Here is a 62,547-nt window from a genome sequence, read left to right as displayed (position 1 = left end):
CATTAAAAAATCAATTAAAAAAAAAACCTTCTTAGGTTCCTTCTCTCAATTGGTAAGGCAATGAAGCTATCTTATCATATGAGAAGTTCAAACATAAAAAAAAAAAAAATGCCCACGTTTATGAGCATAATAATAACAGAACGGACTTGAATCAAATCACGCCACTAAACCATACCAAAAACAAACATAAGAAGCTTTCTTTGCTCAACCAATAACATCAAATTTAAACAAAAATATCATCATTAACTAAACTTTGAAGCTAAAGAATCCAAAACAAAAGAAAACAAAAAGGACCTCAGGAAAATTCCCCAAGGAATGTCTTGCGAACATAATGCTCAAACGACAATTCACTCATGCTGCTTCTCCTACATAACTCTCACAAACAGCAAAAATGGACTTAATAAAGGCGTACAGCGCTCCCCATGGTACTCTTCAGATTCAAGCACCTCACCTATTCAAGTACACACCAAATGCACAAAATTGATTACCACTGAACAATGGGAAGATAAACACTAAGAATGTTTTTAATGAACTTACATTTTGCCAATTTTTCTTCAACAATGAAACAAGGAAGTTGACACTCATTTGCACATTCTGGAAGATTTGCTTTTCCTCCATACTGCAATTTCCAACAGCAACCCCCATACAAAGAACCTTCTTGAGTTGAAACTTCACCATTGCTTTTGTTTCATTAACCTTTGACTCCAAGGATTCTTGATGAGTCACCAGTGTTGGAAACTTACCTGCATTCATATCCACAGTGATATAAGAAAGATACAGAATAGTAGCCAACCTATGTACAATGATAATCAAAACAAAAGGTTGGGGACCACAAAGAAAAGCCTGCTAATCAGTCGAATAAAATTCTGTCAGTATTTTGCATTCCAAATTTTCAGAAGACCAAATTTATTTAAAAAAAATAAAAAATCAGAAGATCAAGTTATTAACCAGTGCACCAGTAAAGGAAAGGCAGATCTGTGTCAAACTAAGACTTAAGAGCATGTACAAAAGTTTTCTGGAATAACCGCAGAAAAGAGTGTAAATGGTAAGGTTGACAACTAAACAAACTATTTTACAGTCCCTTGCCTTAATGCCTGCAAATAAACAAATCATGTGCCACAATCTGGACAATTAAAATATTTTCAATCACAAACAACTAATTGAAAGACATAAAAAGCCACCAAGCTTCCTAATTTCCAATTAAAGTTCTATGTATCACCTAGCAACTTGGCACAATGAACTAAGCAACCCACCCACATTTGCAAAACCCATACAGATTACACAGAAGCACCAACAAATGACCTTTTGAGATATAGCAATGTCAAATAAGGACCACCTATTGCAGAGTCAAGACGACATTAGAAAAACTCAGAACCACAAAAGAGCTTCTTATGCATCACCAAGCAGCCCACCCTTATTTACAAAATTCATACAGATCAAACAGAACCAACGAATGACATTTTGAGATATAGCAATGTGAAATAACGACCAACTACTTCAGAGACAAGACCACATTGGAAAACCTCAGAACCACAAAAGAGCTTCTTAAACCACAACCAAAAAGAGAAGTTGACCCCATTGTTTAACAACAAAAAGAGAACCAAAAGCCAAAAAACATAAAAACTACTTGCCTGCCTTGTTAAGACCAGGACCCAAAAGACGAGGAATTAGCTTAATCACAGACTCAGATGCTAAAAAGGCATGGTACTTCTTGGCGAGCTTCTTCACCAGTTTCTTGTTCTTGTTGAGCTTCTTCAGCCCTTCCACATCCATATACTCCAATCCCACCTTCTCTGCCTGTATTAACAATAACAGAAACAACATATGAACCATTCAGCATTGCGGTACAAGCAACAACTCCAATGACCATTTCATATATACATCCTAAAATAAATAAATAAATGCACTTAAAATTTTTAGGTGCAATGTCATATATACATCCAAAACTAACTTATTCTTAGGTGTTGAACACAAAGCTCTCCAATTAATTTCAACCATGTTGTTCATTAGCCAATGTGGCACACCCATTCATAAACAACACCTACGGTTTGTTTGGACAGAAGCATTTAAAGCATAGGATTTGGATTTCAATTTTTAGTTTAAATCTAGGAAGCACAAACCCTTCTTTTAGGGTGTCATACCCATGTCGTATCCTTGTCATACCAGCCATTTCGTGTTATAATTTTTCAGAAATTGCTCGTGTTGCTGTGTTGTACCCATGCCCGTGTCCGTGCTTCCTAAGTTTAAATAACTCAAATGGGATGTGATATGTCAACAACAAAAAAAACAAAGATTTGATTTTTACTAATATGTGAGTTGAAATAACGATAACAAAGATTCCATTTCAAATCCATTGCATCACAATTGTTTTTACATTGAGCAAAATCTCAAAAATTCACATAATAACAAGCAATTGTTCTTCAAATCCAAATGCAAACATAAGGAGTTGTGACTAAGTTTGACCCACAATTACAATATATACACAAAAAGTAGAAATGAATGGAAATAGGGTTAGAAAAAAAGAGTGGACCTCTTCAACGTGCTGAGCATCACCAAGCATACAAATCTTCATCTTAGGGCGAGGAATGTGAGGGAGCTTGACGGAGCCACTGAAACGCTTGTCTTTCTGAGGGTCGTAGTTCTTCAACCCGATTTGGAGCTCAATGGTCTCCGTGAAGTTGCGCTTCTTCTCCTTCGCATTGTTCACCACCTGCGATATCACCTCCCTCAATGTATCGCTCTGGAGCTTACTCATCGCTTTACACCTTTTTCAACTGCCTCTGCAAACAAAGATTTTTTTGTTAAACAATTTTGGAGATCAAAGATGTTATATAGAGCTTTGCAATGAATGTGAGATTGAGAAAGTGAGAGAGAGGGACCTGAAGAGAAGGGTTTTGGGAGGCGGTACAGAGAGTGAGCGATGGCAGAAGAGAAGTATAAATTTGCGCATTTGGATCTTATAAATCAAAACCCTAGCCACGTCCCGAGGGTTCAAGAATACCATATTGTAAATTTGATCCTTTATATTTTGGATTATTTTTATTTTGACCCCTTATATTTAAAATTTAGATTTTCTTCCACAATATACTCAATAGCATATAGTGGTTGGAGCCAAATAATAAAGACAAGGCGAAAATGCACTTTTGATTCTTACATTTTGAGTCATTTTTTAATTTGGTTCCTAAACTGATTTTACTCTTAGGTCAGTCCTTGATTTTTTAAAATCATTTTTAAAATGGTCCCTATCGTCAACCCGGTAACAGAAAAATCTGAGGTGGCAAACGAAGTACATAGGTGGTATGTTAGATAGTGATGTGGCTAATAAAATAACATCAATAAATATCACGTTAGCATCCATGTCAGCATTTTAATGACAAGTCAGCATTTTAATTAATAAAAAAATATAAATAATTTTAAAAAATTAAATTGAAAAAATTCAAAATCAAAAACAAAAAAAGAAAAAACTTTTTCAGAAGAACATTGTTCTTCTTCTTCCCCACGACATGAACTTCATGTTTCATGTTCTTCCCCAAATCAAACCCATAAACATGACATCACTACTCAAAACCGTGGAAGAGGAGATAGTCAGGGTAGAAAGAGAAGAAGATGAAGAGTCGTCGTCGAAGATAACGTAGTCGACCTGAACGACGACGTTGTCGACTTGAGGGACGGGAGAGTGGAAGCGGCGCGAAACGACGCAGCATCAACCCAAGGCTTTAACATCGCCGATCCTGTTGAAGATTAGAAGGAGGATAGAGTTAGGAAGACGGTCAAAGTGGTCAATGTGGGATTGCGGCTCCGAAAACATCAGATCTGACATTGTGAAAAAACATAGGATGGTTTGTGATCTAAATTCGTTAGTAGAGGAAGTGGGTTTGGTGTAGATTTGGGAAAATATAAGCCATGTGTTTCTGTTTCTGTTTCTACTTTACTTTCAAATTAAGATAAAAGGTTTTTCAAAGCTTTTTTGTTTTATATATATACATATTTGTTAGAAACAGAAATATAACAAAACTCTTTTTTTGATTCGCAGAGATTTGGAGTTTGAAAGATGTGAGCTAGGAATTGGAAATGGCAGTGGAGAATAGGGATTTATTATTAATAAATCTAAGAAATTAGTTGGGTTTGATTTACTAGAGGTTTATGGGTTTGATTTCTTGGATTTATTGGGTTTGATTTACTGGATGTTTGTGGTTTTGATTTCTTAGATTTATTGGGTGGTTTATGAGTTTGATTTCTTGGATTTATTAGGTTTGATTTATTGGATGTTTATGGGTTTGATTTCTTGGCTTTATTGGGTTTGATTTGGGGAAGAACATGAAGCATGAAGTTCATGTCTTGGGGAAGAAGAAGAACAATGTTATTTTGAAAAAGTTTTTTTTTTTTTTAATTTTTTCAGCTTAATTTAAAATTTTATTTTTTTATTAATTAAAATGCTGACTTGTCATTAAAATGCTGACATGGATGCTAACGTGGTATTTATTGATGTTATTTTATTAGCCACATCAGCATCTAACATGCCACCTATGCACTCCGTTTGCCACCTCAGATTTTTCTGTTACCGGGTTGACGGCATGGACCATTTTAAAAATGATTTTAAAAAATCAAGGACTGACCTAGGAGTAAAATCAGTTTAGGAACCAAATTGAGAAATGACCCAAAATGTAGGAACTAAAAGTGTATTTTTGCCTAAAGACAAATATCATTTTTCAAATAATAAGAAACCAGTATATAACCCTTAACCTGTGCATATGCAGTTATGCACTATACAATTAAAAACAATTACAATTACACTCATATATGGGTTCAAAACTTCAAATTATATATACATGAGTTTTACTCCCTTTTTTGTGTTTTTTTAATTTATTGGGTTTTTGATGATTTATTTATATTAAACTCTTCGTTTTTTGCACAACATTAATTCACTTAGAACTAAAATTAAAAAAAAAAAATTAAATAAGACACATGGCGCAAAATTAGACAACAATTGAAATCCAATTTAGAATCTAATTGAACTTTCTCTTAATTTTGACTTTAATTCTGTATATAGATTACACATAACAAGGACAAATATCATTTTCTTATTAGAGGTTGGAACCCTAAACTTCAAACATGTTCTAAGCTAAACTTTGTCCTTATTTTAATAAGAAATGTTATATTCACAATATTTCACAACAAATCCTAAAGTGACAGGTTGTTATTGGCTGTTATTGATAGGGATAGAAATAATTTCAATTGTGGGTTTAAATTAAAATCAGTAACAATTTACCACCTAGAATTTATTGTGAAAATATTATAGATGTAACATTTCTCTATTTCAATAATTAGTAAGTCATTTCTTAAAAAAAAATAGTAAGTTATTTAATATTTTAACTTGAAATAAAAAATAAATTAACAATCTTGATAATTAATAAAGCATAAAGTAAAATCACATTTGTAGGGTTACGTCCCGCGACAAACCACAGTAGTGTTGGGTTCGCGCATGAATGGGCCCATACAATATCATTTGTAGAGAGTGGGTTCGAAAGGCTAGGCCTTGGCTACCCAGCGGTGGGTTTTTGTGGTGCTCACATGTGATTGAGGTGTCTACACCCTTGGAGTCTTTCTCCTGGAGGTGGACTGGAAGCCCTTCCTTTTTCGCCAGCCTCCTCTCCAGATTACTTAGTTTTTCTTTTATACTAGCCTGCGTTCACTTTCCTTCGTCCACGTGTAGGGTCGACCTTTCCAAGACTGCTACTTGTCCCGTCAGTCCATGACCAAAGTTGTTGGGAGTGGTTGATAAAGTTGAAGAATACGGCTCTATTAGGTACAGAGCTATGCATGGGGAAGGTAGTAAAGGCAGCATTTCCCAGATATTTTAGATTTTCTTTCAAGTTTGTCCCTATACCGTTTTTGCCCCTTTTATTGGTGGAGCTTTGGGTCAGCCGAGGACTGCACTGTCCTCGGCTGCTTCTTCGGGCCAATTTATGCTTTACGTTATTGAGCTTTGGACTATAACCTTCTTCGGCTTGGGCCTTAGGGCTCCCCATGAATAAGTGGGCCCAGCCCATAAATTGTTGGACCCCACAATAGCCCCTCAAAACCCTACTGTCCGACCTCCTGGTTGGAGAAGGGGGATTTGGTAACACCGAGCCTTTATTATGGCTCATTTAATTCAGCCCTTGACTGACGCTGGCGACTCTTCACCTGTCCAGGGAATGTACCGGTCTACAAGATGTTCCCCTTGATTTGCGCACGATGCGTTTATGCCGTTTGGTTATCTGAAGCGCGTCTTTAATATCTTCCCTTTACGAGACCTCCCAGATTCAACGGTTTTTGATGGCGTGGGGGAATGAAACGGGCGCATTCATGTTTGCAGACTTCCTTGGAGATCTAAACACATTAAGTACTCTCCTCTTCGTCCCCTATATAAAGAGAAGAAACAAGAATTGTTTCTCCCACAGATGAATTCCTTTAATCCCACCAAAATTTGAAACCCTCAGATTCCTTCCGGAGTTTACTTTTACTCTCTGGTTATTCCCTAACTTGAAATGTACTCACCATAGTAATAAGCAATGAAAAAATCATTCCCCTCCCAGAAACACCATGTTCTAACGAAGCTCGAAATGGCCCGGTCAGGGTAAGGATGGCGGAGACTCAAGACTTGTCTCGCCTTTCTTTTAGCCAAAATCCGAAGCAGGGGCTCGTCACGTCACACTTTCGACGTGACTGAGTCGAGGACACACATCATCAGTACTACCCGCTCTCTCATGAGCATATCTAATATGACACCAGTGTGTTAGGAGTCAGGACTGGGGCAGGGACTAAGTGCCCCTGCTTCTTCCTCTCTTCGTTCACTGGTGCCTCCTTTTGCCTCTCTTTCTTCCTTCTCATCTTTTCCCTAAAGAAGGTTCTTCTCTCAATAGGAGCAATACTAAGGCAGAGATTGGAGAGACTTTGAAGACGAGTTTAAAAGACACCTGACTGTTTGCTTATCTGTATTGCGGATGTTATTGTTGCTTCGGCAGTTTACCTTTTGTATAGGCTTGTTTAAGCCCCTCTTTGTACGTTGTAATAATTTTTCACATTAATAAAAATTGTTGTTATTTTACTTCGCATGTTCTGTTTCTATGTTTTTACAAGTTTACAAGCGCTGCTCGGCACAATAATATAGCATTTGAACCGATGACAACTAAGGCCAAAATACTTGCTAATAAAAAGATGTCACCATAACTTTAATAGAATTATTTGGCACAGCAATGCCTATCTGTGAATAACGATACTTACCCAAAACAATGCCGAGATTAGAACTGGTTGCTCTATGCGGTGTAGGAGGTAATCATCCGAAGACATATCTCTAGCAAGAATGAACAGCCCCCATAGGCTACCGAATAGTGGGGCGTCTCGCCATCATCCTAACACTTTTATCGGCCTTAACATTTTACAGTATTAGAGCCGAGGGCTTTCCCCATCCGAGTAGTGGGCGTCCCAATAGGCTTGAGTCTGAGGACTTCGCAACGCCTGGGTTCTGCCCAGAGCCTAGTTTTGTCATCCAGGTAGTTGGTTTCCCCATAGGCTTGAGTCCGAAGGCTGTAGTTCAGTTTTTCCCTTTCCTTAGGTATTTCGCGAGGTGCCGAGCAGGAGGTTGTCCTCGGCAACGGCTACTCCTCGGCGTGGGCCATTGTCCTTGGGCCCCCATGCAGGACGGGCCTGGGCCGCGAATTCGCTAGGCCCATAAGTCAAGAGGTATTTCTGTAGTCTTTGGTCACGCGGTACTTTTTGGCGTCCCAGTGTTCGAGGTGCACCTTCCCGAGACTCCTTTAATCCCATGGTTGCAGGTGGCGTTGGAGATTGAGCCGGAGCCATTTTGTCTGTAGCGATCCTTGGGACGCTGCGTGAATCAAATGCCACCACTTTACCTTTTTAAATAAATAGGAGAGAAAGTCGCTTCACCTACGCACCCATTCTTCAGTTTCCTCCCAAATCACAACTCCCATATCCAGTGCTATCCCCCCTTTAGGATAACATGTTTGAGGCGAGAATTGGAGAGAAGGAACTATCTCCGCCACAAAGGCGCCGTGTCTTCCTGAGACTCAGAATAGTGAGGTATGGGCAAAGGAAGCATAAATTCAAGAAAATATTCCGCTTCGACAGAGGGGAAAGGGTGTTTTTCCCTCTTTTAGTCAAAATCCGAAGCAGGTTCTGTTCATGCCAGAATTTTGGTGTGTCAGAAGAAAGATTCTCCGCCATCATCGCCTCTGCCCTGTCGCAGGCAAATTTTTGGTGAAGGCTCCTCAACTTCCAGCTCCCTGCACCTTTCCGTCATCGATGTGAGGCTCAAGTTGGGTTTCTTTTGCTGTCTGAGTTATGGGCATGTAAAAGCACTGAGGAAGAATAAGGTCTTGGAACAGTAGCCAACCTCTCCTCTGATCCACTTTCTCGGCTTTATCTTATTCTCTTGTATCTTTCTTTCTTTTTGGTTATGTGGTTAGCTTTAGAAGCCAACCTCTCGTCTGTACTGCCTCTACTGCTTTGTCTTATTCTCTTGTATCTTTCTTTTCAATTATGTAGTGAGCTTTAACATAAGCTGATTCCAGCTTTTCATTGTACGCTGTACTATTTTTTTATTTTAGTAAAAATGGAAATTTATTTACTTGTTTTGAATACTGTTCTTTTGGCAACACCACTTTGTGAATGGGTGTGCTCCATGTGTGTGTTTCTCCTCGGCGATATTTAAAGCAAGAACCCTTGAAACACAATCCAACTAATTCTAATTTACCGACACTACCAAGCATAATAATAACAATTCATAGTAAGTTGAACTTAGGAAACTAACCGAGATAACGGTTGAACGTTCTGTAATAAGTGCAAGAATACTGTCTGAGAACGACATATTCTAAATAATTCATCCGAGGGGGTGACTGAGCATTGAATGACTTCGATTATGCTTTTGGAAACACGTTACTCCATTCCGTACTGGTCCCTTTGGTGTTGAGGATCCGAGGGCAAACTAGAGAATCCATGTAGTTCAGGAATTAACCCAACTGTTAATGGAGAGTTTTCCTCGGGGAGATTCTAAGGTCCACGTAACGTAGTTTTTCCTTTTAAGTAGTTGGTTTCCCCAGAGGCTTGGGTCCGAGGACCATACAAGGCCTTGGTTCTGTCCAAAACTTGTATTCTCTTTGTAAGTAGTTGGTTTCCCCAGAGGCTTGAGTCCGAGGACCATACAAGGTCTTGGTTCTGTCCAAAACTTGTATTCTCTTTGTAAGTAGTTGGTTTCCCCAGAGGCTTGGGTCCGAGGACCATACAAGGCCTTGGTTCTGTCCAAAACTTGTATTCTCTTTGTAAGTAGTTGGTTTCCCCAGAGGCTTGGGTCCGAGGACCATACAAGGCCTTGGTTCTGTCCAAAACTTGTATTCTCTTTGTAAGTAGTTGGTTTCCCCAGAGGCTTGGGTCCGAGAACCATACAAGGCCTTGGTTCTGTCAAAAACTTGTATTCTCTTTGTAAGTAGTTGGTTTTCCCAGAGGCTTGGGTCCGAGGACCATATAAGGCCTTGGTTCTGTCCAAAACTTGTATTCTGTTTCTTAATTTACCTACTTCCTAAAGGTTAGCTCCTCGAATAAGGTGGGGGAAACTAACTTGATGTTTAAAACCTCTAGACTTGCTATGCCACTGGCACTACGAGGCGTAGCCCCTAGTGGGAACTTGTGTCGGAACAACAACAACGTGTAGCCGGTCGTAAAGGCATCCTCGTAGACCCTCGTTCGACAGAAGCTCAACTCCACCGTCGCTTGAGCTAACACGCAAGCCTTTCCCACAGACGGCGCCAATTGTAGGGTCACGTCCCGCGACGAACCGCAGTAGTGTTGGGTTCGCGCATGAATGGGCCCATACAATATCATTTGTAGAGAGTGGGTTCGAAAGGCTAGGCCTTGGCTACACAGCGGTGGGTTTTTGTGGTGCTCACGTGTGATTGAGGTGTTTACACCCTTGGAGTCTTTCTCCTAGAGGTGGACTGGAAGCCCTTCCTTTTTCGCCAGCCTCCTCTCCAGATTACTTAGTTTTTCTTTTATACTAGCCTGCGTTCACTTTCCTTCGTCCAAGACCAAAGTTGTTGGGAGTGGTTGATAAAACTGAAGAATATGGCTCTATTAGGTACAGAGCTATGCATGGGGAAGGTAGTAAGGGCAGCCTTTCCCAGATATTTTAGATTTTCTTTGAAGTTTGTCCCTATACCGTTTTTGCCCCTTTTATTGGTGGAGCTTTGGGTCAGCCGAGGACTGCACTGTCCTCGGCTGCTTCTTCGGGCCAATTTATGCTTTACATTATTGAGCTTTGGACTATAACCTTCTTCGGCTTGGGCCTTAGGGCTCCCCATGAATAAGTGGGCCCGACCCATAAATTGTTGGGCCCCACAACATTAATTAATATTGTGTCCTATGAAACATAAAAATAAAAATTTACATTGTGTGATACAAATATCTACTTGGCACAAGCATTTTATGTACGATGTTAGTTTAATTAAATTAAGACACAAAATTATGATAATGACCAAAATAATTTTTTTGTTGAAAATTTTGAAAATAGAATTTTATTGAAATTAGGATATAATTTTTTTTATACAATATAGAAATTATACTCTATTCTAATTTAAGTGTAGTATATGTGTGTGAAACTTCCTTTTTGAGACTTGAATTCTAGCCCTTGTTGCTCACCCCACAATAACTTTATATTTATAAAATGACTATCACGCCAAGAGTATGAAGCTCCCTCTTGAATTTAAAATTTTTTTAACTTATATTATAGAGTTCCACTTAAAGTTTTTATTTTTATTTTTTATCATAAAATAAACTATTTTTTTTAGGGAATAAAATCAACTATCTTAATAATTCATAAGTCATGAGGAGTACATCAATATATATGATGTTTCTCAAAAAAAAAAAAAAAAATCAACATCAATATATGATATGATATGATATGTCTTTTTTTTTTTAATAGGTATAACCTAAAAAGTAATAAAAACTAATAAACAAATGATCTTTAAACTAAAAGCAATAAACAATACTATAAATTTAATATAATGAATGTCTTTTTATTTATTTATTTTATACAAGATATAAATTTTACTTTAGCTTAATCTAAGTGTATATGTGTGTGAGTCTCCCTCTTGGAGATTTGGAGTCCATTTGGTTGGAGGAGTGGAAAAGTGAGAGGATAGAAAATATTTTAATTTACCTCCTTTTTGTTTGGTTAGGAATGGAAAAGTTGATGGATGAAAAAAATGAGTTTGTATAAATTTACTTACATACCATTCTTAAAAAAAAAAAAAAAAAAAAAAAAAAAAAAAAAAGTGACAAACATGCCCAAAAAAAAAATCACCCAAATTTGTTAAAAAATAAAAATCATATCAAGAAAAAAAAAGAAAGAAAAAGAACAGAAACAAAACAAATCACTATCTCAGGAATTCAAAAGGAAAAAAAATAAAGGAAGAGGCAACGTTTATTTATTCAAAAATATGATTATTCAAGAAAGTCTTAACATTGCCTTGTGACAGTGGACCCTAAAAAGAACATATATGATTTGATTAAACAGATTTAGTTTATTTATTATTTTGAGATCAGATTAAACAGAATTATTAAATTATATAATAAGAATAAACTCTTTAAAAAATATATAATAATACTAAACCCTTAAATAAATAAATAGATAAAAAGAAAAAGAAAAAAAAGGAAACCTGCTAACTTTTTCCGTTTTCTAAGAATAAACCCTTTAAAAAATATATAATAAGACAAAACCCTTAAATAAATAAATAAAAAGAAAAAGAAAAAGGAAACCGACTAACCTTTTCCGTTTACTACTTTACTTGAACCCCAAGCACAATTTCCTATATAAATACGGCCTCTCTCCTCATCTTCACTCACCGACCCAAATAAACTCACTAGCTCCTATTCTATAAAACCTAGGGTTTCACTCTGAAATCCCGGAGTTTTTTCAAAAGAGAGAGAGAGAGAGAGAGAGACATATAGAAGAGATGTCACGCCGTCGTCACAGAGAAGAGTACGAGGAGGAGCAGGAAGAGAGAGCCAAATCGAGCAGGAAGCGCCCCAGATCAGTTTTCATAGACGATGTTGCCGAGGAGGATGATGATGATGATGAAGAAGATGACGAAGACGACGACGATGAAGATTTTGATGGGGGCAGTGGCAAGAAGCAACAGAAGAGGAAGAAGAGCAGCGGCTTTCGATACATAGATGATGAGGCACAGGTCGACACTGACGAGGAAGAAGAAGAAGGTGAGGATGGCGAGGATGACTTCATTGATGGCGGTGCAGATCTTCAAGATGATGGCGATGATGATGACCGTCGAAGAAGAATGTATCGTCGCCCATTACTGCCACGAGAAGATGAAGAACAAGAAGAAGATGTTGAAGCTCTTGAGAAGAGAATCCAAGAGAGATATGCCTTGCGCGAAGAGTATGAAGAAGATGAAGAAGGTGAAGTAGAGCATCAATATTATTTGCCTTCTGTTAAAGACCCGAAGCTGTGGATGGTGAAGTGTGCGATTGGCCATGAACAAGAAGTGGTTGTTTGCTTGATGCAAAAGTGTATTGATAAAGGGTCTGAAGTGAATATTAGGTCTGCTATTGCTCTTGATCATCTCAAAGGTTATGTCTATTTTGAAGCAGACAAAGAAGCCCATGTTAAGGAGGCTTGCAGAGGTTTGCGCAATATATTTGCTTCCCAGAAAGGAATGCCTAAGCTTGTTCCTATCAAAGAGATGACCGATGTTCTTGCGGTTGAAAACAAAGCAAAAGCAATGGATCTTTGTTGGGTCAGAATCAAGAATGGGACATATAAAGGAGATCTTGCAAAGGTGGTGAATGTTGATAATGTGAGGCAAAGAGTTACTGTGAAATTGATTCCAAGGATAGACTTGCAGGCTCTTGCTGTTGGAAACAAATCGGGTTCGAAGGGAAGAGGTGTTGTTGTTCCTCCTCCACGTTTTATGAACATTGATGAGGCTAGAGAACTGAATATTACTGTAAAGCGCGGTCGAGATCCAATGACTGGAGATTATTTTGACAAAATTGATGCCATGATGTTTAAAGATGGTTTCTTGTACAAAAAGGTATCGATGAAATCAATCAGCTCTCAAAATATAAAGCCTACTTTGGACGAAGTTGAAAAGTTTGGTGATATAACAGCCAATTTATCAACTTTGTTTGCAAATAGAAAGAAAGGGCATTTTGTGAAGGGTGATGCGGTTATTGTTGTCAAGGGAGATCTCAAGAACTTGAAAGGATGGGTTGAGAAAGTTGAGGAAGACAATGTTCACATCAGACCAGATATGAAGGGCCTTCCTAAAACTATTTCTGTGAATGAAAAAGAGCTTTGTAAGTGTTTCGAACCTGGGAATCATGTCAAGGTTGTCTCTGGTACAGTGGAAGGTACAACTGGTATGGTTGTTAAGGTAGAGCAACATGTCCTCGTAATTTTGTCTGATACAAATAAGGAACACATTCGTGTATTTGCTGATAATGTTGTGGAAAGCTCTGAGGTAATTACTTCTGGTACTCTCACAAGAATTGGGGACTACGAGATTCATGATCTAGTGCTTCTAAATAATAAGAGCTTTGGTGTAATAATTGGCATAGAAAGTACGGAAGCTTGTCGAGTTCTCATGGGAGTTCCTGACATACATGGTCAGGTTGCTCTTGTGAAATTGAGAGAGATCAAATTCAAGATTGATAAGAAAATCAGTGTGCAAGATCAGAATCAGAATACAGTAGCTACAAAAGATGTTGTGAAGATCGTTTCGGGTCCTTGCAAAGGGAAACAAGGCCCTGTGCAACATATATATGGAGGAGTCTTGTTCATCTATGATCGCCATCACCTTGAGCATGCTGGCTTTATCTGTGCTAAAGCCAATTGTTGTGTTATTGCTGGAGGATCACGTGCCAATGGTGCTAGAAATTATGGTGCTCCACCTCGCAGTAATCCTCAATTGTCAAATAGATTTTCTCGAGGGCATGATGATTTGGTTGGTAAAAGAGTGATGATCCGGCAGCCTCTTTACAAAGGCTGCCATGGGATTGTCAAAGAAGTTACGGGCTCATTAGTTCGGGTTGAATTGGAGTCCCAGACTAAAGTTGTCACAGTTGATCGCAAATTTATCTCTGAAAAAAGGAATGTGGTTGATTATAATTCTACCCCATATCGCGGGAGTGAGACTCCAATGCATCCTTCTCGAACTCCTATGAGGGATAATATTCCTGGAACAACACCAATTCATGATGGCATGAGAACACCTATGCGTGATCGAGCATGGAATCCTTATACACCTATGCGTGATCGAGCATGGAATCCTTATACACCGAGTACTCCACAGTATCAACCAGGAAGCACTCCACAGTATCAACCAGGAAGTCCTTCACATACATATGATAGTAGTTCTTCTCCTTATGTCAATGCTCCTAGCCCTTACTTGCCTTCAACTCCAAATTCAGCTTCCTATCTTCCAAGCACTCCTGGAACTGGTGGTCTGGATACAATGTCTCCTGTTATAGGTGGTGACAATGAAGGACCATATTTCATGCCAGACATACTGGTAAATGTTCGCAGGTTGGGAGAGGAAGAATCTGCTGTTGGAATTGTTCGAGAGGTGCTTATGGATGGGTCTTGTAGGATTGTTCTTGGCGAAAATGGTGAAACCATGACAGCTCTTCCTGATGAAATGGAGGTGGTGGCACCAAAGAAAAACGACAAGGTCAAAATTATGGCTGGTGTGCAACGTGGTACCACTGGGAAGTTGATTGGTGTGGATGGCAGTGACGGAATTGTGAAGGTGGATGACTCTCGTGACGTTAAGATTATAGAATTGGTTCTTTTGGCAAAACTAACATAGCCATGATTTAACTTTTGTACACTGTAAGAATTGATTATTAATTTTGTATAAAGGATTTATGTATGATTCAACTTTTAGCTTAAGTTTTTAATTTTGTTCTTTTATTTGTATTGAAAGAAGTATTTTAATTTTGTTCTTTTTTATTTGTATAGAAAAAAGTATGAAAAAAAAAGTTTAGTTCAAATTTTTTGTTAGGTGAAAAAAAAAAGGGTTGATAAATGGTTAATTTGACCTGTAAGAGACCAAATAATTAGGTCAATGTCAGAGTGAATTTCAGTTAACTCAACAGATAAAATCTTTAGAATAAGAGATAATGGATGCCATAAGATAATATTCTCTTAAAAAAACTAGGCCAATGTCATAAAAATAACAACTTATTTTAGACATAAGTTTTTCATCCTAACACAGTTGACCCGACCAATTTCTTAGGTTTAACTATTGGTCATATTTGAACATTTTGAGATAATTTAGCTAATTTCTTGTTTTGGGATTTCTTTAGTCACTTTAGAATAATCATATTGATAATTTACTGTAAAATTGTGCATAAATAAATAAACCAAACGTCGTTATTTCACATAACTAAACATTCTCCTAGCAATGTGAGTGTTACATACAATTATCCAAATGCCCCCTAGCAACTTTCCCTCATTTAATTGATAAAAAATAATAATAATAATAATAATAATAAAAACTTGTCCCCCCTTCTATTATCATTAAATCAAACACCTGATTTTGTCTTCATTTCGCAATCGGTTTCTGGGATTTTTTTTTTTTTTTTTTTTTTTTTAAATAGTTCAGAGAATACAAAACATTCATATAAATATGGGTTCCACAAATTTTCCTTCATTTTATAGTAAAATCAGCATCATTATCATATCAATCATAAGCAGATCACCTGATAAGAAACTGAGACGGTAAACGGAAAAATACAATGTTCTCATAGAAATCATTGTAGCCATCCAGAATTTATACCAATTCAATATTTCCAAAAAAGCCCAAAACTATGCTTGGAAAAGATGTCTAATGCACACAGGCATATTACACTTATTGCAAACATGCAAATGCTACCTAAGCACATAAATGCTTCAAATTGCCAAAGGTATGGGACTTGAAAAACGCCAAGTAGAGGTATTTAAAAAATCATTCTTCTGCAGGCCTTTGACCCAAAACTGGAATGTCTTCGTAACGTTTCTGCAGCATAACAAGAAATCAAATCAAATATGGAGGTAAAACTAGTAAATACATTCAACAGCAATTAGATGTTGCGTTATAACAGGTTATATTAACTGTCAAGCAGATTTTCTACTAGCACATGCTATTGAATACAAATCAATTGTCAACTGGATATACTACAAATATATTTCCTTCAGTTTCAAATTTATCAATTTGGTAAGGTATTCTAATTCCTAGGTACAGCTGGTTAGATTCTCCACTTAAGAGTTGGCCATGTAGGTTTAAGTGCCTGCTCAAGCTTAATGCATCTGATCTTATTGCTTCACCACATGAAGCCTCCATATTTAAGTTTCAATTATCCACTGATGCACATAAATTCAAGCCAATAGATAACTAATAGCAGGCAGCATTACAATCTAAGACTAGTGAAGTAAACAGAGCATTATACAATACTATAGCTGAGAAATTATAACTACTGCACAAGTGTTTCTGGCCTGCACAGTAGTATAGAACTTCAACTTTGCCAATTAGAGGTATATAATACCATACCCAAACATTAATTTGGCACATGTCAGATGACACCAAAGGTATTTAGGAGCTTGAAAAGGCATTTGAAAGTAGATTATGAGTTTATGACTTGTATTTTATTATGCTTTTGGGAATTAAATAGCTCTAGTCAGACTTCTTATAAATTTTACTTAATTTTAATAGGGGTAATCTTGCAATTTTCTGGTTTATGTACATTGGTTATACTAATGGTCCACTGAATCTTTTTTTTTTTTTTTTTTTTAGTTTAGTTATCTAGTTTGAGCTTCATAGTAGAACCCCTCTTATTAGGGTTTCAAGAAGTCCATATTTTGGGGTAATTACACTTTACCACCATAAACTATATCTCAATTTACAATTTGCAATTAGTACCCTAGTCCCTAGACTTTCAGAATGCACGGTTAGCACCCTAAACTATAATCTGTGTTACACTTTGAAAAAAACCTGATGTGGCAATAATTTATTGGAGGGTACAAATAGTAGGTTTTACACCATATCCTACAAACAATCTAATTTGTTCTTGGGTTACTGTTCACATCCCTAGAGCGGCAACTCAATTTCCCCTTTGTTTCATCCTCAAATCCTATCATTCCTTTTTACCATCAAAATTTTATTTCCTTCTATTTTCCAACCCCTTTCCATCAATAAACCCCTAATCCTAGCCATCCCAAATCCAATAAACCCACTGCCATGTAAATTCCAGCAATCTAAATCTGTCAATTCAACCTTTGTGTTGCTGTCTCACGTCATATCTACTTTATCAAATTTACATCTAAGGAAAATTTTATTTCCTTCTTCCAAGCTTACACTGCACACAAATCTAACAAGTCTAAAACTTAAATCATTTCAATCCATTGCAAATAGAATAAGGGAAACAAAACAATTTGCAAAAACAAGGCCGAAACTGATAGGATATTAAAATTTAAAACCCAATTCAGATTGGCTTGTCAACAAAGATCTAATCATGACCATCCTGATGTACAACCAAGGGCTTGAGTGTCCAAACATTTGCAAGAACCCAACCTAATCAAGACATGCAAAACCTCTGGCCATACAGCAAAAATCAATCATATAATGAGACAAAAAACAGAATGTGAGTGAAATCAATGCAATCAATAAATAAAAGGTTTATGATTCTAGCTTGTACAATGTTCTGTACCTAACAGAAATTTATACAAACTTGTCAGCAGATGGCATTAGCAAGTCCAACTCATTTCAAACACTACAGCTCAACCATAGCAGGTCCAGAAGAAAGGAAAAAAAGCATCATTTCTTAAGCCCACATATCTTCATCTATCGCACAAATAGAATTTTGATATAAAATAGCCAAATAAATATAAAGCTTTTAATGCAGTGTAAAACTCAACAGTGTGTAAGAGCAAGCAAACAAACCAGAAACGTAAATTCTATTATAGTAATAGATAACATACCCCAACATTGTTCATTTCCCAGAGTTTATGAACTCCATAATCCACAGCCTGCACCCAGTTATGAAAATATTAGAAGACTTCTCATATAATTCTTCTTTTAATAACCGACAATACAGAAGCAAATAAAATTTTAGCAATAACATTGAACCGGACACTCTAATTACCCAGTACCCAAAAACTTCAGTATGAGAATCAATGTAACCCAACTCTCTTAAAGCTTCTATTTCAATCCCCACAAATGACCAAAAAATAAAAAATGACCTACATTTCCCAGCACAAAAACCCACATTTTTTATTGGGAAGTTACACGAAAATAATTATCTTATGGATTTGGTATGTACAACTTCTCTCTCATGACGTGTGGATTCTAGAGGGGTGATTGCATATATATTATACATGAGATACTTTCTCGTTATTCACACACGGGTTTCGAACCCATAACCTCACTCCACCTTGCTTTTTACAAGGGGAGAGCTCATTGGCACAAAGTGATACTAAAAATTTTGAATCCGAAAATTACCATAACCTGTCACTACAGCAATCAAAAAATAAATCTCAACTTGACTGTTGGGAAAGATATTAGCTTTCAAAGGTGATATTCAGTAATTTCTTATAGTCCAATCTAATGGGTTTCAAAAAAAAAAAAAATACACAACCATGTTATGGATCTGAACTCAAAGTTAGACCTATCAAAGTCAAAGAATATCATTTTCCTAGTCTTTCCAATCAGATTTTTCAGCAGAAAAAAAATGAAATTGAAATACGAAAATTGAAAAAGCAGACCCTTTCTCCGAAGTAAGCGCCGACGACGACGAAGGTGACGTAAATGGAGTTGCGGCGCATGAGCACCTTGTAAAGCCCTTCGAAGATGCCTCCTCCGGCGGTGCTTCTTCTAGCAGCTGAATCCATGGCGATTTTGGCTTTGCTGGGTCTCTCTTTTGCTCTCGCTTCTGAATCTTTGATCTTGTTCGCTAGGGTTCAGTGAGAGCTCTAGCTCGCTCGGCCTTGATTCGATGAATGAAATGGAGAATTGGGAATTTGGGAGGTTGATTTTGTAATTGTCACAGTCAGCGTTTCTGGTTTGGAGAGAGATGGACCGGTTTATGATGAGAATATTCTTCTGGGCTGGGCTTATTGGGCTTTCTGGTTGTACATTTTGGACTATCATTAACTTTTTATCTCGTTGCGGGTGGGTTTTTTCTCTTTCTTTTTTGATAATCGGAAAATCTTCTATAAAGATAGTTTCTCCCTATTTCTTCTCCCCTCTATAACACCATTCTTTAATAAGGTTTTTTTTTTTTTTTTTCCTCCTCATAGATCGGTCAACGGTTTTATAACAATTTTTGATATATTTATCAAACTATTTGTACTGGATTAGTTTGTTAGTAAAACTATTTGGCCTATGTGGCATTTTGAACTATTTAAAATGGAACTTAATGTTATAATGGTTATTTTGAATTATGAAAAGTATGGTTTATATATATATATATATATATATATATTATGTACATTATTGTTCATATACACGAGCAAGATGAGTATTTGAGATTATGAAAATTGGATAGCTAATTTTGATTGTATCCTTTGTCAAAATTTTAGTTTGAAAACCAAATTAATTCTTGGGTTTATTTATTTACTTATTTATATTGATTACATTAGGTGGGTTTACACAATACACATATTATACATATTTTAAATTATACAAGAAATATTATTAAAACTGTGGATGCCAAACACCAGAAAACATTTTCAAGCCAATTTTCAAGGTTGTTACCAAACACTGAAAAATGAGATAGTTTTCCAGAAAATGCTTTTTGAAAAATGAATCATTTTCCAGAAAACTCTAATGCCGAAACAAACAGAACGAAAGTTAAGAATGGGTTTCCTTTAACTCAATTGTTAAAGTTTTTAATGATTGTATAAGATATCTGAGATTCAATTACTGTCTACACCAAAAACTGATTGGTGTCTTGATATGATAATAAAGAGCTATCATTAAGAGCGAACGTCATAGGTTGAAACTCTCTCTCTCTCTATATATATATTAAGAAGATAGAAGGGAGGACCGATCCATCCTCATCTCTAGTTACTAGGAGGAAACCAATGAGGAAGAAAAGAGATGTTAATGGGCTTATCCTATCTATTATTTTGTTTGGCAATTTAATTTGAATAAATTGAATAGCAAAAGGAAATCAAATTGAATAAATATTCCCTCTCAAGCATCCCTTTCAAAAGTGAAGGGTATTTATTGATGTGGTTAGTTATTTTATTTTATTTTATTTAGGAGGCAAGGGTGATGGGGAGAAAATTTTAACACTACCAACATGGTTGGTTTTCCAAAAAAATGAGGCTCCATACGCTTATTGCATAGGGGAAAGCCAAATCACATTAAGATTGCCTTAACATCTTGATGACAAATGGTTTGATCGACGAGAGGATGTTGTCATAAGAGAAAGGCAAAGAAGGGGTTGAGTAATGATGGATCGTAGTGGTGACGATTCAAGAAAGGTGAATCGAATTGCTTTCTATTTTATTTATGAAGATCCTATTTCTGTAGTTTTAAAATTATTCCTTTATCAAAACAAGTTTTTTTTTTTTTTTTTTTTAACATTAAAATTTTAATTATTATTTTTAAATGAAATTATGTCATTTAAGAAAATTTATTTTTATTAGTTTTTATATCCATAATAAGGGTTAGGTGGTCGATTTTGTGTTCGTGCCTACATTTTGAAGATATTATTAGTCATCGAACTGATGTCCATCAATTTCTTCTCTTTTTCTTTTGATGGTTGAAGCCGATTTCAAATGGTTTGGTCAATATCAGTCATTGGATAAATACCCCTAATCAAAAGTGGGAGAACCACAATTTTTTTTTTAATGAAATAAAGGTGAAATACTACTTTATTATATAAACTCCTAAACACACTTTAGTTTCCAACCTCAATTTATAATTAAAAAAAAAAAAAAAAATCACCTTATGACCTTATCTGCCACAAAACTTGGGGAGAATATATGAAAGAAAATGCCAACGGGGTTGGTTCAGTTAGTAAGGCTCGAATGCTTCGCCCAAAAGACCTAGGTTTGAGTCCTACCGCCAGCAATTCTCCTTGGTAGGCAATCTTAAGTCCAATGTAAGTCTTCTCTGATACTTGCGGTTTGCCTTGGCCCTGGCCCAGGCCTAGATTCAGATCTTCTGGATTTCCTAGGGTATTCTACCAATAGATTTCCTTAAATCTTAACCACTCTTTTATGATTTAAGAGTCTAGATTCTACCATATCATTATTCCACTAATAATACTCTTAAAATAATAAAATAATGTTGCAAACAAAACAATTAAGATTATTGTTAGTGGAATGCTAACATGACAAAATTTAGACTATTAAATCATTAAAGAATGGTTAAGATTTAAGGAAATCTATTTGGTAGAGTACCCTAAGAAATCTAAAGGATCTGAATCCCCCTGGCCCTGGTATAGAGGAATTCAAATCTTATATCACACTTTTTTTGCTTCACTATATACTTCACAAATAAAAACATGCCACATGTCCATTTATTTTATTAAATGTTAAATTTATGCCTTTTATTATTTTAATTTTCTAAAATAAATAACCCATCATATTTAGGAAATTGAAATAATAGAAGATATAAATTTAGCATTTAATAAAATAGATGAACATGTTGCATGTTTTAATTTGTGGAGTATATAGTAGAGTAAGAAGAGTATGATAGAAAATTTGGACTCAGCATGGAGTAGCCTCTCCTCACCTAAACTTATGTTTATGAAAAAAAAAAAAGAAAAAAAAGAAGAAGAAAGAAAATAGTAAAAGAAAGAAGGGAGGGGTTTTGAATAGAAAAAATTGGTCAAAATTGGGAATTAACCCCATTTTCCCAACTATATAGTTAGTAGGCATGGTTTTGAAACTATATTTTTTAATAACATATCGAGTTTCTAAAACTTGATTTAGAGCTTAGAGACTTGGTTTTCATGTTCTGATCAGGTTTGATTTGGCCATTCTCCACATGGCGTCCACCTGGAAATTGAGTCTCTAAGACCTGATTAATAACTAGACAGTTTGAACCTCCAAAGAAAACCAAAAGAAGCAATCAAAAAAACTGATATTAGTCAGACCTGATGGTTAGGACGTGAGACATGGCATGGACTCTTCTTTCGTCGCAAGTGCTCTTCTTTTGCTCCTCACCAGACCTCTCACATGGCATGGAGTCTCTTCTTTTGTTTGTTCTCTGCAAAGTCTTTTTTGGTTCTCATTTGTGAAGTGTGAAGTATGTAGAGTGAAGCACGTGTATTTTGGTGATTGAGTGTATCTTATAAAAGTAAGTGGTTGCTGAGCTAGTGTGACTTGTGAAGTGTACTGTCAACTCAATATTTTCAAATAAAAGTTTGTTCACGTGTTGTCTTCTTTTGTTCGACACTAAGCTGTTTGTTTCCCATCTTCTTTAGCACTTCTCCAGGAGGGAAAACAAAGTTTAGAGGGGACATGTGCAAGCTAAGGGCCTGACTAGCTCCTTGGCACATGACATTGCAACCCCCATTGGTGCATGAGTAAACTTACCAAAAAAAGAAAAAGATTGAGTCTCTAAGACTTCATTTTTAGGTGAACGCCATATAAAAAAAGTGTCACTTCAGACTTGATCAGAAAATGAAAAAGTGTCACTTCACACCTAATCAGAACATAAAAGCCGAGGTTCAAAGACTCGATTTATAGGTCCTAAATCGAGCCTCTTAGACTCGAAATGTTAGTTTGGAATATACTTTCAAAACATGACCTACTAATTATATTGTTTGGCAAACAATGTTAGTTTCCAATTTTAGCCAAAAAAATTTGCCAAACTCAAGTTTGCTAAACTTGACTTCTAAAAACAGCCTAACTTATAAAATAGTTTCACAAAAGTCTAACTTACAAAATAGTTTTAAAAACAGTGTTACACATAATTTTTTTTTCTAAAAAACTATTATTCCGCAAATTTTGCCGGAATACGGGCCCATGAGTAGAAAGGGAAAAAGAAAGCCGCCGCCAACTCAATAAAAAGAACTCAAACATAAGCACGAGTACACCACGCTCCTCCAACCCTAAACTTCCGACGCGTCTCCGCGCGTGCCAAACACCACCACCAAATCAACTCGTCCTTGTCCTCAGCACAGCACCGCACACGAACAAAACAAAACAAAGAAAAACAAATTACCGAAAAACGTTTTCCCCCAAACCCCCAAATCTCAAAAACTTCTTTTTCACGCACTGATCACAGACTCATCACTCAACTCTCCATGGAGTTTCACGAAGGAGCTTGCGAGCTGAAACTACTCCAAACTCTCGATGGCCACACCGACAGAGTATGGAGCCTCGCTTGGAACCCGGCCACCGGCACCGCCGAAACCCCTCTCGTCTTCGCCTCTTGCAGCGGCGACAAAACCGTTCGAATCTGGGAACAAAATCCTTCTCCTTCTTCTTCCTCTTCTTCCTATTCCTCTTGGAACTGCAAGGTTGGTTGTATTTCCTTCTCTCCGTAACCAAACATACCCCCCACGCACACACACAAACACTAACTAACTCTTTTTTATCAAACTCGATAAATTTAATCAGGCAGTTTTAGAAGACACGCACACGAGAACCGTCAGATCTTGCTCCTGGTCTCCATCAGGAAAATTACTAGCCGTTGCTAGCTTCGATGCCACCACTTCAATTTGGGAAAACGTTGGTGGCGATTTCGAATGTGTTTCCACATTAGAGGTAATAATAATAATAATAAAAACTTTGTACATAGGTTGTGAAACTGTGTACATTAACTAGTGTTGTTATTATCAATTTTTAGGGTCATGAAAATGAAGTGAAAAGCGTGTCGTGGAACGCGTCCGGGACGCTGCTCGCCACGTGTGGCCGGGATAAGTCGGTATGGATTTGGGAAGCGCAGCCGGGGAACGAGTTCGAGTGTGTTTCGGTTTTGCAAGGACATTCACAGGATGTTAAGATGGTTCTGTGGCATCCTACATTGGATGTTTTGTTCTCTTGTAGCTATGATAACACTGTTAAGGTAAAATGTTTCTGCTTTTTTTTTTTGTGTCTATGAATTTGCCTATTTTATGAAGAGAATTCAGTTTTTGATTACGTGTCGATTTTTGATCAATAACTTGTAGGTTTGGGCAGACGATGATGATGATTGGCAGTGTGTTCAGACTTTAGGTGAACCTAACAAGTAATCTACATTTGAATCCTTAACCTCTTTGTGTGATGGTGTATTTTTGTCTGAGTGCAAATATATATATGTATGAGTGTTAATGATGTTTTAATGATATGTCAGTGGTCATTCTTCGACGGTTTGGGCACTTTCTTTCAACAAAACCGGAGATAAAATGGTCACATGTAGGTAGGTGAAATAATCGAGATGTGTCTTTTCCTTTTGGTACTCGGTTAATGGCATTGGTGGGAAAATATGTTGTTTAAATTATAGTGGCAAGATGAATTGAAATGGTAATGCGCTATTTTTGCAGTGATGATCTTACTCTAAAGATATGGGAAATGGACAGCACAAGTATGCAATCTGCTGATGGCTATGCTCCTTGGTGAGGACTATGCTACCCTTACATGAATTCGCTTTTTTTTTTTTTGTTGGGGGCGGCAGAATTTGCGTTTGGTGTTGCACATTTAGGAACTTCTACAATACTGTTTGAGATATTCTATTAATGGGAGGGTACAGGGTATGTGTGTATGTATTTCCAACAGTTTGTGGAGGACTTCAGCTCCTTCTATTCCTAAATATAAGAAATATTTGATGGACTTTCTGTTAGCACCAAGCAATGAAGTAGGGACTAGAGAGCATGTGTAAAACCAATTTTCTCTAGGAATTCACTTGTTATATATGAATCTGAATCTCCATCCCTTCCACCTTGTTGCCTTTTGATACTAATATCATGTCTAGGTGAGATTGGATTTATTTTCTTCTCTTGTCTGTGATAGGAAACCTAGTATTTTGAAGCTAGGTTGTTCTGAACTTCACAAACACACAGATGTGCATGGGTGTGACATCCCCCACTCTCCCCTAGGCTGTCCACACACATGCCACTGGGGGGATGAGGGTGTTCCACGATCACTATTATTATGAAGAAATTTGGTGTTTGCTGAATATAATATATTTCTTACAAGTTTATACTTTCAAGAGTAAGAAAATCAATGCTTGTAAAGGAAACAAGAAGGATGTGGCTTATGCTAGACTTATTCTTTTATGTTCTCTTGTATACTTCCTCTGTACTTGAGTTGCATCCCATTAGTGCTTTTATAAATAAATACATTATTTGCTTAAAAGAGAAAAAAAATCTGTAATTATATACATGGTTTGGGATATTAGTGAGTTATTCAGGTTTTCAAGATTTTACTGTGAGGCCTAGAGGGGATGTTTTCATCTGATAATGTTTGTTTCATTTTTTTCCAAAATTATATACAAAAATAGCATAATCAATATTATCTTGATGCTTTTCCATGGGGACGAGTCATCTACTGTGGAACAGAAATTATGCAATGTTGTAATGCTGTTTTCATAATACCTGCTTCATTAACCATATCATACATCACAAAGGAATCAAAGTTAATTTATTTAGTCTGTATTATTTGATAAAGCGGTGCTTATTGCCAAGTCTTTTACACTTTTATATCTGACTGCTTATTTGAACGCTAATACAAGGTTCCTCCTTTTGGGTTTTCAGGAGACATCTCTGCACTATCACAGGTTATCATGATCGAACGATTTTCTCAGTTCATTGGTCAAGGTAGTGACAGTTGAACTTCACTGATAATTGTTTTTCTTATATAAAAAAATGGTAGTGACAGTTGAACTAATTACAAGAAAAAAAATTGTCCCATTTGTGGGTCTATTTACTTCTATTTTTGTAAACTTTCTCAGATTTAATTCCCATCCACTCAACCTTTTAATGTTAAATTAGCATTACAAACGGCTACACAGAAATTGTAAATAGTAAATTGTCTATATACTCTGCCATGATAGTATGGGTGTGACTGCACATGTTTTCTGCTTACTCAACCCCCACCTCACCCACAAAACACATACACAAACACAAGAAAAGGGGAATAAGGAGAGGCTAAGGAAAGCCTTTGTTTCTACTTGCATCATTAAGACATCAAATAGTGTTTATACCATTCCTAAACTCAAATGCTAAACTTGAGGGCCAGTCATATGCTTGGTCTGAAAAGCTCGATTTTTGTGCTGAAGGGTATTAACTTATCACCATCATCCTATCCACCATCACAATTGTTTGGCCTCTTAGAGTTCAAATAGCATATAAGAAAGATTAGATATTATATAATACTCAAGTTAACTTTAGCTAACATTCTTTCATATAAAAGAAGGGGGGGGGGGGGGGGTGAAGGGACTGTTGTATCGACTTAGCCCTCAATTTGGTTTGGTTACATTCATCTTATTCAATCAAAATATGTACAATGCTACATACATACATAAGTACATATATTTGTATGCCCATACATTATGTGTGTGTGTGTGTGTGTGTGTGGAGTGGGGTTTGAGTGAACTTAATACAAGTTGTTCTTTCCTACATGAGGCAGTTGTACTCTTTCCTTTTATTTGTTTATTTTTCAAAAAAAGTTGTCCCACCATGAGTTAATTATATTCTCTTTGTGAATATGACAGTGAAGGTATTATTGCCAGTGGAGCAGCTGATGACGCCATACGATTTTTTGTGGAGGACAAAGATGGTTTGGTATTCAATAATATCCCTTCACCTTTTTCATTACATGCTATTATTTATTGACATTAATACTGACAATGCCGCATTATCATCATTGTTTCTGAAATGGATATAATTAATGGGCATTGATCTCCACTGTCCTGATGCATATTAGCCTCCATGTATGCTGAGGATTATTATTTTTTATATTTTTAGGGGAGAAGATCCTCCAGATTATGTGATCTGAATATTTATTTCCTGCCCCCACTTCATTGGGGGTGTTTATGCCAATGAGCTCAAGCTCAAATTGCATCTCCTTTCCTTGTTAAGAGTAAAGTGGAGGGTGGGTCGTGGGTTCAAGATTCATCAGGTGCTTGTGTAACTTACTAATCAAAAAATTGTTTGGGATGTTTATGTTAGTATCCCTGCAAACATTTTATGATTTCTTGGAGGGTCCATGTATAGAACCCCTTGTGGATGCGTCTGAGACATACATATAATGTGTTTTTAAAAAAAAATAAAAAATCAATAATAGAGATTAGTGTGAATTATTAGAACATGACAAACTGTACCTGCAAGTGATATTCTTATTTAAATTAATTTTCTAGAACGAATTATATGTCCTTTGTAGAGATGAGCAACAGGGAACTTTCTTTGTCAATTTATTTTGTTGGAAGTCATGTCAGTTGGAGGAATGAGTTTAAAATTAATATCTTGATGACGACAATAATGTTTATCCACTTACACTAACACCTGTACAGAGGTTCTCTCATAGGTCTTTTAAAACGGAAGAGTGAAATTTTTATTGACCTTTTATGAAGTTTTTAAGGGGATTTTTGTACTTGAATTGTTTGACCCCTTGTACACTGGGAGTGTACAAGGGTGTTCCATTTTTGATATCAATAAAACTTATTTTTTATCAACAAAAAAAGAGGGGGGGGGGGGGGGGGGAGGGATTTTATTCTAAGTCTTTGAAAGCCAATTTAGCAGATTGTGTAGTGTAACCTTTAGAAATTCTTCGAAATTCTATATACCTGATTTTTTACTTATGGAGTTTGAAACTACCAATTGAGATTATCAACTCTATTGTTGCTTTTATAACAGGTTGATGGACCTTCGTATAAGTTGCTGCTGAAGGAGGAAAAGGCACATGGCATGGATATAAATTCAGTGCAATGGAGCCCTGGGGTAAGATTTCTTACTAGAAAATCTCAAGTGCAACCCTATTCACATGGCCACGCACATAGTTACAAATCTTCTTCGCACATGATAAAATCCAGTGGTTGGATGGGTTATGGGTGCCCAAAATATACTAACAATTTCATTGTTTGTGAACTAAAATGTTTTCTTGATTTTTTGATAGATCAGGTAACCACATCTTGCCATGCTTAAAAGGCGTTTTATTCATCTGTTTACTGTTTTAGTCTCATTTATCTGTGTTGGCATTTTCCTTTATATTAGGAAAAACAACTTTTGGCTTCTGCAAGTGATGATGGTACGGTCAAGATATGGGAACTGGCTTCACTATGTACAGGTCAACATGTCTTGCGAGCATAAAAATGTTCTATTTGTCAATTTACCATGGGCATTTAAAGTCTCATCAATCTGTAATAACATTTTTTTTTGGTCAATCATCAGGAAATGGCTACTAGCTACTGCAAGTGATGATGGTACGATAAAGATATGGAAGCTAGCTTCATGAAACGGCTCCAACTTCTAGTTATTATTTTTTGATACCAATTATGTCTGAATGAGTGATTGTACAAATTCTACATTAATTGAAGTTTTGTGAAATATCAAGATAGTTTATTTAGCCAAGCCTTTTGGCTTAAATGGCATTGGCCCCCTCAGTAAAAGGGGAAGCCAGGTTTCAAACTACAGTCATCTGGGTAGGGAGGGAGTTTACCCTATTGGATAAACCAAGGTAATTATGCCTAATACAAGAAAAGGTTATTTTCTCAAGGAAAATGTGGCTGTAATTACTGTCCAGCAGATTTGCTCTGCTCATTTGAACCATAAGTTGTTTATAAGATAATTTTGTCTCTGGCTTTACATTCTACTCTCTCTCTGTGATTATTAGTTCAAAGCAAGTACTGTGCATGTGGTATTGAGTGCCTATGTATGAAATCTGGTTGTAGCTAGTGAAAGTCACGCCTTGCTAGTAAATCAGTATGCAAGAAATTGCACTACTACTACTTTGCTAAGGGTGTTATTCGTTGCAACATTTGTTTGGGTGTCGAAGTATGAGCCTTAATAAAATAATCTACATTGCTGAGTCAACTACAGAGAGTTGGGCATTAATTTACTGACTAAAATTAGGTTCAGTTAGATACATACCTTAGGGTGCTCTAGCTGATAGTTCTAAATTTCTAATCACTTCTACAACACTCACAAGTCACAACTACTCTTCAATTATCCTGGACCACAGCCCATGCATAGTTTCTGGAGAGGTGAGGGAGGAGGGAAATGGAATTTACAGGCTTTTCCGATCAATGACTGGCGACCAGAAAAGGGAACAGAAAGATAAGCTACAACCAGAAAAGGGAATAGAAAGATAAACCATTGATCTGGCGACTAGAAAAGGGAACAGAAAGATAAGCTACAACCAGAAAAGAGAATAGAAAGATAAGCCTTGAACAGTTCGACTAATTACGATCGATTTGCTAAACATTCAAGATTCAAGATAACCTACTAAAAGAAGGAATGGCGATTGAGAAACGTGTTGCACTCTTCATACTTTTCAAAATCCTCATCCTGAGTTTGGATTTGCAGAATTGAAACTCCTGGATTTATCAAGTAAATCCAATATAAATTTAACCAACACATGATATTTTTTGGAGATTTTGATCAAAGAAAAACAGTTATAATATTATGGAATTGCATATAGAGTAAAGAAAACGTAGATTCTTTTGCTTGATATAAATTTAACAACACAATGATATAACTTTTGGATTTTGCTCAAAGAAAAACACATGATATTCTGAAATTTTATTTCAAATTCACATATTAATAAAATTTAGATCCCTTCATAAATTTCTTCATAAAAAGAAAAAAAAAAAGTCTATCATTTCACACTTGATCTCAAGTCATTTAAACTACAGATTCAAAAAATCCAAATCATTTTCTTTCAAAACGAATATCAAAAAGCTAAAAGAAATCAGAAGTTTCTATTTATTATGGTTTTCCTTTTTTTTTTTTTTTTTTTTATTTACAATAATTTGAAGTCTTATTTATAGAATCACACCTAGACCTAGAGAACAGGAAGAAGAACAAGGAAAATCACCAATATTTTGCTGCAATCTATGAACCTCAAACTCAAAGCCAGGAAACCATTCACATATGTTTTCTTCAATATCAAAAAAGATTAAGATACGTGCATAACTGTGATTGAAAACAATAAAAAAAAAAGAAAAGAAACATCTTACAAAAACAAAAAATTCAACACCTGTTTTCTATTCTTAACCCGCTAGAAGTTGCTCTCCTTCCCTCATCAGCCAAAGCTGCACGAGCTGACATGATTCCATTAGGGACTAAAGAAGCATCAAAAGCAGAACAATCTATCCAATCCTTCAAAAGCTCTTCCTGACCCCATATATCTGGAATCCAAACCTGACCAGCCACCTCAACTCTATGCCTCTTCAGCCTCTCACGTGCACTATCCTCTGGCATGACGATGGCCATAGCGCTCTTCTGTTCTTTGCCAGCATCTACTAGACTCGAAGGCAGGCCTTGCAATGCAGTTTCCTTCTTGTCAAAGTGACTGGTTTTTGAAGATGAGCCTTGTGTAACCTTGTTATCATCACCATCATTATCATAGGAAGGGCTTTCTTGTTCAGTTTCATTGTTATAATAAGGGTGATGGGTTTTCTTGGATTCTAATGGTTGAGAAGGAATATGGCAATGGAATTCAGCTGAGTTTTGGTTATCCATTTTGGTGGGGGGCTTTTTTCTCATGCAATGAGAATGGGAAATGGTTCTTCTTCTTCTTCTTGTTGTTCAACTTTGCTTCTTTCTCTATTGCTAACTTTTAGTTGAAAGATTACATGGGGGATTTATGTGTGGGAATAAAGCAAAGAGAGTGGGTGGGGAGTTATTTTCCACGTCATTCGCAAGTGGTTTCTTTTTGTATGGTAAGTGACAAGTGTACGTGTCTTGTTTGAGAATGGATTCCAATTTGTGTGGTAGTTCAAATATGATATATAATGCAAAAAGGAAAAAGGAAAATGAGAGGTTTCATGGAAATGGGGGTGATTCCTTGGATGGATATTTGGAGGATTGTGAAGTTGATGTTGATTTTGGGGCAAATTGTCTGATTTTTGGGTTTGAACCAATAGGGTTGCAGGTTTCGATTTGAGGGGGAGATTATTGAAACCAAAAGAAAATAATATGGAATTCTGTTTTTATTTAATGAGATTGAGACTGGATTGGGAGGTCTAAGAGATATTTCGATGTACACCTAACACACACCTTACACTATTTATTTTAGTTTGGGACTCATCAGAAACTACCACCCTTTATCCTTTGATACTTTCTTTCTTATTTTCTTATTTTTCATGTTTGCTCAATACTTTATTATGTGACATTTTCTTAAATATAAAACTCCTTCTCAAATGGGAGGTTGTATTTTGTGTAATACTTTGGGAGTAGATTTCGCATACATAATCTTTTTCGTGTTAAAGAAATATTACATGCAATTATTACATAAAATAATAAATCATTACATAAAATAATAAATCATTCTTTGACCTAGCTAGTTCTTTGCCACCTATAAACATGAATACATACGTGCATGATCTATTGCACTCTCAAGTGTGTATATAATGATCACAGACAAGAATAAAATTCATATTTATTTTCCATAAGTATTGAGATAATAAGTTATAGTTAGTGTATAGTTAAAATGGTATGAAAGTGTGTAAAATTTGTAATTTGTTAATTTTCATCTCAAGAAATAAGGTCTCGTTTGGTATGGTAATTCAAACACATGTTTTCATTTTTTAAATAATATTACATGTATTTTTACATATTTTTTTACTCATATATATTTTCAAATAACAAAATACATATTTTTTAGTGTATTAAAAAAAAAAATCACAATTTCTTTATGCTTATAAAATTTACTCATTACTCAAGCGTATCTATATCGATATCGTGCATGTGATCCCGATGCAAGGACAGTCCTCTTCTTGTCGTACATGGCCATTAGGGGTTGAGATGACAAATGATATAACAAAATAAAACTAAAAGGACAAAAACACCAATAATTGGTTGATTTAAAAAAAATAAAATAAAAAAGCCCATACGCAAATAAAATAGAGAGATTCTTGGCCATTAGGGGTTGAGATGACAAATAATATAAATAATAAAACTAAAAGGACAAAAAGTACCTTTAATTGGTTGATTAAAAAAATAAAAAAAAAGGATATACGTGAATTTGACATGATTTAATTTTGTTAGGTTATTTTACTATTTATTTTATTTTTATTATTATTTATGGGTTTTATTACACTTTTTGATATTATTTATGGACACCACTGTATTATTTTAACTAACTTTTACTTTTATTTATAATATTTTAGCAAAAGATTTTCAGTTTCAATAAAATAAACGGATCTCAAGTAAACCTTATATAGAGAAAATTAGATTTTGAACACTGTCATTCCACCTCCAAGTGATACTAATTAAGCACTGTTTTAAAAATTGAACTGAATAGTTCAACAAAAATTGGGTCCTAAATCGATCTGTTGGATAAAAATAAAAAATCAGACTCAATTTTGATTCTTTAACCATTACAGTTTTAAAAACCTAATACATATAGCTTTTTTTTTTTTGAGAAACCCATAATACGTATAATTAATCTCATAAATACATTACTGGAAATTATTGCAGCCGGTGTAAGATAAGGTGCAATTTCTAAGATGAAATTATTGCAGCCGGTGTAATACTTGTGGATAGTGGTGAAAAAAAACTTAATTTTAAAAATTTTATTCCTTGATTGCTTGATTTTTTTTTAAATAAAATTTTTTAATGAACTTTATTTTTTTTTTAGAAAAACCTTTTTTTAGGTTTTCAGATGGGGATGGCTGATCTGAATAGACAGAATTCGTCCAATATGTAAGTATTGCATTTACACGCACGCAATCTGAATTAGTCCAAGCTAGGTGAGGTTGAGTTCTTAAGACAAGATGATCCCACTCCAAATGGAAAAGCACGCGGACCACATGGGCCTGTTTTTTTTTTCTCTTTCACGCATGAAACCACGTCGTGTCTCAATATTATTCAAGACTAGTTATGCTCCGATTTCATTGTACCTTAAAATCTTTCATAATTAACCTTATTAGGGTCTGTTTGGATAGAGCTTATTACTGAAAATATAGTAACAAAATAATTTTTAAATGTGTGAATAGTGCCGTAAAACCCAATTTTAAAGAAAAATTTGTTGAAATCCATACTTGTGGGTCCCGTGAACAGTGCACAAAATTCATACAAAAAAACACAGATGTGCACGTCTGCTGTTTCCAGTGCAATCCAAACATACACTTAGTACCTATTATGGTTACAAAAGACACATCTAGATCCTAGAGAAGTATGGACCTCTTGTAACGGTAACCTTATGCAGTAGTCCACAACTCCACATTAGACTTGTTGGTAGATTAGATTTTCCCTCAACACCAACACATAATACTATAATATAATATTAATATTTAAAAATGCGTAATATTTGTTGTTTGTTGCTATGTTCTTCTAGAGCCATATTAGCGTAGTATTTTGATCCAATGACTATTTAAAGAATTTTTTCCAAGGTAATCATTAAGAAACTTAAATTATATAAAATCTAATAAAAACAGAATTCCATATGTTGACAAAACACACACACACGTAAATGCATAAAGTCTTACATTTTATTCTACAAGTTTTTTTTTTTTTTTTTAAATTTTGAAATCTTTGCATGATGGTCTCATTATCAATACTGTATGCCTCATCTCTTTCAAAATTTTAGTTCAATAAAATTTTTCTTAGGCTTCTTTTTTTTTTGTTTTTTTATTTTTTTTGTAAGGGCTTAATATATTGTTAAGTGGACCAAAATTTAAGGACAAAGTTTGGCTACAAACTTAGTTAACTCTCACTAAACAAATTAATATGACTACATATTTTGAAAATCTAACTATTGAATTGCATGTTCTTTATATTCTTAAAACACATTTCATGTCAATCGAATGTTATTTACTATTCGATCCATAAACTTATTTTTTATGTATACTTTTAGACTACAAAAATTTGAAATTTAAACATTTGATTGATGACATAGCTATTAATCTTTGATTTTCTTGAAATTTTGCAAATATGAAGTGATATAAGAAGAAAATGTAATCCAATGATGAATTTCTCAAAATTCACATCCAATAAAAAAATATTGAGTTGAGTTATAGTCTTAGTTTATAACCAAGTTTGTCCAAAATTTAATTATGTTGGGCCTAAAATAATTTAGGGTGATCACAATTTTTTTAAGGGTAAAAAAGTCATAAAACTTTTAAAATTTATATATAATAATTATTTTTTTCTAGGCTTGGGTGGTTCTGTGGCCACCTTGCCTTCAATGTGGATCCATCCCTGTTTTGGTCCACTTCGGTCCAATTTGGTCTATGAGTTATAGCCTTAGTTTACAACTAAGTTTATCCAAAATTTAATTATGTTGGGCCTAAAAAAATTTAGGGTGATCACAATTTTTTTTTAAGGGTAAAAAAATTATAAAAATTATAAAATTTATATATAATAATAATTTTTTTCTAGGCTAGGGTGGTCCTGTGGCCACCTTGCCTACAATGTGGAGCCGCCCCTGTTTTGGTCCAATTTGGTCTATTTGGTTCATTTCAGTTCATTTTGGTACAATTTGATCCAATTCGGTCTACTTTGCTCTAATTTGATCCATTATGTATTTTGGTCCACTTTAGTCCATTTATTTTGGTCTATGTCAGTCAACACCTTTCCGCAATCAAGTTTCCAAGGTAATTGGTAACAATAGATTATTGTCAAGGATAACAACATATTCCACCATTTTGCAAAAGTGTCGTGTTCTTGTAGTTCAAATCCTTTCCCCCTAGACCTCCATGCACTATGTATGAGGATGTGCTAATTAAGCTACAAGGCCCTTACCCTATGAGATGGTACTTGGATGAGAAGTGTAAAGTTCCCCTTTTCACTTCGCTTCTTATCACTTTGGTTTTGTAAGCATTACTTAATTTGGGAATTAAAATATGCACCATTCTGAATTGATCCCTCTACCTTTATAACCATCATCATTATTATTTTTATTATTATTCACAAAATAAAAATACTTGTAATAAATAGTGAAAAGAGGCCAATAAGATGCCTGGTCAAAAGACTCAAAACTTGGAGTAAGCAAGTAATTGCTTTAGGGTTTGAGAGAAAGCAAGACTGGCAAATGACGTGAGACTGATTACTATGACTTGAGTCACTTGACTCTCTATCTAATAAGCATAAAACAAAATCTATGAGAATAATTCTGTACAGGATTGTGAGGAATATCTTGTGTAAACTATGAGGTGGGGAAGGACTCCTGAAAAGATTGTTGCTGCGAACTCACTGAGAATTACGTTATGACTTTGCTTCAGTTATTGCAATCGTGAAGATGATAAAATATAAATCACAAAGGGCTCCTACTATGAAAATAGCTGAGCACAAAGCCACGCATGAGTAACTTAAACTGGCGAATAGTTACAGGGGATTCAAGGGCGTCAAGAGTGGCTTCCTTTTATGGCACAACCGGGTGAAAGGACAGAAGCATACTAATGGAAACCATGATTGCTAAGCTAAATTCCTTATTGCCAATAAGGTACGTAGGTCATTACTACATGCTTTATCAAAGATTATCTTACAATCTAGTAACCAATTTCTTGGGCAACTGTTTACTTATTTTCTTGTATATTATTATCACTTCAATTGCCCCAGATAAATTTTATAGCTATAGATGTATTGTAAACTGTTCACCAGTCCAATAAACAACATGCCGGAATTAGAATTCTGCTCTTTCAGGCTTTGGTTGCTCTAACTGTGATTAAAAAAATACTCAGATTTCCAATAAAAAATACATGCAAACCAAACAAGTTAATCATGCTGCCTCTTGTTTTACCTTTGTGCTGGAGTTCTGCTCCACATGAACCGCATACTGGAATATCTGTTTTCATGTCATTGATTTTGTAGTATCCTTTATTAGATAATTGCTATTGAATAGTGATAGAAGAGTTTTCTAGGAATATATGTGGCTTTGGCTTCCCTCACATAATGAAAAATTAAATATGCAAAACTTAATGTCAAAATCTGATACAGGGTGTTCTATGATTCCCAATAAAACTATAAAACCAAAATCTTTCATTCAACCATTAATACTTCTACATTGATTTATCTCCTTTCAAGTAGGTGCACTCTGTACAAGCCATTTATTAACAGAAAATCTTCAACTTAAGCGTGAAAGAAACTCAACTATTTTTAGCTATTAATCAAACAAGAATATGTTATCCTTTCTCGGAGCAAGAAACCACCAAAAAACAAGCACAAAGATTTTCTAGTACCTACTAAGGTGTACTTTTAATCCCTGAGAAGGGATGTGAAAGGGAAGTAGTGTTTTTTGGGACTCCTAAACTCTTGGATAGCGTGAGCGTCCTTTCTTCTTTAAGAAGTCTGGAATTTCCACTGAACTGCTGTCAGTGAAAGCGGGAGGTCGCCGATTAAACCCAAGGCCGACATCTCCTTGTGCTAGCTGACTAGCCTGCCAATTGACACAACAAAGCAGAATTGATAAAATGAGAGAGAGAGAGAGACAGAGAGAGACAGAGAAGGAGAAGCAGTACCTGGAGGGGCCTCCCTTCACTTTCTTCTTGGCGTTTAAATCCAGTAGCAATTAGCGTTATACTGACCTGAATGAGGAATCAAAAAATTAAAGTCCGTCGTTCACCAGACACAAAAAAGTTCAGATTCAGGTCACAGGAATATGGCAGGGTAAAGTTTCAAATGGAAAAACTAGCCTATGCAGGACAGGTATAGTCATGACACTTCATTTCTGTGGTACATTTTAGCTAACATGCAAAAATACCAGAGGTGTAGAAAAAGACCTCAGCGTGCAGATATGCAACTCACACATTCCCTTACAAGAGAGCAGACAATTTTCCCTGGCAACAGAATTGCAACAAATAGACATAGGAAAAGCATTTGATTTGATTTACAAAATGACATGGCATAGCAATACCACCATATACTAAATTACCTAAACATGATAGTTTTTTTTTTTTTTTTTTCTTTTTTTCTTAAATAACAATGAAAATTTTGCATCCAATATTAATGGCACATTCAGATGATGGGTGTAGACTGTTGTGGATATGTCCAGACGAATAAAAGTTTACCCTGCTTAAGTTAGGATAAGCAGTAACTTACTTGACCACTAAGTGATGGATCTATCACTGCTCCAAAAATCAAATTGGCAGTTGGGTCCACTAGGTCATAAATAACCTCTGCTGCAGCATTTACCTGTGACAATACCCACATGGAAATTGAAGAAAAAAGACAGATTTATCTGTAATAAAGCTTATAGTGGAATTTCAAAATTAATAGGCACTTCAAGACAATTCTCAACCAAATAATTCTCTAGAGAAGATCAAAACAACTCCTACAATTTTAAGGAAAAATAAAAGTGAATTTAATCTCCTTCAACTATACATGCATTATCTAGTTGGCTCTGAGGCAAGATATTAACAATGAGGTTGCAAGATCTCTCCAACAGATTAAAATTTAAAAAACAATGAAATTTTATTTTAATGGCCCAAGTACTTCACACAACCTTTGCCTAATTTGTAAAGGAATAGAAATTTAACAATGGAAAAAGATAAAACACAAGAGCAACACCACAAATTTCGAACAAATTTATTTATTTTTTGATAGGTAATAACAAACTTTATTGATAATAAAAGTACAATGAATTTATGATATGAGTATGCAATTTGACGAGTTTTATATGATAGATCCTTAAAAAAATATAAAATAAATCAGGACATGGCTGTTGAAATAATTGCTTAAGTTTCACCCAAAAAAATAAATTGCTTAAGTGAGTAGCATTAGGTGCAATGCACCTCTTACAACTATTCCTACCTACACTCCATAAAGAACTTCTTTCTAAGAATTGGTAGCACGGTAAATTTTAGCTAGGCTGCAATATATTAGATGTTGCTGTTACCAACATGACATTGACTCTATGCACATGGGATTACATTCAGAAGATGCCAAAGAAAGTTTGAGGCAAAGAGAAAGACAAGGACACAGGACAAGTCCTCCTGTAGAGAGAGGTACCTCAAATAAGGTCAAATCATTTCCGCCTGTTATATTCCACACAATTCCAGTAGCCCTCTCTATGCCAATATCTAGTAAAGGTGATTGTATGGCATTTAATGCAGCATCTCTTGCCCTGGTCTTCCCTACACAGAAACAAACACCAAACAAATTTTTTAGTGTTTTACATGTGCACTTGATTAGAGTATTCCAAGAATTCTGGTATACGAAGCTCGATGAATAGGTATCTTCAGGCAATGAACTGCCAATAGCATGACAGGCTAAGCTAAGCATCATGACAAAACCAAATATGACCTGGACTGACCAATCTTTTTTCATCCAGGTCTGCTTAAACATAACATTTTCGTATACCAAAATGTAAATGTAGCAGCAATTATATCTAGAAACTTTACTTATCAAAAAAAAAAAAAAAAAAAAATTATATCCAGAAACTTTACCTTGTGCGTGCATGTGTGTCTGAAGATCAAACTGCATCTAGTGCAAAAACTGCTAAACAAACTTGATTCCTTTTCAAGACCTATAATCATCGGACCTTAATGCACTAGTAGCTATTTTTCCAAACCCACAGTTGGAATGCATATTACCTTTCATACTTGACAACTACATAAGCTGAATTTGATAACTAAGTCATCAATGCAGCCCTCCCATTCAAGTTTCGTCCAAATTTTAAGAAGATAAGTGTAGTTATAAATAGAACCACCACTTACAACATGCAACTCACAGTTGGATTGTTTTCTGCATAAGGTCTGGGACACCCGGTTAGAAAGGGTTTAGTTTCTGTATTTTTATTTTCCAACAATTGTTGCAATGAGTCCATCTTCACAAAGAATCCAAAATAATGCTAGATGAGGGAGGCATTATTCATTTCACTAGTTTCACTTTTCTGGAAATAGGAATGTGCACCAGACACCAGTATTGTGGCAAAATTGACTTAGCTACATGTTTGCATTGATTAAGAGGGGGAAAAAAAGATTCTAGGGAACCTAAGCATCCTTCTAGATTAAGTTCAAATTCCAGTAAAATACAACCACATGGTGAATTGGACTTACTAATCTTCCGAATTTAAAAACATTAATTGCCCAGAGCATCAGCTTGTGTCTTCTAGACTCTACTATTCCAGGAATTTTTTCCTTTTTTAAATTTTATTCTTAGGCTTAGGCAAGAATCAAGCCTGAGAAAAGCTCAAATCCATCCTGAACAACAATGCGTATCACATTCCCTTCTCAAAAATAACTACAGTTGGATTAAAAAAAAATATTGATAATCGTTCTTGAGATTATTCATATCACTTAAGAGGAATCCATTTTAAAACATAAAAGTTAATAGAAAACACTAAATTGGAGAGGCAAAACAGTAAATCTGGTTCAGGAAAACATTATTTTTAACTAATGATTATAGCCCTTAAAAGAAATCAGAATTCTAAACACTCTTCAAAGAAATAGCTTGAAATTACCAGTTGCAGTTCCTATTCCCATCAACGAAGAACCTGCATTTGCCATTATAGCTCGCACATCAGCAAAGTCCACATTTACTAGTCCTGGTATCTGCAATTAAAGTGACTCACCATCAATTAGAGTGCTAATCATAACTCCAAGAAACAGAAAAAGATTTAAAAAGCAAGAGTTATCCCCTCTGTTTACCTAGAAAATTAATGATGTATCAGAGATATCACTTATTAATGCAATACAACAACAACAACCAAGCCTTAGTCCCAAAAGTTTGGGTCGGCTATAGTTCCTCCACAAACCAATCAAGGTCAGCCATGTGTATTCTTTTTCACCTCATCTATGTGCACATTTATATCAGTAACATGAAACTGCATCTTGTTATCTAATACAATATGGTGATACACTTTGGTAAAATGTTTTTGTCTACCAGTAATAGAAATAACCATATTTTGAAGCATAGATACTATCAGAATTTAATAAGCTTCTATAGAGAATGCTAACATACATTTCCTAGTCTTTCCACCATTCTCTATGATTATGAATAAAATTGTAAGGTATCACCAAACACTATTGTGGTCTATGGGAAGACAAAGAAAGTTAATAACATATCAAGTACTAGCCTCTTTCGTACTTTTTTCTTTCATTCCTTCATTTATTTATTTACTATCATTGTTCTTTAACCATGAAATGGAAAAAATATGAAGTACATATTACAGGTTCTTTAGGCATCTCGTACCATAATTATGTCAGAGATACCACGAACACCTTGACGAAGGATGTCATCAGCAAGGTTAAATGCTTCTGTTACTGGGGTAGACTGGGAAACTGCAGTTAATAATTTGTCATTTGGAATGACTATCAGCGTATCAACATTGTCTCTTAAAGCTGCAATTCCTTCCTGGGCTTGAACTGCCCTCCTTCGTCCCTCAAAAGAGAAAGGGGTTGTGACAATACCAACAGTCAATATGCCCATTGACTTTGCAACCCCAGCAATTATAGGAGCTCCACCAGTGCCAGTTCCTCCGCCCATTCCAGCCTGCACATATAGAAATTTAGAGTCCTAATAAGAGGAAGATAAAAACACTGCTCAAACAACATAGAGCTGCTAATATTGTTTTAGGAAAGTAATAGAATGTGAAATTGGTAGGGTATCACTGCCACTTGGCAGGAGAAGAGTGTAAGAAAAAAAGAAAGTATTTGACAGCAGAAAAATAAGTCCTTTCACACAGGCATAATGATACTCATTGTTGATGAGAAGATAAAGCCACTCTATCTAATATCAGTCTGGGCAAGCCCTCAAGATGACCCAATCACGGTATGTGAAGAATACTATCTTCCCCCCCCCCCCCCCCCCCCCCCCTATTGTATACAAGTTTGCCACTAATTTGTGATGTTATTCTAAAGATTGTTATAAAAGGAAGTATCATACAATAATAAAAATACATAATGGTCTCATAGTCAGAAAACATCAACAACAACGCAACAATGTAGAACAGTTTCTCTGGAAAGTCACAATGGCTGAAGAGAAGTTGAACCTACCGTAACAAAGACCATATCTGCTCCATAAAGTGCCTCTTCAATTGATTCTTTGCTTTCTTTCGCAGCATTCATGCCAATCTCTGGGTTCCCACCAGCACCAAGGCCCCTCGTAAGCTCTTGACCAATTTGCAGACGGTACTCAGGAAATACAGGAGACATCCTCATGGCCTGAATATCCGTGTTGACAATCCAGAATTCCACACCCTTCATCGCACTCTCTATCATACGGTTGACTGCATTCGATCCACCACCTCCAATTCCAATAACTTTGATCTTAGCATCATTGTAATTATTTGGACTAGACGTATCTCCTAAACTCTCTGTGACATTTCCACCTGAAGTATCCTTTCTTGGGTTATCCACGGTATTGTTTCCATCCCCTCTGAGCATTGAGACTTCAGGGTGTAGATGCAGAAAAGGATCTTTGTTATGATATGGACTAACACTCTGAGAGTTGGCAGAACACTTAAACTGAGGAAAGGATGACTTTTGGCGAGCACCCAAAACCCCATTCTTCTCCTCAGACATTGTCACACAACAACCTCTCCCAAAGTGATTCTCAATTGACACTCTCCCTCCAAGGGCAGTAAATACCCCCATTGGGTTTCGAGTACTAGGAGGCATCAAACTCGTCGGCATACAAGTCGCCATCTTGTAATCACAATACTCAAATCTCACAAATAAAAAAAGCTAATTTATATCAACAAATTTTGGACCTCAAAATATCCTAAAGTTCAAAATTCACAAAAAATCTCTCTTCCAAGACCTGTTAAACAAAAACCCAGATGATCAAAACAGACCTAGCAATAATTTGAACACCACATTATAGAAAATACAGTCTATATCTGTTTGTGAGTGGCTCAACAAGAGTTCAACTTACAACTTCAACAACAAAAATCTCAAAAATCATATGATATGTTGCAGACTAGTCACAAAAACACAAAACCCAGAAAATGCTAATGTGTTTATAGTTCACCAAAACAAAACAAAAACAAAACCCCTAGAGACAGTACAGCATAGCATCAAGGTGTTCCACACAAAATAATGAAAATACTAGTGGCCAACACAGCAACAATTACCAAATTGTGTCTGAGCATAAGGTCAAAAGCAAAGAGAGAAGCAAATATGCTAAAATGACACACCACTAGACCAAAAAAATGAAGCGAGAGAGAGAGAGAGAGAGAGAGAGAGAATGGTACCTGGGTTGTGAAGAAAGAGACCTGAGAAAGCCGAGGAGTACTAAGATATAGAAAGAGCGAATCTGCTGGAAGCATTTGGGTGCTGAGTCGAAAGGTGGTCGAATTGGGTTTAGCTGTTTTGGCCTTGCATTAATAGTTACTACTATTCTCTCCTTCTGTTCTCTCACTCTCTCTCTCTACCTGGGTTTTGTTGATAATACGAAGTATAAAAAATCTTGTGGGAAGGGGGCAAAGTTCCAAACTAGCAATTTGCCTTTTGTTTTTAGGTTATTTTAGGAACACCCCAAAAAAATATGTACTAAATTTTTTTTTTTTTTTGAAATAATATGTGCATATTACATAATCAATTTTCGTCAATTACAAATAACAAAAATATAAACGGAGGACTAAACTTGTACACTTCCTAAACTTTAGAGGTAATAATACAAAATTGATAGCATAAAGGCCAGTTTGCAATTGACCCAAATTCCAAGGGGTCTTTTTGCATTTGCCCTAAATTTAATTAAAAAAAAGGCTGATGTAGTGCACTTATAACAACTATTGTATATTCACAAAACACACACTCAACTAATTCAATATCAATTGGAAGCATCATAGCACCTAAGGAAGTGTATATGTGCATTTACCCACCAACCTAACAAAAACCAACACAACCTAATCCAACCTGACACCTTGGGTTGGTTTTTTGTGGATTGGGTTGTGGTAGTGTTGCCAGGCCTACACAGTGTTATCAAGTTGACTTTAATACCATTTGTAACGACCTAAGAGAAAACGATAGTAATATCTACACTAAACCCCAAAAAGATTATAATTGATGAAGTTATTTATAAAGCCTAGATGAACCAAGTATATGCCCAATGTGAACTAAAGAGACACCTACACAACACACACTCAGCTAATTCATTAGAAGCATCATAGCACCTAAGGAAGTACCAGTGCATTTAACCCATAAACCTAACAAAAACCAACAATACTTAATCCAACCCGACACCTTGGGTTGGTTTTTTGTGGATTGGGTTGGGTTGGAATTTTATTTTGTGCCTTGAGACAAGTTAGGTTTGGGTTGATAGTTTTTTTAACTCATTTTACAAAATAAATAAGTTTATTTTGTTATTTTTTACTGGTGTGTAACCCCTGTATATGCACCGGTACAATTAAAAACAATCACAATTGCACAGTTTAAATTATAAATTTTTTTGAGAAGAGGTTCAAATTATATATGGTATTAGTTTACACATTTTTTAAACCATACATTTTAAAAATATGTAATGATTTCTCATTTTATGTATATATATATATATATATATATATGATCTAGAATTTAATTGGATTTAGACTTTTTGGTTTTTGGACCCAATAATTCACTTGCTTTAAAAATTGAAAAATTAGATGAACATGTGGTGCGCAAAATTGGACTCCAATTGAGAATCTAATTGGATTTGGACTTTTTGATTTTTACTCCCAATAATTCAATTGGCACAAAAATTAAAAATTAAATGCGATACTTGGTGCAAAATTGATAATCCAATTGAAATCTAGTTGGACTCTCTGTTAGCTTTGACTTTTAATATATATAAATTTTAATTTTTTTTAATATGATTTATTTTGAGAATTAATTTTAATCCAACCCATCACAAGTGTATAAATTGACCCAATATTGAATTCATGGGTTATGCTTACATGTTTCAGCCTAAATTTTTTGTGAGGCATGAATCATATACCTTTAGATAAGTTAAGCAAACATAAACTAGGATCTGTCGATTTTCTATGTTAAGAAATTAGAGGTAGATAATTGGCTGTATCCCTCACCCCCTCATTAGCTGGGTTGAGTGGTTGACTTGAAGTTGGTAAACATTTGCCTATATTATATATATGCAACTTACATGATCATCAGTGGTCGGTGGAAGCATTTGTCCTTTGCAATTTTCATTTATGCCAGCATTGATTGAGCTTGTGCTGTTCTGGAACTGGAATTACCCTTCTAATTCTTCCAGTTTTTCATTTATTATTGTTTTGGTCTGGCTATAGAGTACTAATGTTGATCAAAACGGAATTGAATACTAAAAAGGAAAACCAATAGGAGAAAGATATGCCTCCAAATTCCAGGTAATTTCCAGGGAAGGTGAATTCTCTACTTTGAGGGGAACTGAATTGTTACAAAACCATTATATGATCATTTATGACTAGATAGTAAATGTTACTTCCATTGCCATTACTATAAGCTTGGCTTTTTCATTATTTTCTGTCTTCATTACCCTATACCAAGAAGCTATTTTATAGTACCTCAAAAAAAAAAAAAAAAAAAAATAAAAGAAGCTATTTTGTAATGGACTCTTTCCAGAACCGCCATCAATTGCCAGGGCACCACCACTACCATGTCACCATGCCATGAACACCAAATGCAAGTCCAAGAGGTCCAAGATTGACGCTAGGATCACCATCCTCAGTGATACCTGAATTGAGGGGACAGTTTGTATGAAATAAACGAATATGTAGTCTTGCTTGCAGTTATTTTGTGACAAAGGGATTGATTCAAGCAATTCTTTTTTCCTAAACTTGAGCTTACTAAAACTAAAAGGGACCTATGCCGAGTATATTTGCAATGCAATATGCAGTGACGGAGCCAGAAATTTATTTTTGGGGGGCTATACATAAAATTAGACAACTAATTTTTTGTGCGTATGAAATCTAGAATAATAATGTATAATACAATTTAATAATCAATATACATTTCAAGAATGTGTCAATAGTCCTAAACTTACCTATGAACTTAGATTTATTAGAATAAATTATCACCCATTAAATAAAATGATTGAGATTTAAAAAAATATACTAAAAAAAACACTAATAATTTAAAGATTGCTAAATAAAAGGCAAACAATTATTAAAATTTCGACCCATAAAAACTCTAAGAAACAACAACTAAATGCATGTTAATGTGTTATATTATTTTATCAATAAATTAAATGTTATATAGTAGTATATTTTAATCAAGTACATTTATAATGCCATATGATATATATATATATATATATATATAAAATATTGATTATTGTAATAACAAATAATATATTATAAGGAAAATTAAAAGAAAACAAAAGAAAAGAAAAGTGCATTACCTGGTAATTGGGAAAGTGGGTAACAGAGTGGGCTAGGGGCACCGCCACGAAGGGGCCTACATGGAAGCTTGGGGAACCTTGTCTATCTTGTCTAGTCTAGTCTGCCATTATTATTCACACATTCACATGGAAGCTTTGTTAGTTTTTACATTGTAAATCCCGGAACGGCAGCAGTGTAGACTAAATCACGAAACTCTGAAAAGTTTTTTGGGGGGGGAGGGGCTTTGGTCTCAATGTGGCTCCGTCATTGGCAACATGATTGGTCACGGATTTTGAATCCATGGCGTTCAGTTCTTCTACCAAAAATGAAAAATCTTGAAAAATGATTACTAAGGCTTCCTCAAGCCTATCAGTAAAGAAAACAACCAAAATGATGCTATCTCTCTTTGGGTCAACATAGGAAATAATTGAGTTTTCTAGTTGCGCCTCTTTAGTTGTAGGTCCACGCATTGGAAAATAACTGATGAAGCATAGAAGCCAATGGTTCCAAGTATCAAGAAGACAGCGTAGAATAGGCAAGCATTGTAGCACAGAAACTCTAGCAGGCTCAGAGCAATTCTGGCTTTTGCTCTAGCATAGAAATAGAGGCCATATGCAAACATGAAAATGGCAATTGATCCCCCACGAAACACAGATCTGCATTGTAGATAGACTTAGATAGATCAATAGATTGATAGATATTGGATGAAAAGAGATTAGTATATTGCTTCATGGAAATAAAATATTTGATTTTTAATCAAATTAGGAAACAAAATCTAGAAAAGCATGATTTGATCCTAAAACTGAATGAATTTAAACATGATTTGGGCTTCAAAAATGTTGCAACATGGTTTGAGCTTTAAACTGTAACTAGCTGCGAACCCGCGCATTGCGCGTGATAATTATTTTTATAGTGGTTTTATTAAATTTTTTTTTTTTTTGCAATTTAAACTAATCTAATAATGAGTAATGTATTTCGTAATTATATTTTTAGTTATTATAGGAACAATCATAAATGTAATATAGGAACAATCCAAAACACCAAAAAAACGTAAACTAAAAAAAATTAATAAAACTTAACAATGATTAATTGAACCAATATTGGGATAAAATTTTGTTTTTGATAATCTATTAAGATTATTTTCTTTATAGAAATTATAATTTCGGCTACCCAAAACATATTATCAAATAAATAATTATTAGCAAAATCTAAGAATTAAATTTCTATACATGTATTGTTATAAAATAATAATAAAAAAATTGCAAAAGTTAAAATTTGTTACCTATCCAATTATTTTCATTTGGCTAACTTTTGCTTTTTTTTTTTTTTTTTTTTTTTTTTTTTTTTTTAAATAAATGGCATTATAGAGTATTTCTAATATAACTATTAAGAGTACTTTGTTCACCACAAAGGATTAGAAAATAAACAAAAATTAGTAAAGTCTCATAGTTTAACATCTAAATTGAGCACTATAAAAAATCATACTATGTAACAGAATAAATACCAAATTAACCAAATCATGCTATGTAATAGAATAATATTACATTTTTATATGCTATATTTAATTCTTTAGAACGCAATAGGATAACATTTAACAATTAAAGAGAATAAATAAATTAAAAAAACAATAACAACAACAATTTAAAAAAAAAAAATTAAATCACATTAACCCAAAATAGAGTTTTAAAGAATATAAAAAATTATCAACCTAAAGTAGCGATGCAAGAAAAATAAAAAAATCCACCAAAAAAATTAGAGAGAGAGAGAGAGGAGAGAGAGGGAACCTTTTTTTTTTTTTGTGAGGGAAAATTGTGCATAGAATAGAAGAGATAGTGAAAAATTTATAGTAAGAGGGTGTGAATAAGAAGAGACAAAAATAAAGGAAGATGAAGGGAAAGAGGAAAAATGATATTAATGTAGAGGGTAGTGGGGAGATGAAAAGGTAAGAGAGGGAGAAAGATTGAAGAAGTAGTGGAGAGATGAAATAGTAAGAGAGAGAGAAAGGTTGGAGAAGTGTAAATATTAAAAAAATAAATGTTAAAAACAATTATAAGAAAATTGGGGGGAAAAAAAAAACACCCTAAAGCTTGAAAGGCTTCAACGTTGTTGTTGTTTTTTTTTTTTTTTTTTACCCTAAAGCTGACTGAAAATACTTTGGATTGAGCTTGATAATGAAACTAAATAAATAAGAGATGAGCTGGATTAATTATACAGATTTATTATAGGGTGATAGTGGAAGTAAATAAATAAGTAGTGGGCTGAATTTATTATAGGATGACAGTAGAAGTAAATAAATAAGTAGTGAGCTGAATTTATAGGGCTGAAAATTGTAAAAACTATTTTAAAATTGTAGGGAAAATTATATTTTAAAAAAGAAAAGAAAAAAAGAATGATGCGGCAGTTGATGTGGCGCAACGTGAGAGCAGCAGCAGCATTAAACGCTACGCTTCAGATTTTAGTAATATATAGATTTAAACATGGTCTGCATTAATGACAACTTTTCTTTTTAATGAATTTTACATGATTGCAGTTTTAATTCCCTAGCATTTGTAATGAATTTAAAGTACCCTTAGATTAGACTAGAATAAAATTTTTATATTGTATAAAAAAAAAAAAAAAACACCCTTAAAATTAGGTAGAATCCATCATGATGGTTATTCCTATAATTGGTCAAGGTGTAGAGAATCAATAATTATTGATGCATAACAAATTTTACAATTTCTTAATGAATTTTAAAATGATTGTAGTTTTAATTCCCTAGTATTTGTAACTGAATTTAAAGTACTTTTAGATAATACTAGAGTAAAATTTCTATCTTGTATAAAATAATAAAAAAAACCCTTAAAATTAGGTAGAATCCATCATGATGGTTGATCCTATAATTGGTCAAGGTGTAGAGAATCAATAATTATAGATGCACAACAAATTTGACAATTTTTTTTTTCACAACGGTTAGGTGGTGGTTTCCATGTAAAAGTGATGTTGCACTCATCATAATCTTGAATCTCTAAGTATGAAAAAAGTTATAAATTTATGTGTTTGTTACATTGTTATAAGAGAATTACCTCCACCACCATTGGTGATCTTGCTTGGATAGCTGATAGTATGTACAAACCATTCCAGCCGACACAGTTACTATGATGACTATAATAAAAGCTATAAACATGGTAAACATGGTACTAAATGCACCACAAACTTTCAATTTGTACAAGCTTGCATAGATATCATCCATCATGAGGCAGATCATGCAGAAAGGCAGAGGGCCCCCAAAGAACAAGTGAGCAGGTGTCTTCATGTGCCAAGCCTGATTACGAATCTCACTTTGAAAGTGTATGGTGGCACCTAAAGCTGTCACCACCAAATTAGGGCTCTTATAGAGGCAGGTATCCAAATGATTTTTAAAATATATTTGAATGTTTCATATTCTGGTGGAAGTGACAACGACAGAAGTGACAGCTCTATTGTTCTTGCCTTGAATATAATTATGGCAAGACTTGTTATGAAACTGGAACTAAGAATAGGGCTCCAGTTTGGAAAGCACATTCTTTCAGCAAGAAAAAAAATGAAAAATCATTGGTCACATAATTAAAAACTTGATATGTAAAGAGTTATAATACAGAAAATACTGAGATACCGAACAAGTTAATTAGAACCATTACTCGTCCATGTGTTGTGAAGCCAGAGTGGAATGAAGCAGCCTTGTACCCAGAAGCCAATGTTGTGAGAACATGACTCATGATGAGCTACATAAACAGGATATCATGATCGCAGGGATATAGGTGACCCGTATATGTCAAGACGAAGAGGATGCAAATTTTGCAAATGGAATTCTTAAGTGACTATATTTATGATAATATGACATTTTAAAATTAGTGCCTATGAAAATTGAAAGTATATATGAAAATGAAATGTGCAGTTTAGGATGAAAGAAACCATTTGATGGCCCCTTTAGGGACACTAATAAACCATTCCTAGAGTGTAATTTTGTAATCATAAGTTAATCATGTTGTTTTGTACTCATCAGTTATCCATGTTGTTAAATTACTGATTCTTTCAAAAGCTTAAGCCATCAAAAATTGGTTAATTTAATCATTTAACTAACACATGTTAAGCTAGAGTTTTGGTAGACTTGGAAAAAGACAATTGTTTGTGTCAGATATGTTTTAGTACATACATTCATCTTTGTATCCAAAAAATGAATTCAGAATTTACAAGCATATGGCAGATATGGCTTACATGATGAACTGCTGAGTTCCAACACCCACCCAGAATGGCCCCAAGAAGGGACGAGTACCGAGGACATCTGCACGCATCACCAGGACCAACCCCTGTGGCTTCTCCAAAAGAAATCCTGCAGTAGAAGTTCATTTAATCATCATTATCTGAATACAATGGCCTGCTTGAATGGAACTATACAACACAAGGAATAGAGTGATACCGAGTAAAATACTTTCTAAGGTACGTGTATGCCACAATCGCAGCACAAAGCAACCCAAGCCAGATGCAAATGACGAAAGCTGTAGTAGCATAAGGCACATGATCATCTCCTCCAACGTGCTTCGACAAGTCACTGACCTTGTCTTGATTCTCTTGCTTGGATTCAAAATCTTCCCAGAAGACAGAATACGTGAAGTCGACTACTTTGATTTCAGCGTCCTTAGATATTTCCCCAGAAAAATCGTAGTGACCCATAACATATATAGCTTTCACTTTGTTTCCTAAGTAAAGGAAATGAAAGTCCAGGTGATTGATAAGATAAAGTCCAACTTGGTACTGGATTGGGGGAAACTCTAGATCCGAAGCATTAACTCCATCTTGCTCTTCCAAGCGAATGTTATCATAGTACATCTCGTACATAGTTTCATTTGCAATGGCGTCCCTAAATTTCTCAACTTCTTCTCTGGTCAGATTTTTCTCACAAAGGAGCTTCCTTCTTGTTCCCATCTTGAACCTCAATTCATACCGAGTGTTGACATAGCAATCCCCTTCTAAAAGTTCTTGAAAGGATTTCTTTCTGTTGGGTATTGGATCTATATAAATAAAAAATGTCGGTTAGAAACTGCATAGGAATGATCTCTATGCCTAGAAAGTAGAAATTTTGGCACAATCCAAGAAAGTCATTCTTACCTCCAGGAGGGCAGAATGGCAAATCAAAATATGAATATGGCTCACTGCAAGTGCAAAAATAAAAAAGCTTGCAAATTAATATACAAGCATAATGGCAAAAAGTGATTCTTTTTTTGGCTTCAATGTGTATAATTTTCTCAAGAAACCAAACTGTTTCTTCAACAAAATCAAAATATTGATTACCATGGATCTCCTTGATAAGGACAAGCTTTGTTGGCGAAGAGAGGAATGTAATCACCTTCCTTGTATTCATCATCATCATCAATTCATCATCGCGATCTTCTTCAAAGGCGCATTTCTTTGAGTCCAAACAATTGCGAATGCCACAGTTGACAGAGCAACCAGTACCAGAACCAAGCAACATGTATTTAATAATCTACGAGCCATGGATTCTGTGTGATTGTGAGAGAGGGAGATTTTGAAGAGCTTGAGTATTTAGGAGGGAAAAGCTGTTAGAATTGGTTGCTTATATATATACTGTTGTTTTAGCGGGATAGTTGTTGTAGTTGTACATTTTTTCTTTTCTTTTTTTGAATCTAAGCCGTTGATCTTTTTTTAAATGAGATAGAAATTTTACCCTAATATAATCTAAGAGTATATATATGTGTGAAATTCTTTTCTAAAAACTTGTACCCGATCATTTTCTCCCTCTACGTGGAGTAACTATCACACTATCATCATCAATTCATCATCGCGATCTTCTTCAAAGGCGCATTTCTTTGAGTCCAAACAATTGCGAATGCCACAGTTGACAGAGCAACCAGTACCAGAACCAAGCAACATGTATTTAATAATCTACGAGCCATGGATTCTGTGTGATTGTGAGAGAGGGAGATTTTGAAGAGCTTGAGTATTTAGGAGGGAAAAGCTGTTAGAATTGGTTGCTTATATATATACTGTTGTTTTAGCGGGATAGTTGTTGTAGTTGTACATTTTTTCTTTTCTTTTTTTGAATCTAAGCCGTTGATTTTTTTTAAATGAGATAGAAATTTTACCCTAATATAATCTAAGAGTATATATATGTGTGAAATTCTTTTCTAAAAACTTGTACCCGATCATTTTCTCCCTCTACGTGGAGTAACTATCACACTAGAGTGTGCGATAATCATTGTATCTTTGTTATAAAATAGAAATGTAAATTTCATATAACACAATTGTTTTCACTTAACAATAGGGGTGCCTAGGGGCAGAGCTAAGGGGCCATGTCCCATCAAAAAATGGCCCCCCCCACCCCCCCGACTTTTCAAAACTCAATCTAATAGTGCTACTAAAGCTAAAGATTATCATGAATTATCTGTAAATACACTTCTTGGCCCCCTTGATCTAATGACTCTTCTCTTTAAATTCATTTGGGCCTCCAGAGTCTAGCCTCCTCAAACATTAGAACTGGTTTTTTAAAATATGATACAGATAACTCAAGAAAATAGCTCATTCATTGCTGATAACCCCTCCAAATAGAGATAAACAACTTTAACAAATCCCATATCAGCAACATTATCAACTAAAAAAAAAATCCTTCGTAAATAAGGACTCCTATAAAAGAAAAAAAAAAAAAAAAACTTTAATATCTACAGACCACGGTCGGCTGAAAAAACCCAAATCTGATTAGAAAATAAGAAATCTTTTGCGCTTCCAGATTCCACTAGACGACTGGTGCTCGCTGCTCCCTCCATATTAGTCATCAGTTTCTCTCTCTCTCTCTCTCTCTCTCTCTCTCTATGTTTGAGTTTAACATGTTCGTCTGAACTGCATAAAACACCAAAACAGGACAGGGTTAAGCACAAAATTAGTGTTTTCTAGCTTGCATTTGCTAATGTTTTGACTTTTGGGTATTCTATTGTTTACAGCTTGCATTGCTAATAGTATATTATATTATTTTGTTTCTAGTTTTGATTAAACAGTGCTATTTGTTTTGTAGACTAAAGTCGTGTATATGTTTTGTAATTGGGTATGTGTTTTTTTGTTTTTAGAGCTTGCACTTTTGTTTTATATTTATGTATTGTTTATTTGATAATAAGGGTTTTAGTAATTATATTAAGTTATTGTTCAGTATAATTTTTTTGTTAATAGATGTGGAAGAAGTGAGATTTGAATTACAGTAAGTTTGAAATTTAAGATTATATTTTAGCTTGAGGCTTGCCCCCTAAAAATAATTCCTAGCTACGCCACTAGGGGTGCCCTTTTCGCCATGTAAGCTACATTATTTTTTCCGAGTAATATCTAAAAACTTAAACATAATATTTATTGTTGCTAGCATTTCAATTCATTTGGTCCATCATACACATTGCTTGTAAAGAATTTTACAGATTATGGATTAAGTCCAATGGAATTCATTATAGAATCATAAACCCTTGTTCAAGTGAATGACTTCCTATTTTCCTTAAATGGGTAAGAGCATTAGCATCAAATGTTCTAAAAAGATTTTATTTTCACATACCAAAAAGCTATTTTATTTATTTTAAAATTACTTTACAACTCACATCCCTTATTTTATCACGTCACCCATTAAAATAAATTAAAAACATTCCTACCTTTTATTAAAAAAAAAAAAAAAAAAAAAAAATCACCCCTCTCACAAGTAGCAGTGTCCCACCCTCCCACCGCGAACCCACCCCACCGCTGAACCCACCTACCAACACAAAGCAAAAAAAAACAAAAAACGGTGGCGGCAAAAGATTAGTGGCGGCTTGTGAGAGAGTAAGAGAGTGAGAGTGAGGCTGAGATAGAGAGAGAAGAGAGACGGGGGGAGAGATATGTGAGAGAAGAGAGTAATAGAATAAAAAATTAATTTTTAAGCATACGTGTCCACACCATTCCAAAAACTGTTAATTTGGGAGTACCAAATGCCAGATAAGCATATCTGACCATGGCTCTAACGTTGAGGTTATGTAGTACATTGTTAGTGTTATTGACCCATTTTTACCAAAGGGCCGATTATGCGCTAAGCCCAAGACCATCTAACCGTTTTTTGTAGCTCAGTCTAATATAAGATCATAAACAGGCCCACATTATGCCGACAATTAACTTTTTGATAGATATTGATAGGGGCCGCGCGAACGCAGGCCCCCACTGCAACAAATTATGACGTAGGTTCCATCACTTGGACAGACCTTAAGCGAGCACCCCTCCGTAGTGCAATGGAAGTCACAAGCTTAGGCCATGGGCCTTTTTGATCACCCATTGACCCCGTCCAGGTAAGTAATTGTAACGGACCTGCTTGCTCTTATTTTATACACCCACTCGGTAGCCTCTCCACTTGTTTCTATTCCATGTGGGATAACGCCGCATAAGGTCGAAGCACACAGAAGCACCCTAGACCTTGTGTATTTTGGTCACTAGGATATATAATTTAATCCTCTCCTAGTAGATTTATACAAGCATCCCGATGCTGGGGTTTCAGTTAAAAGAATTACATGTCATGTGACAGATTCAGAATGAAAGCACAGAACAAATGAGTAGAATTGTTATTCCTATGCCGAGTGTGTTTGCAATGCAACATGATTGGTAAACGCCAGTCATCCAATTCCTGGACCGTGAATAACGATGTAGTTGTGGGTGAGGTAATGGATTTTGATTCCATGGTGTTCAGTTCTACTACTAAAAAATGAAAAATCTTGAAAAAAAATGATCACTAAGGCGGTAAGGCCTCCTCTTTTTCACTCAGGAAAATAACAAAAACAATGTGCTGCCTCTCTTTGGGTCAGCATTAGAAAGAATTGAGTTTTCTAGGCACGCTTCTTCAGGTCTAGGTCCACTTGACGGAACATAATTGATGAAGCATTGTAGCCAATGGTTCCAAGTATCAAGAAGACAGCGTAGAATATGCAAGCATTGTAGCCCAGGAACTCTAGCAGGTTCATTGAAATTCTGGCACTTGCTCTAGCATAGAAATAGAGACCATACGCAAACATGAAAATGGCAAGTGATCCCCCACGAAGCACAGATCTGCATTGTAGATAGACTTAGATAGATCAATAGATAGCTATTGGATGAGAAGACATTAGTATATTGCTTCATGGAAATAAAAGATTTGATTTTTCATCAAATTAGAAGCAAAAGCTTGAAAAGCATGATTTGAGGTTAAAACTGAATGAATTTAAACATGATTTGGGCTTCAAACTTTTCTTTCGAATGTTGCAACCTTTCTTCTCAAAGAATTTAAATATGGTTTGAGCTTAAAACTGTACTTTAATGATGATCTGGTTTTGAAAGACAATGTTTCTTCTGCATGAATTTAAACATGATTTGAGCTTAAAACTCTACTTTCAGATGTTGCAATGAGGGGCCAGCTTGTAGATAGGGTTCTTTATTATAGTCAATAAGAAAAACTCAAGTATAAAAGTTGTACTCTTCACTAAGTTCACTACTATGCAAACATATGCAACATAAGACTTGAATGGTTTACAAATTTGCATAAGCATGCTAAAGTAACAACTGATGGAAGTCAATTTTTGTATAACAACCATCAGAGGATGAAAATGTAGATAAGCATTTGGTAAGTTTTGGTATTTTTCCAGATAGAGTTTTAATTCTCTAGCATTGAGGTATATGCTAAGAGAATCAATAAGTATGTACAAAAAATTTCACAATTGTTTTTCACAACTGATTAGTGGTGGATTGTAATTAGTGTATAATAAAAGTGATGTCAATAATGTCCCATGTGAAAGTGATGTACTAATCACAATCTTACACCTCAAATTTGAAATTTTATTAAATTTATTGTGTTTGTAACAAAGTTGTAAGAGAATTACCTCCACCACCATTGGTGATCTTTCTTGTACAGCTGATAGCGAGTGCATCCCATTCCCATTAACACAGTCACTATGATGATGATAATGAAGGCTTTCAACATAGTACGAAATGCACCACAAACTTTCAAATTGTACAAGCTTGCGTAAATATCATCCATCATGTAGAAGATGCATATGAAAGGCAGAATGCCCCCAAAGAACATTTGAGCTGGTGTCTTCATGTACCAAGCTTGGTTAGGAATCTCACTTTGAAAGCGTATGGTGGAACATGTTATTCTAAATTCTTGTGGGGAAGAGTGCCCAGACATGCCACCCCAAGTTAGGAATCTGACAGTGACTAACAAACTGAGAAAACATATTGCTGGAGTATAAATTTCTAGTAAAAGTGACACCCCTGTTGTGAACGCCTTTAATGTAATTATGGCAAGACCTGTTAAGAACACTGGACCAGAGTACAGGGCCCCAGTTTGGTAAATACATTCTTTCTGCAAGAAAAATCATTGGCCACACATAATTTAAATTGACTGAATATAGAATACTGATAATAATTAGATACTATATACATTAAATATAATTATTACCAGTCCAAGTGGTGTGAAGCTAGAGTGGAATGAAGCAGCCTTGTATCCTGAAAACCATGATGTGAGACCATAACTCACGATGAGCCAAATATACAGTCTCTCATGATTGCAGGGATATAGGTGACCTGTATATGCCAAGACGAAGAGGACACAAATCCTGCAAATGGAATTCTTAAGTGAACTATATTTATGATAATATAACCTTTTAAAATTAATGCTTATGAAAATTTAAGAAAATTGAAATTGTTATGAGATTAAATTATTAATAGTATAGATTCAGGGGAAAAAAAGTTATTAAAAGTATATATGAAACACTAGGGACACTAATAAGAGATTATAAGCATCCTGCATTGCAGTCTTTTGAAATCTCAATGTTAGGCTTGTTAGCAGGTCATTTAATTGTCTATAGAATTTCTCGAAGTCTACATACTGAGTGAGGAAGCCAACTGTTAGCATATATTTGAACCAATCAAAGGGTAGAGCAGATTTATCCATATGCATTGCATTCATATAGCTATTACGCAAAGACTACTGCCAGCATCTTTCCGAATAAAATCAGACCAAAAAACCCAAAATAGCCATAGATTCTCAACAAAAGAATGGATTACACCAAAAAAATAGAAAATAGCCACTAGAATTCAGAATTTTTTTGGGGGGGGGGGGGGGTAATGAATTGAATTAACAAGCATATGGCAGACATGGCTTACATAATGAACAGTTGAGTTCCAACACCCAGAATGGCCCCAAGTAGGGACGAGTACCGAGGACATCTGCAAACATTACTATGAACATGACGTGGACGAATAACCCCTGTAGCTCTTGTAGCTTCTACCAATACATGTCCATAAACAAAAGAAATCCTGCAGTAGAAGTTGATTTATAATCATCATTAGCTGAATACATGTCATTGCAATGTCCTGCTCGGAAGTAGGAACTATACAACAGAAGGAATGTAGAGATGGGAGTGATACCGATTAAAGTACTCTCTAAGGTACAGCACAATCTTTATATAAAGCAACAGAAGCCAGATGTAAATGGCAATAGCAGTAGCATAAGGGCTAGGATTAGCTCCTCCAACTTGCTCCAAAAAGAGGATGGCCCGGCCCCGATTAATTATCTTGAATAGTTCTTTCAAATAGTCTCTGACCCTGCTCGGATTCTCTCGCTTGGATTCATATTCTTCCCAGAAGACAGAATAAGTGAAGTTGACTTTGATTTCATTGTCCTCAGTTATATCCACAGCAGATTCATAGTCACCCAGAACATCTATTTCTTTCACTTTGTTTCCTTTGTACTGAGGATAAAAGTGCAGGTGATTGATAAGAAAATACCTACGCTCGTTATCACCATTTTTCGGGTACAATGACTGTGAGCTATCTCCTCCAACGTACTCTGACAAGTGAATGTTATCGTAGTACATAAAGTACACAGTGTTGTTTGCAATGGCATCCCTAAATTTCGCAACTTCTTCTCTGGTCAGATTTTTCTCACAAAGGAGTTTCCTTGTTGTTCCCATCCTGAACCTCAATTCATACTGAGTGTTGACATAGCAATCCCCTGCTAAAAGTTCTTGAAAGGATTTCTTTCTCTTGGGTATTGGATCTATATATAAATCAAAAATGTCGATTAGAAAGTGCATATATAGGAATGAATCAACTATCTATGCAAGAATTTTTGGCACAAACCAGGAAAGTTATTCTTACCTCCAGGAGAACAGAATGGCAAATCAAAATATGAATATGCCTCACTGCAAGTGAAAAAAAAAAAAAAAAAAAATTAACATACAAACAGAGATGCATCAAGTTCATAAGGTCAAAAATATGAACTCATTATAACCAACTCAAAGATTGAGTTGAAAGCATTTTTCTTTTGATTATTTCAGGCATTCACAAAATGAATACATAATTAGACCAGTGATGATCTAACCTAATCGAATCGAATTTTATTATTTTCGCTCACTAACAAACAAAAAACAAATGATTTAGTTAAGATTATTGTTTTCTTTTCTTGTGATTATTTTCTCAGGCAACCAAACGGTATAAACAAAAATCAAAATATTGAGACCTAAAATTTCATTACATTTAACCAGGACAATCGAAGCCGACTCAACTTTACTTATTTTTTTAAGCAATCAAACGGTTTCTAAAACAAAATCAAAATATTGAGACCTAGAATTTCATTACTTTTAACCAGAAAAACCAAAGTCTACTCTACTTTTTCATCTCCTTAGCACAAACTCAATAGATAAAACTTTCAAAAACCAAAGTAAAGCTCAAAACATAGAGCATGATAGGTAGATTAAATCAAAAGAATCAGAAATACATTCAAATTCACATAGAAGATCGATGATTAGAAAACGTTGAAGAGATGAGATTTTTCAAAGAGAAATGGAAAAAAATGAATTACCATGGATCTCCTAGATAAGGAGAAGCTGTGCTGGCGAAGAGAGGAATGTAATCGCCTTCCTTGTATTCTTCCGTTGAAGGCGCATTTCTTTGAGTCCAAACAGTTGCGAATGCCAAAGTTGACAGAGAAACCAGTACCAGAACCAAGAAACCAGTATCAGCCATGGATTCTCTGCGATTCTGAGAGAGAGATTTTGAAGAGCTTGAATATTTAGGAGGGAAAAGCTGTTAGAATTGGTTGCTTATATATACTATTTCTTTTTTATTGAATCTAAACCGTTGATCTTTTAGATGGAGTTAATCAGAAATTTTGGAAGGTGAATGATGGACTCGGATAATGTTGCACTGGCGGGTAGTTAGTTATTTTGCAAGACAGAATTACTCGGGAAGCGATGGAGCCACAGCCTGGTGAAATTACTATCTCATGCTAGGACAGACTTGGAATTTTCAACTAAAGGGACTGAAAAAAACAAAAAAACTCCAAATAGGTATTATATAGAATTAAAAAATTATATATATACAAAATTATTGTTTCTAAATACATTAAAATGCAATTATATATCAATAAAGACAAAAATAAAAACAAAATAATATATATTTTTTTTTAATACAAGTAGTGGCGGAGCCACATTGAGACCGGCGAGGGCCTTGGCTCCCCCAAAAATTTTGGGAAAAAAAAAAAAAGGAAATATATATATTTTTGGAATTATCCTAATTAATTTGAAATTTTTTAAAGAACCCTTATCATTTTGGCTTCCTATGCCTGATAATATGCATATATAGATTTAAGAAAGTCAAAAAATAAATATAACTTTCATTTAAATATAGTGATAAATATATATGTCAAAAAAATTACAACAATTAGACATTTTGCATTTTTAAAATGAACACATAAGTATTTTAACAATTACCTCAACAAATAAGAGGAAATTTTTTTATATTAAATTTTCATCCCATTGCCTCAATGCATTGCTTAACTTGCACCACAATAGTAGAAAATTGAAAGGTTAGAGGCTTTGTTGATCCACCACACAATTGCAGAACATTTTGATCAGTGCTCTCTCTCTCTCTCTCTCTCTCTCTCTCTCTCTCTCTCTCTCTCTCTCTCTCTCTCTCTCTCTCTCTCTCTCTCTCTCTCTCTCTCTCTCTCTCTCTCTCTCTCTCTCTCTCTGTGTTTGCCTTTCTTCTTCTTTTTTCTTTCTAGTCCTTCTCTCCTTTAGGCTACACTACTGCAATTCTATGACTTACAATGTAAAAACTAGCAAAGCTTCCATGTGAATAATAATAATAGCATACTAGTCTAGACAAGATAGACAAGGTTCCTCAAGCTTCCATGTAGGCCCCTATGTGGTTGTGCCCCTGACCCACTTTGTTAAGCTTTCCCAGTTATGAGATAATGCACTTTTCTTTTCATTTGTTTTCTTTTAATTTTCTTTATAATATATTATTTTTATTACAATAATCAATATATATATATATCACATGGCATTATAAATGTACTTGATTAAAATATACTACTATATAACATTTAATTTATTGATAAAATAATATAACATATTAACATGTATTTAGTTGTTGTTTATTAGATTTTTTTTCATGAGTTGAAATTTGAATGATTGTTTGTCTTGTATTTAGCAATGTTTAAATTATTAGTATTTTTTTGTATATTTTTTTAAATTTCAATCATTTTATTTAATGGGTGATAATTTATTTCGATAAATCTAGGTTTATATGTAAGTTTAGGACTATTGACATATTCTTGAAATGTATATTGATTATTAAATTGTATTATACATTGCAATTCTAGATTTCATATACACTCAAAAAAATTAGTTGTCTATTTTTATGTATGGCTCCCCCAAAGATAAATTCTTGGCTTTGTCACTGAATACAAGGCTGGTTAGGAATTTTTTTTCTTTTGGGTTGAAGTTAGAGCATTCATATTGGTAATGCTAAAATTTTAGCTTTTAGTATTTCAAAAAGCTACTTTATCTATTTCATCTTCTTACTTTACAATGCACCTAATATCAAATGTTCTATTTTTTTATCACTTCATTTAAAATAGTATAAACAACTCATTAAAATAATAAAGGAAGAGAGAGTATTTGAGTTTTTAAATTGAAAAAAGAGATATAATCTTAATAAATATTGTATTTTATTTTTAATAACTTGCTACAATCAACTAGTATTTATACAAGTTTACTATACTTACAAAAAGTTTAGCTTTAACTTCTCCAATAACACATGATTTTTTGGTGGTAAAATAGTTTTTTTTTTTTTTTTTGTTGCTAAAATACAATCACCATTGTGAATGTTTTTATTGTTTTTGGGTTGGATAGTTGTTATTTGGGTGAGGTAGCTAAGCTTATTGAGAAGAAGGGATCTGAAGTTTTGAAAGGGAGAGTCCAACTACAAAAATGAAATATATAATAACTATAAATAAATATATAAATAAATAAATTGGACCTGGGGGGCTTGGGCCCCGCTTGGATCTTTCCCTGATCTCACGGTACTCCTCATAAACTTCTAGTATTTGGGAAATAATTGACTTATTATGACAAAATTACCCTTAATTGAACATGATTAGTAAACGCGAATCCCCCAGGCACATGAATAACAAGAATAAGAAACTCAATAAATATATATATATATATATATATATATATATATATTGTGTGTAAAATTTGGCATTATACTACAATTATATAATCAAAATGCCTACTCTTTCTAATTTTGATTTTCGTACAAATATAAGAGACTACTTTATATAAAAAACATCATCACATCTTTCTTATTCAACAAGAATGCCTATTTCATATGTCACCATTGTTCTCACTTAATAATAGTAATGCCCTTTTCACCATATAAGCTACATTATTTTTTTCTTAGTTAGATAAGATATTTTTGATCATTAAAATTTATCAACTTCTTTTTTGTGAGTAATATTTAAAACCTGAAGTGTAGCATTTATTGTTGTTATACTTCTGTTGAGGTACATCAGTGTAGCATTTCGGTCTATTTGGTCTATTTTGCTCAACTTTGATCCATTCGGTCCATTTCAGTACACTGCAGTCCATTTTTGGTCCACTTTGATCTACTTCGATCCATTCAATCCATTTTAGTCCATTTGATCCACTAGATCACGGTCGCCAGGTAGAGGTGTCCAACCAGACTAGACCTGAAACCTAACCAACCCGGCTGATCTGGCTCGAGAACCATCCGACTGGACATCGGCGATGGTTGGCGGCGGGTCTTTGCCCCCAAAACCCAAGACCAGTGGATCGGTTGATGGGTATGAGCATGGAAAACCGATTTTTAACCAACTCGATCGGAAAACACACCGAAAATTGCTTTTCTTCGCCGATTAGAGTGGTTCGTCTGTCTGGTTTTGTTCGATCTGTTGAGATTTGATGAGATCTCGTTGAGATCTGGCTTGATCTCTTCAAGATCGGTTCTGATCTTGTTGAGTTCTACCAAGATTTTTTCAAGATCCGGCCTAATCTCGTTGAGATCCGCCAATATCTCTTCGAGATCCTATCAGATCCAGCAAAAACCAGTAGTATTTGGCAAAATCTGGTTGATTTCAGCAAAATCCGGCGACGATTCGCTCATTCTAAAATCGACCGAGACTCGACCAAGAATCGATGACATTTGACCACCTGAACCACTGCCTTCGGCTGGTCGGCGGTGGGTCTAGGTTTAAGAGACCTGAAGTGATCGGGTCGGTTCCGGGTTAGGCACAAACCTGACCCGAACCAACCTGTGGATGGGCCTAGCGCTAGCTACTCTTAAAACCACTTTCTAGATTTCCATTAGAGCTAAAAGAAACCTTATCTTAAAACAGAGAGCTTAATAGGGAGTCTTGATCTTATCGCAAGAGCCTCACCCTTATCTTAAAAAAGAGAGCCTACATCACTTATCTCAACGTTGAACTTTGAAAGATCGCGAGGCTTAAGAGACAACAATTTGTACACGTTGGTAATATTATGCTGTAGTAAAGAGTGTTCTTGAGAGGTTGTAGTAAAGAGGAGTGTTGTTGGTGACGAAATCAAATTGCATGAGAACACTGATAAGGGTTATGCTGTTCATACCTTTTCTTCACTAATCATGTTCCATTTATTTTATGTCCTTTTTTCCAACCTGGATTTAAAATTTAAATTCTAAGTAGAAGACATAAAAAAGGAAGATTTTTTTTGTAGAAATAAAAAATAAAATGTATATCTCTATCAAAATAGGAAAAGAATAGAGGGTTTGAGTTTGATGAGTGCATGAAAAATTACTCAACTAGCGTAAAA

At 35.0% G+C, this 62,547-nt stretch overlaps 9 protein-coding genes and 1 non-coding gene across 10 annotated transcripts; 2 read left to right on the top strand and 8 right to left on the bottom strand.

Annotated features, from left to right (window-relative positions):
- Positions 1-177: 177 nt before the first annotated feature.
- Positions 178-3,003, bottom strand: LOC126692132 (60S ribosomal protein L10a). The gene is made up of 5 exons (XM_050387625.1): positions 2,880-3,003; positions 2,531-2,780; positions 1,632-1,797; positions 538-743; positions 178-451 (listed from the first exon to the last, which is right to left on the bottom strand). The coding sequence occupies exons 2-5, from the start codon at positions 2,753-2,755 to the stop codon at positions 398-400; spliced, it is 651 nt and encodes a 216-aa protein (XP_050243582.1). The 5' UTR covers positions 2,756-2,780; positions 2,880-3,003; the 3' UTR covers positions 178-397.
- Positions 3,004-11,958: 8,955 nt separating this feature from the next.
- LOC126692131 (putative transcription elongation factor SPT5 homolog 1) lies at positions 11,959-14,962 on the top strand. Its single transcript, XM_050387623.1, has one exon. It carries the CDS (start codon positions 12,012-12,014, stop codon positions 14,883-14,885), a length of 2,874 nt encoding a protein of 957 aa, XP_050243580.1. The 5' UTR covers positions 11,959-12,011; the 3' UTR covers positions 14,886-14,962.
- Positions 14,963-15,800: 838 nt separating this feature from the next.
- On the bottom strand, positions 15,801-19,112 carry LOC126692130 (cytochrome b-c1 complex subunit 9, mitochondrial). Its single transcript, XM_050387622.1, has 3 exons — positions 18,818-19,112; positions 18,035-18,082; positions 15,801-16,076 (listed from the first exon to the last, which is right to left on the bottom strand). The coding sequence occupies exons 1-3, from the start codon at positions 18,941-18,943 to the stop codon at positions 16,026-16,028; spliced, it is 225 nt and encodes a 74-aa protein (XP_050243579.1). The 5' UTR covers positions 18,944-19,112; the 3' UTR covers positions 15,801-16,025.
- A 3,997-nt stretch (positions 19,113-23,109) lies between these two features.
- On the top strand, positions 23,110-28,804 carry LOC126692127 (protein CIA1). Its single transcript, XM_050387620.1, has 11 exons — positions 23,110-23,535; positions 23,636-23,782; positions 23,865-24,083; positions 24,187-24,245; positions 24,351-24,416; positions 24,541-24,612; positions 25,750-25,812; positions 26,709-26,778; positions 27,850-27,933; positions 28,207-28,279; positions 28,384-28,804. The coding sequence occupies exons 1-11, from the start codon at positions 23,320-23,322 to the stop codon at positions 28,395-28,397; spliced, it is 1,083 nt and encodes a 360-aa protein (XP_050243577.1). The 5' UTR covers positions 23,110-23,319; the 3' UTR covers positions 28,398-28,804.
- On the bottom strand, positions 28,486-30,785 carry LOC126692129 (protein BIC1). Its single transcript, XM_050387621.1, has 2 exons — positions 30,191-30,785; positions 28,486-29,528 (listed from the first exon to the last, which is right to left on the bottom strand). The coding sequence occupies exons 1-2, from the start codon at positions 30,697-30,699 to the stop codon at positions 29,495-29,497; spliced, it is 543 nt and encodes a 180-aa protein (XP_050243578.1). The 5' UTR covers positions 30,700-30,785; the 3' UTR covers positions 28,486-29,494.
- A 5,327-nt stretch (positions 30,786-36,112) lies between these two features.
- On the bottom strand, positions 36,113-42,519 carry LOC126692126 (cell division protein FtsZ homolog 2-2, chloroplastic-like). The gene is made up of 8 exons (XM_050387619.1): positions 42,290-42,519; positions 41,091-41,856; positions 40,288-40,587; positions 39,557-39,647; positions 38,104-38,228; positions 37,195-37,287; positions 36,615-36,680; positions 36,113-36,532 (listed from the first exon to the last, which is right to left on the bottom strand). The coding sequence occupies exons 2-8, from the start codon at positions 41,739-41,741 to the stop codon at positions 36,401-36,403; spliced, it is 1,458 nt and encodes a 485-aa protein (XP_050243576.1). The 5' UTR covers positions 41,742-41,856; positions 42,290-42,519; the 3' UTR covers positions 36,113-36,400.
- A 2,997-nt stretch (positions 42,520-45,516) lies between these two features.
- On the bottom strand, positions 45,517-49,448 carry LOC126690826 (transmembrane 9 superfamily member 5-like). Its single transcript, XM_050385954.1, has 2 exons — positions 48,454-49,448; positions 45,517-46,044 (listed from the first exon to the last, which is right to left on the bottom strand). Exons 1-2 carry the CDS (start codon positions 48,681-48,683, stop codon positions 45,825-45,827), a joined length of 450 nt encoding a protein of 149 aa, XP_050241911.1. The 5' UTR covers positions 48,684-49,448; the 3' UTR covers positions 45,517-45,824.
- Positions 49,449-49,563: 115 nt separating this feature from the next.
- LOC126690825 (transmembrane 9 superfamily member 4-like) lies at positions 49,564-51,166 on the bottom strand. Its single transcript, XM_050385952.1, has 4 exons — positions 50,699-51,166; positions 50,516-50,559; positions 49,827-50,418; positions 49,564-49,739 (listed from the first exon to the last, which is right to left on the bottom strand). The coding sequence occupies exons 3-4, from the start codon at positions 50,330-50,332 to the stop codon at positions 49,565-49,567; spliced, it is 681 nt and encodes a 226-aa protein (XP_050241909.1). The 5' UTR covers positions 50,333-50,418; positions 50,516-50,559; positions 50,699-51,166; the 3' UTR covers position 49,564.
- A 2,390-nt stretch (positions 51,167-53,556) lies between these two features.
- LOC126693826 (U1 spliceosomal RNA) lies at positions 53,557-53,717 on the bottom strand. The gene has a single exon (XR_007645542.1). It is a non-coding gene; the product is annotated as a U1 spliceosomal RNA (small nuclear RNA).
- Positions 53,718-53,984: 267 nt separating this feature from the next.
- LOC126690990 (transmembrane 9 superfamily member 5-like) lies at positions 53,985-57,486 on the bottom strand. The gene is made up of 5 exons (XM_050386078.1): positions 56,819-57,486; positions 56,555-56,707; positions 55,848-56,004; positions 55,267-55,751; positions 53,985-54,460 (listed from the first exon to the last, which is right to left on the bottom strand). The coding sequence occupies exons 1-5, from the start codon at positions 57,484-57,486 to the stop codon at positions 54,241-54,243; spliced, it is 1,683 nt and encodes a 560-aa protein (XP_050242035.1). The 3' UTR covers positions 53,985-54,240.
- Between the last annotated feature and the right edge of the window lie 5,061 nt (positions 57,487-62,547).

The sequence above is a fragment of the Quercus robur genome, chromosome 7, assembly GCF_932294415.1.
Source record: "Quercus robur chromosome 7, dhQueRobu3.1, whole genome shotgun sequence".
NCBI classification, from domain to species: Eukaryota; Viridiplantae; Streptophyta; class Magnoliopsida; order Fagales; family Fagaceae; genus Quercus; species Quercus robur.
The sequence above is the reverse complement of the archived record's forward strand: the minus strand, read 5'-3'. Positions and strand labels throughout refer to the sequence as shown.

Bases quoted from the DNA above. Each gene is read 5' to 3' on its own strand.
- LOC126692132 (XM_050387625.1), bottom strand. From the start codon at position 2,755: ATGAGTAAGCTCCAGAGCGATACATTGAGGGAGGTGATATCGCAGGTG. The intron at 744-1,631 runs GCAAGTAGTTTT...ATATGAATGCAG, and splicing joins TCCTGGTCTTAACAAGGCAG to GTAAGTTTCCAACACTGGTG. The intron at 452-537 runs GTAAGTTCATTA...GTACTTGAATAG, and splicing joins TGAAGAAAAATTGGCAAAAT to GTGAGGTGCTTGAATCTGAA.
- LOC126692131 (XM_050387623.1), top strand. From the start codon at position 12,012: ATGTCACGCCGTCGTCACAGAGAAGAGTACGAGGAGGAGCAGGAAGAG.
- LOC126692130 (XM_050387622.1), bottom strand. From the start codon at position 18,943: ATGGATTCAGCTGCTAGAAGAAGCACCGCCGGAGGAGGCATCTTCGAA. The intron at 18,083-18,817 runs GTCTGCTTTTTC...AACTGGGTGCAG, and splicing joins GCGCTTACTTCGGAGAAAGG to GCTGTGGATTATGGAGTTCA. The intron at 16,077-18,034 runs GTATGTTATCTA...GTTATGCTGCAG, and splicing joins GGGAAATGAACAATGTTGGG to AAACGTTACGAAGACATTCC.
- LOC126692127 (XM_050387620.1), top strand. From the start codon at position 23,320: ATGGAGTTTCACGAAGGAGCTTGCGAGCTGAAACTACTCCAAACTCTC. The intron at 23,536-23,635 runs GTTGGTTGTATT...AAATTTAATCAG, and splicing joins ATTCCTCTTGGAACTGCAAG to GCAGTTTTAGAAGACACGCA. The intron at 23,783-23,864 runs GTAATAATAATA...ATCAATTTTTAG, and splicing joins AATGTGTTTCCACATTAGAG to GGTCATGAAAATGAAGTGAA.
- LOC126692129 (XM_050387621.1), bottom strand. From the start codon at position 30,699: ATGAGAAAAAAGCCCCCCACCAAAATGGATAACCAAAACTCAGCTGAA. The intron at 29,529-30,190 runs GTGTTGAATTTT...TGATAAATCCAG, and splicing joins GGGTTAAGAATAGAAAACAG to GAGTTTCAATTCTGCAAATC.
- LOC126692126 (XM_050387619.1), bottom strand. From the start codon at position 41,741: ATGGCGACTTGTATGCCGACGAGTTTGATGCCTCCTAGTACTCGAAAC. The intron at 39,648-40,287 runs GTACGAGATGCC...CTTTAATTGCAG, and splicing joins GTATCTCTGACATAATTATG to ATACCAGGACTAGTAAATGT. The intron at 38,229-39,556 runs GTAATTTCAAGC...GTTTCTGTGTAG, and splicing joins GGGAATAGGAACTGCAACTG to GGAAGACCAGGGCAAGAGAT.
- LOC126690826 (XM_050385954.1), bottom strand. From the start codon at position 48,683: ATGAAGACACCTGCTCACTTGTTCTTTGGGGGCCCTCTGCCTTTCTGC. The intron at 46,045-48,453 runs GTAATTCTCTTA...TCTACAATGCAG, and splicing joins GATCACCAATGGTGGTGGAG to ATCTGTGTTTCGTGGGGGAT.
- LOC126690825 (XM_050385952.1), bottom strand. From the start codon at position 50,332: ATGGGAACAAGAAGGAAGCTCCTTTGTGAGAAAAATCTGACCAGAGAA. The intron at 49,740-49,826 runs GTATCACTCTAT...CTTCTACTGCAG, and splicing joins CTTAGAAAGTATTTTACTCG to GATTTCTTTTGGAGAAGCCA.
- LOC126690990 (XM_050386078.1), bottom strand. From the start codon at position 57,486: ATGCACTTTCTAATCGACATTTTTGATTTATATATAGATCCAATACCC. The intron at 55,752-55,847 runs GTAATAATTATA...TTTTTCTTGCAG, and splicing joins GCTTCACACCACTTGGACTG to AAAGAATGTATTTACCAAAC. The intron at 54,461-55,266 runs GTAATTCTCTTA...TCTACAATGCAG, and splicing joins GATCACCAATGGTGGTGGAG to ATCTGTGCTTCGTGGGGGAT.